The following is a 72,089-nucleotide window of genomic DNA, read 5'->3' as shown; positions in this document are numbered from 1 at the left end:
CAGGATACTATACTTGCAAGAGGGAACTTAAAGAACCACTCCTATGCAGCATCAGAAAGTGTTGTAGGGAAGATCCTGCATCGAGCGTCTTCAGACACCTTCTGAATGTCCATTTGTATCTCAAACTTGTTGACATGAGATACCGGGTCACCATACCCATCAAAGTTTGGAAGTGTAGGCATTTTAAACTTACTGGGGGTTTCAGCCATGGCGATCCTTTGTATGAAAGGGGTGCCCCTTCTCCTGTCGTACTCGATATGAGATGTTCTTCCCCCGACCAGTTGTTGCACTGCTTGGTTCAGGGCATCTATTTGGGCCTGGAAGACCTCTAGGATTGCCAGTGCAGCTGGCGCCGGGGGGGGGGGGGGGGGGGCGTACTCATCATGCTTCTCACATCGATCATTGAGTACATCCCTCAAATCATCATCACGAGGCCGCTGCTCACTGGCTCCCAATCGGCTGAACACATTATTCTGCCTAGGTTGCCCCCCAGCGTTATGGCTAACAAGCCTGTTTTCTCTGGGAGGTGGGGTCTTGCCTCCACCTTTCTCCTCTTGCCTTCGACCAGCATTCCTCCTACCTGAATCAGCCTCATTGTAATCATGGCCATCTCTGAACTGTGGCTGACTTCGGTGCGAACGACTGTTCGCACTATTCCCGTGGGCTGGTCTTCCACGAGCGTCGGGGGGTGGCCTGCATTGGTCGTGGTGTCCCCGTACACTGTTGTGCCATGGGGGGCCCCTGACCGCAGAGCCTGACTCTAGATTCCTCCTGTTAGCAAAAGGATTTGGCCCCCTGCTCGGTAGGTTTGGCTCTTCTTCCAGTGGGCGTCTAGGTCTATGGGGCTGGTGCCCTGCCCTATTATGCCTTGAGCGCGGAGGATTTCCTCAACCAGCTGAGGATGGAGGTTGTGGTCCAAGATCTCTTGGTGGGGCCTCATTCTGAGACACGGGTGGCTGCTCTGCCCTTTGAGGTGGCAAATCCGACTGAGAAGCCGGTGCAGCCTGATTCCTTGCCAGTTGGAGGGCTGCTTCAAGGCCTGCCATGGCATCCCTTTGACGACAGTCCATCTCCACCTGTCTCTCGCTCAGCTCTTGGCACTGGCGCTCTATCTCCCTTTGCTGTGACGCCATTATCTCGGCGGCACTCTCTTGATTGGCCCTCAGAGCGGTCAATTCATCTTGCAACACCCCCAATGTTTTCTTTAGGGCCTCAGAGTCTACTTCCTCCTCATCGAACTCCAAATGAGGTTCGTCTTCAACCATATTTGGTGGAGAAGCCTGGGATGGTGCGGCAGCAGCCTATCCAGTTTTCTTGGATGTCTTTGCCATTAGTACCTTCAACAACTTCTTCTCAAGCTCTCAATGAAAGCACCAGAATGTTGACCCTCATTTTGGCCAACTAACACGGAGTCAAATGCTTGATGTGATCGAAAGTATTGAATAAGATCTAATGGAAAGAAAAATAGACAACACAACAATTTATAGTAGTTCGGCCCCAAGAATTGGTAATGACCTACGTCCACTTAGGCTATTATTGATCTTGATTCTCAAAGGGGTGATCAAAGAACTAGGGTTCTTGAGTTTTACAAGCCTTAGAGGGATGAGTAATACAACCAAAAGATAATAGCCAAAGTTCTCTTGCTCTCTCTTCTAAAGCACAAACAAAATTAGCCAAAAGCCCATCCCTTGAGCTACTTCTTTTCTATTTATAGGCTCAAGGTGGGTTACATGAATCAATCAAAGATATTTTTACCTAATTAATCGGATAATCAGGTACAAAGGGAAATAATCTCGGATATGATTACAATTGTACAAGATTACTCAAAAATATACGGAGTATACGAGCAGTCTGGTCGTATATAAAACTAAAATAGTGTGTCAGGGGAACATCCTTGATCGATGGTCGAACAGAACCTCTGCCAGGTGTCAGCCACGTGTTGAAAATATTTGCCACGTCATCCATACCTGCTTTTTGGATAACACTCTTATAATTCCAAGTTACCATGAATAGCTTATTAGATAATGATATTATTTAATATACTACATATTTACTTTTATAAAAACTACATTTTTGTTGCTTTTAAAATAATTTAAGATGTCAATAAGCTACCTTGTAATATATGATTAAATTTTTGGGTATGACACAAATTTAAAGCAATCAAATGATTTAGTGAGTTACTAAAAATAGTTCTTATATTCAATTTCAAAGCTACAAAATAATATCTTAAATAATGCCCATTTTTTGGACTACTTGATTTAACGATTACTTAAATAAATTAAAAAGACCAAAAAAAATTAATTAATTAAAAGCAACTACAAATAGGGGTGTTCATAAAACCGCCCACCCCGCACAAACCGCCTACACCGCACCACACCGCAATTTGCGGTTTAGAACCCTTCGCGGTGCGGTTGTGGTTTGTATTTTTGCCAAGCCGCGCAGTGCGGTTTGCGGTTTTAAATTTTATAAATGCGATTCAAACCACACCGCACTGCATCATTATATATATTAACTTTTTTATATTATTTTTTTCAATTTCACTACATTTAAAGTTAATGCATAAATATTTATATAGTATAATATAATATACACATTATCTAGAAAAAAAATATAATGTTTCATAGGATGCTAACACATATTCTACTTCAATCTAAATATATTCCTCCTTAATTAAAATAATATTTACTTTTATATTACATTTTTTCTTTGTTATTAGTTTGTTATATTTTTATTATTTTGCTTAAAGTTTATTAGCTTGTTGTACATTTAATTATTTTGTTAAACACTCTATGGTTATGAGATTTATTATGAATCTTTCTTAATTATAATATTTAATTGTTAAATTATTTGGCAATAGGTATAAACCGCCCACACCGCACCGCACCACACCGCATTTTTACGGTGTGGTTTATGCGGTTTGAGGTGTATGCGGTGCGGGTTGCGGTTTGGAAAATTGTTCAAACCGCATATGCGGTGGAGTCCAAAAAATTAGAGAAAAACCGCACCCCCCGCACCACAAACACTCCTAACTACAAAGTTACTTTTTATACATAATGGAAACTATTAATAAAATTCCAAAAATAAGTTTGGAGTTAATTAACTAAAATAATTTTTTTTGCATAAAGGTAATTAATCAATATCTAATTGGTATCCTAAGCAACTAAATGGTTGCTTTTGATTTTGGTGACAGCGATAAAATATATGCTTCCTACATATCAAAATGATCACATTAAAGAGTAGTTCGCAATGGTACCGCTCTTGAACTCAAATAATAAGCCGTGTGGAATGAATTTTATTTTAAAATTGTGGAAAAGAGAGAGAAAAGAGAGAGACAATAGCTTGACAATTGTGCAAAATTACAATTAATTTGAAAAATGTATAAAAAAAAAACGTTATAATTGTAATTAAAATGAGAAAAAGGTTTTGGGATGGAAATTTCTCTTCTGGAAATGGTCTTGGTAAGTAGTTGTACTGATTGTCATTATGGGTATGTATGACATTCTGGGTCATTGTGTGATGGGCCAAAGGAAGGCCCAGAATTGGGCCTTATTGGATTAGGCCTGGTACAACTTTTGCCTACTACACACGTGTTGAGCTTGATAATGACATAGTTTTTTCATGTTAATATATATATATGGACAATTCTTCTATAGGGGCTTCACTTTAAGCCCTACCGATAGGACTCTCAGTGTTTCTCGACCCGTGAACAGTTTTTGGCGTGACTTTTTTTTTTTATGAGCGTGTATATTATAGCTATTTAGAGCATCCTGCAAATTTTCAGAAAATTCCGAATAGTTTACAATACCGAAAACTAGGTTCAAACATGTTGTTTTCCACGCTCATAAAAAAATTAGTCACGCGTGCAACATGTTTGAACCTAGTTTTCGGTATTGTAAACTTTTTGGAATTTTCTGAAAATTTGCAGAATGCTCTAAATAGCTACAATATACATGGTCATAAAAAAATCATGCCGAAAAATGTTCAAGGGTTGAGAACACTGAGAGCCCTACCGGTAGGACTTAAAATGAAGCCCCTATAGGAGAATTCCCCTATATATATATAGAGGATCCTTCTTTGGTGCGGGCGTACACCCGTGCAGCTCTTTTCTTAAGTATGTGATTGGTTTTAAATAAAAATTTCATTGTATTACATTAAAACCGAGTGTACACTAATTTTTTTCTTCAAAAAGTAACCTTGGTCAGAGTGTTGTTAGAGAAAACTCTTGCTATTAAAAAAAAAAAACTATCATTTCATCAACACATCCCACTTTAGCCTACTCTGTCTCCACTGCCTCATTTGTCGACCATGGATTCATCCACAATGTTCGTTACATTTGTCCTGTCCACTGCTCTTCACTCTGTCATCTTCTTCAGCTTCTGCCTTTGACCTGAACCCATCCCCACTGCCACCATCACCCGAAATGCCTCTTCACCTTTGTGTATCAATTGCAACAATAAATACTGTGGGTTTAAGGATTTCATTGCCATTGCATACAGATAACAATGCATGTAAGTATAAAGGTTTAGAGAAGAGATAGTTTTCTCATTAATATTATCAGCCTTTAAATAGGCAAATACAGGGTATTTACAATATATCTTGGAGAACTAATTCACGTAAAGTAATGCTAGAAAATAGCAGTAAGACTAGGTAAGTAAATATTAATTAGAATAAATATATATACAAATCATATAACATAACAGACTTTAATGTGGAACAGACTTTGCATTGTTGATATCTTCTATATTCCCCCGCAAGATGGATGGTGGTTGAGCAAGGCCAATCTTAGTAAATAAGAGATGAAGACGAGACTTAGGTAGTGGCTTTGTGAGACAATCAGCCAATTGATCATGACCTGAGATATGTTGCACACAAAGTGTGCCTTTCTGAACTTGATCTCGTACAAAGTGGAAGGCCAGTGCAAGATGCTTCATGCGTGAATGAAAAACTGAATTGGCCGCATAATGAGTTGCTCCAAGATTATCACAATAAATTCTAGGAGGTTGTTGGAGATGAATATCTAACTCTTGGAGAAGAGACGGAAGCTATATAACCTCAGCACTAGTGGTTGCCACAGCTCTAAATTCGGCTTCTGTCGAAGATTTAGCGAGGCTCTACTGTTTCTTTGAACTCCAAGAGAGAGGATTTCGTCCCAAATAGACAATATAGCCAGTGGTAGATAAGTAGTTATCACGATCACTCGCCTAATCCGCATCGCAGAAAGCATGAAGTTGTGATGGAGATTGGCGATGGATGATAATACCATGTTGAGACGTACCATTAAGGTAGCGAAGGAGTCTTTTGAGTGCAACATAGTGAAGATTCGTAGGCTTGTGCATGTATTCGGAGAGCTTGTTAACCGTAAAGGCAACGTCTGGCCTCGTTAAGGATAGATATTGTAGACTGCCAACTAGTGCGCGATACTCAGTAGGATTAGCTAAAGGCAAGCCATCAATGAGGTTGAGAGAGGGATAAGTGACCATGGGTGTAGATACCGGCTTAGCATCTGACATCTTGGTACGTTCTAATAAATCTTGAACATACTTCTTTTGACTTAAGAACAACCCATGCTCATGAGGCAGGACCTCAACACCAAGAAAATATGAGAGTGACCCCAAGTCTTTTAGGGAGAAGCGAGAGACCAAGCTAGTGAGAAACACTTGTAGAGCGGAAGATGAAGGACCCATAATAATATCGTCAACATATACCAGTAGATAAAAAGTGACATTATGATGCTTGTAGATAAACAATGAAGAATCAGCAATAGAATTGCGAAAACCATAAGACAGAAGATAAGTGTGGAGCTCTTGATACCAAGCTCTCGGAGCTTGTTTGAGGCCGTAGATAGCCTTCTTAAGCTTGCATACATGAGTGGGCTTATCTTTATCCAGGAAACCCGGAGGCTGTGACATGAAGACATTTTCATTAAGATTACCTTGAAGAAAGGCGTTGTTAATATCAAGCTGTCAAATATTCCACCCATTTGTCACTGCAAGAGAGAGCATGAGTCTGACTGCTGTAGGTTTGATAACTGGACTAAAAGTCTCTGAATAATCAATCCCAGGTCGTTGATGAAAACCCTTAGCAACAAGGTGAGCCTTGTAACACTCAATTGCACCCGTAGATTTGTATTTAACTCAGTAAACCCATTTGCATCCAACAACATTCTGAGAGGGGTGAGAGGGAACAAGTTCCCAAGTAGCATTACGTACCAAAGCATCATATTCCTCTATCATGGCAAGACGCCACTAAGGATCTTTTAGAGCTTGAGTAATGTTACGGGGTTCCGTTGATTGAGCTTGAGTAGTGGTTGGATTGACAAACTTTGGGTTGGGCTTAACAATATTATTTCGTAGACGAGTGACAATGGTTCTAGTGGGTGGAGGAGGTGGTGGTGAAGGGAGATTAGGTGAGACAATAGGAGTTGGTGGGGTGGTGGACGATGGTTGGGGAGGTGAGGGCAGTGGTGAGATGGTAACAGTAGGTGGTGTTTGAGGCTCAACAACAGGTTGCATAGTGGGCTGCATAGGAGGCGGCAATGCAATGTGAAGGGCCACAGTGCACCATTCAGCAATGTTGGTAAGAGAGATGGGAGTAGATGTTGGACTAAAGGTGGGAAAGGGGAAGACATTATCCACAAATCTGACGTGCCTAGAGACATACACCCTGTTAGTTGGAAGATGTAAACAATAATAGGCACTCTGTGAGGGAGAGTAACCTACAAAGATGCATGGAAGAGACCGATTATCAAGTTTATGACTAGCATATGGACGCAGCCATGGGTAGCACAAACTTCCAAAACTTTGCAATTTGGAATAGTTGGGTGCAGTCCCAAAAAGTCGAAGATAAGGAGAATCATTATTAAGTGTTGGAGTTGGGAGTCGATTAATCAAATATGTGGCTGTAGAAAATGCATATGGCCAATAATTTAAGGGCATTTTGGCATGAGAAAGAAGGGATAAACCAGTCTCGACAATGTGCTTATGTCTACGCTCCGCAAACCCATTATGTTCTGGAGTGTGAGGAGGAGTAGTAAGATGAGAAATGCCATGATGGGCAAAGTAAGGTTTAAGTTTTTCATATTCCCCATCATTATCACTAAATACTTGAACTATTGGCTTCTTAAAAAATTTCTCAACAAGTGCTTGAAAATGATAAAAAGTTTGTTCAGTGTCAGACTTTTTTTTGAGAGGATATAACCATGTGTATTTTGTAAAATGATCAACAAAAATCACATAATATTTGTAATTGTCATTTGATAACAGTGGGCTAGACCATACATCAGTAAAAATTAAATCAAGAGGAGCACTAGAGGTAAGAGTAGAATCAGGAAAAGGTAGCTTGTGGCTTTTATTTATATTGCATGAATTACAATGCGACATAGAGATATCGGAAATAGCTAATGAAAACTTGGAGTTTAAAAGTCTAAGAATAGAACTAGATGGATGCCCAAGTCGATGGTGCCAATCATGAATGGGCTTTTTGAAACTTGTGTAGACTCGAGGAGGTTTCGGGTGCCATTCATAAATACCAGCTTTAGATGGCCCCTGGAGAAGAGTGGTGCCCTTCGACTGTTCCTTGACATGAAAAAGAGAAGGTAAGAATTCAATTGAAGTGTTGTTTTCTTGACAAAACTTTGAGATGGAGAGGATATTTCGTGAGATAGATGGAACATGTAGGACATTAGAGAAAGTAAAAATTTTAGAAGGAGTGGTGAGAGAGAAAGAACCAATATTTTCTATGGGAAGGGACGAGCCATCACCAATGACAATTTCATCTGAGCCATCATATGGTGCATGTAATGAGAGGTTGTTGAGATCATTTGTGACATGGTGGGATGCACCACTATCCAGGAGCCAGCCATGGGATGAGGTGCCATCATATGGTGCATGTAATGAGAGGTTGTTGAGATCATTTGTGACATGGTGGGATGCACCACTATCCAGGAGCCAGCCATGGGATGAGGTGCCATTGTGAACACCTTGCATAATGTGAGCTTGAGGTAAGGAAGGAGGCTGTCGACCCATTTGAGCAGGTCGAGCATAGACCGGAGTGGGGACCTCAATGGTAGGAAAAAGGGTCTTGAATATATTGCATTTGTTGAGAGCATGACCAGTGACCCGACACCATTGGCATTTACCCAAATATGGTCGTTGTGGCTTGGCTGAAGAAGAAGATTGAGGAGTGGGAAGCAGGGGTGGTGATGAAGAGCTTGATTGTTGACCTTTAGAATAATTTTTTCGGTATTGGGTAGCATGCACAGTGGTCGGGAATTGGGCAGGAGAAGATGTGTTAGCAACAACAACCTCTTTTGTGATTAATTTTTCATGAAGTTCCTCAAAGGAAATAGGGGTGTCTCGAGCATTGACGACGTCAATGACAGACTTGTACATCTCATAATCAAGACCTTGGAGCACCTTGTCAATAATGTCCTCATGGTCCATAGGCTTTCCCATAGCAGCGAGACGGTCCGTGCACCGCTTGATAGCTTGCATATACTCATGAATCAATTGATTAGTGTGAGTAAGTTTGGAGAGCTGGGTCTTTATTTGTTTGACGTGACCACGTGATGTACTAGCATATGTGGAGGAAAGGATATCCCACGCCTCCTTGGCAGTGCTAGTTTGAGAGACAAGAGGTACAAGATCTTGGGAAAGAGCCCCAACGAGAGCACCAAAAACTAGTCGATCTTGGCGAAACCAAGTCAAGGCTGCTAGGTTGGGGGCAGAAACACTTCCAGTGGTGATGGTTTTGGGAGGAGAAGGAAAAGAGCCATCGATATATTTCCACAGATCATAACCAAGAAGTGTTGCTTGCAACTAAGTTTTCCATGTTATGTAATTGGTGGGTGTTAATTTGATGGTGTTTTGCAATTGGAGAATAGTAAATGGATTAGCAGGCTCATTAGTATTAGGAATGGTGGATTGCTCATTCGCCATTGGAAGGAAGAAAAAAAGAAGAATAATAAGGTGGGATCGTGTGGGCTCCTGATGGACTCCTGATACCATATAAAGGTTTAGAGAAGAGATAGTTTTCTCATTAATATTATCAACCTTTAAATAGGAAAATACAGGATATTTACAATATATCTTGGAGAACTAATTCACGTAAAGTAATGCTAGAAAATAGCAGTAAGACTAGGTAAGTAAATATTAATTAGAATAAATATATATATACAAAGCATATAACAAAACAGACTTTAATGTGGAACAGACTTTGCATTGTTGATATCTTCTATAGTAAGGTCATAGGCAATCTAGTTGTAGAGTAATCAAATCAATTTAATTTGATGTATATACAATGGCATTTAAGCCAAAGAAGAACTAGAGAATTGAGGGTAAGCTTGAGATTATTCTTGATATCGTCAAATAATATCTTCATTAACTAAAATATACCTTTTCTAAAAAAAAAAATTAGGGTGAAAAATCAACTTTTTTAGAGCTAATAATAAATCATCAATGAAAGAGACTATCACTAAACAGTGTTTTTAACACCAACCAAGTAATTTGAATAGATTATCATTCCCAATCATCATAGCATCAAGATTTGATAATTGATATTGCTTGGAAGAATGGAGAAAATAATGGGTATTGTTCTATGTTGTCACTATCATAAAGTAGTAGAAACTTATGTTACTGGTCCTCAAGTTCTTGATCTATGGTAGCACAAATTTCCAAGTGAAAATCATTTCTTCTAATATCTCTCTTCACCAAATCGAGAAGATAAAAAGAAACCAGAAATTGAAAGCTTGAGCATCAATTTGTTGCAGACGAAAGAAAGTTCAATTTCTCGAAAAAAACAAAAAAACAGAGCAATTTTATTTTGTTCCAAACCCAACAACCAATTTGGTTCATCTCAACTTAACTACCTTTGTTATCCAATAAACACTCAATTAAGGTATTAATTAGAACCATTTCACATTAAAGTTGAAATTTTTATACACAACCAAAAATATATACAACCACACTGGTACAATATCTATCATTGCCTGTATACTCCTAAGCCCTCAAAGTTAAAGAATAAACACTAAAAAAAATGTAAACAAAAAGCATTAACATTTGAATTTTAAAACTTTTTTTTTTTTCAGAATAACCATAGATCATTGCTCATATGCCCTAATCCCAAATTTTCTATTTCGAAAAAAAAATAGCAATACTAAAATGATAAATTTAAAAATAAATAGTCACAAAACAGACGTTTATACCTATTTTCATGGAAGAGAATGGTTGGAAAATACTTTTATCCAACAACGAGTTAGCTTTCCAAGAGATAAAAAAATATATATAATTTTTTTATTAAAGTGGTACTGTTGGTATAGGCTATGTTAGTATACAATCAAGCCTCATTTCAAATGGTGTAGCTTTCATTTCAAGCCAATCATAGGCTTAAAAAAAGAGACGTACGGGTGCGGGCGTATGAAGACTTTTTCTATATATATATCTTTTAGGACCACGATTCCATCACGCTTGGTACGGAGGCGGAAGACATTCCACCTTTTGATTTGAGTCGTTGATTTTGATTGTAATGATCCAACGATGGAAGCTCAAGAATGCTGGATTAATATGGGTCATTGAAAGTTGGATTAATGATCCAACAGCTGGGTAGAATTCTGCAAAAGAAGCTGCTCATCTGATAGTATTTTGTAGTTATAGTCTACTTTAGTAGGGGTATGACTTAAGTTTAATAGTGCAATTGATGGACTTTGACAACCGGTCACCTTCCCACCCATTGTTTCAAAGAAAAACCTCTCATTTTCTTCTATTTCACACCTCTCATTTTCTTTATCTAAAACACAAACATTACTCAGCTTCTTTTTTTTTTTTTAAAAAGCTTCGGTTTTTCATCAAACGAACGATGCATGAAGACATCCCACCTGAACTAAGATATTGAAGTTACTGGGGTAAAAAATATGGGTTAGTATTGTTTTCAAAACTCTCTTCTCTCTTTACCGTTTTCCACTCTCTTCTCATAAAAGAAAATCGAGTCATTATTTTTTCTAATTTTTTCTGGGTAGATTGTGTAACAGGCACGGTGCGATCGGGGGTTCCGTCGTTGAACGTACGATGGAGAAAGTGGAACTGAAATTAGCGTTTGATGTCCTTGAAGTACGAAACCTGAGTTTGTAATTTGAGGAAATTAGTGAATAACTTCATCGATAATGTTGTTGCATGTGTTGTATCACCAAAACCATATTAGGATCTACATGCCAAACAGTAATCATTTTGTATTCATTTTGAAGCTGATAATTTTAATTCTATTTTATAAGTAGTATACTATCTTTTTATGAGTAGATTTTGTATAAAGGGAAAATTGCAGCGACAATTACTTTGCAAAAATGACCTTTTAATAAATCCTATAATTAATGGTTAGCTCTACAACGTTAAATCAATATGCCTAATAATAATGTGTGATTAAAGTTTTTGCATGTTTAGAGATGTTGTACTGTATATTTAGTTCATGAGCTGAACTCCTAATTTTGGTATCATTCTATTTATAGGCGTGATATTAAATAGTATATCTTGAGTTTTAAACATGCACATAACTATTTGATTGAATGCTCTAAAAAGGGTACAACTACAACTTATTGTTATATTTTATAGACTTATTTTGATTGTGAGATACCCAAGCTTCAGTTTTCGAGATTTAGTTGGATATGATATGTATGTAGAAACTAGTTTATTTATTATTTCTAATTAATTATTGTTATTTTGTCGAGTGTCTGACATTTACTTGTTTGTAATAGTAAGAAAATTTCTTGATACATTGTCAAGTAAAGTGACTAATTTAGGGCCAAAGTAAAATAGATACTTGAAAGTGAACGTTTAACTAGTTGCTGGCCTAAATATCTTTTGCTTTTACTTATGAAAAATCAGATAATCTAAACTTAGGGGCATCATAGACATCACAACCAAATTGTAAACTTTTCCCCTATGACACATTAGCAACTTTGTCAATTGTTAATATTTTTTCCATGCATAAGTCAAATTTTTTATCTGAATACTTATTTGGATTGGCTAACCATCAGGTTGGTTTTGTTATTTTAAGGAATTAATTGATGCAAATGAGCGGTATCATTATTTTTCATGAGTCCGAACTTCAAAATGGAGTTGCAAAACTGAGTCATTGCTTTCTTCTTGTTAGTTATAATAGAACTTGTTAATTATAGCTTGGCTTAACATGCTTTGGGATTTGTATATTTTTGTTGACAAGGACCTATGATTCTCAAATAAGCTATGCAAGTTGTGGAAATTATTCTTTAATACCTATCTAGAGCACTGATTTGGTTGTCCTTTTATGTTTAGTATCCTATTCTTTACATTGCATTCATTATTCATAGGTTCATTTCTCTTTTCTGTGAAGGACCATTATCTTCAGAAAAAATAATAATCTCCTTACTCTTTGTTTCCATTTTTCAAGACTAAAAATAACAAATAATCTCCAAATTATGTCTAAAAACAGAGAAAGCCTATAGAATTATCTTTATGCTTCATAAATGCTCCCAGAGCAACTTGTTTTGGCTGCCCAATATCCGTGCCTCGGTTGATTTTCTTAGCTAGTCAACTCACAACTTCCACATTCACAACTTGATGCTGATGCAGGGCTTAAAAACTATAAAAGATATCCACTAAAATGTTAGTAAATATTCATTACTGTAGTACTATCCTCTTTTTGTTGTTAAATTGTAATCTATACTTGTTAAATGTATCTTTTGTAAGTAGCAATTTATTGGGGACAAATTAATAAAAAAAACTAATATATATTTTTTAAAATGCTAGCAACTCCAATAAAATATTGGGGAATAGTTTATTATATGAACTAGAGGTTGTATAAGTTTACAAGTAGAATTCTCCTTAATTTTGGAGCTAATTATTGGCTTTTTGCAGGCTAAATTATTTAGTTGTTGCCTGAATCCATGTGCTAGTCATAACTGATTAATCATTTTTCAAATGATGATTAAACGGAAGCACGATGTTGTGGCTAGTAATGATAAGGTGGCTAAGAAGGATGTGGTTAAGAATGAAAGGGTCGCTGCTAAGAAGGACAATATGACTGATTTAATGTGGGTATTTGTTACCATTGTCTTTTTCAATTAGTCTGTTGAGTATTGATTATCTAGCCACATTATTTTGTATTTAATGTTTACTATGTTCTATTATCTTAGGAGTGTTACAATTGAGAAAATGGCAGCAGAAACAACCCGAAAAATGGAGGCCACTATAAGAGATCAAAATTGACTTCAGCTTGCTGGGGTATGATACTGTACTTGGAATATAATCACACTTTGTATTTTTTGTGTGTTATTTATTAGCAATGATTAATGATATTATTTGGTTTCATGTAGATGTAGAAGGATCTTGCTGAAAAGTGGAGGGCTGCTTTCAATACAACTTCCCCAAGCAAGTCTCCAAAAAAAAGAGCAATTAATACAACATCCTATAGCAAGTCTAAGAAGCAGAAGGATGCGACATCTTATGATGATGATGACAGTACGAAAACTGAAAAGGGGGATAAGTTTGAAGAAGATGAGGCTAGTTTAGAGGTTGATTCACGTGATAGTCACAAGATGTTCTTTTGAACGGGTAGTTAGGATAGTGAGTTCCTTATCTAATGAACAAAAAGCCATGGTAATAGCTGCTGGATTTGGTTCATATCTAACGGTAGATTTTCCACATGTTTACACTCCACTAGTTTAGTGACTTGTTAAGGGGGTTGATGTGGGTAGTAACTGTCTCAATTTGTATGGGAAGAATATTCCATTATCAAGTAGGACTTTACAACGTGTCATGGACATTCCAAATGGAAACTTGCCAATTGAAGTTGATGAAAGGGTCCACAATAAGGATCTGAAGGCTAGAATTTCAGGTTGCAAACCTCGAATCTCTCTTGCATATTTGGAGAGAAGTCTTAATAATTAGAAGCTGGCTGATGATTTTTTCCTAGGGAATTTCATTCTTATGATTGTTGGGAGCATCTTGGTCCTTGGTGCTGGACCGGATATTCGAGCCAGTTACATAAATGCAGTAAGTAATGCCACCAAGATTCGGTCTTACAACTGGGCCGACCACTCGTACAACACGCTAATGAAATCCATTGGCAAGTATCCGTCTAATTCTACATATCACATAAACGGATGCACTACTTTTCTTTAGGTAATCATTCTCTTTAATATTTAACTTATCCACTTTATCATATTTTATTTAAATTTACTTTGCATACATTGTTTAATTAGTTACTGACCCATATTTATTTTTCTTTATAGCTTTTGTACTTTAACCATATTGATGTGCCCAAATTTTCTGTTGACTGGAGTGTTCCTCCAATTAAATTTTGGAATGATGCTTCTTGCAAAAGGGTGAAGAATTATATTTGTCACAATGAACCTTCTTATATTTCCTTTATTTTATTAAGTTTCTTGTATTTTATGTTGGCTAATGTTGTCTTTTGATATCAGATCAAGCTCGTGGATGTCCTGAATGTCAATGAAACTAGCCTGTCTACCTCATATAATGATGTTATTAATTTAGTGATGGAGAAGGTTAGCAAGTTGTGCTGTCAAATGGATTCCTTGGTTGCCTTAGTTGAGGGCTTACCAGAGGTCATTAAGGAAATGGTTTCAAGGGAGATGAAGAACATCATTGCAAACAATGTGGTTGTGGATGGCCCTCCCAATCAGGACGACCATAATGCTAAAGATAATGCAGAAAAAGACACTGAGGGAGCTGGATTTCCTCCCATTGTGGACCTGACCAGTGTGATCGATGAGTTCTGGAATGCTAGCAATGACCATTTCAAACGCCCTGCTGGACTAAAGAAGTGGGGGAATGAAGGTTATGAGAAGTTTCAGTCAAGTGAAGGTCTTGTAGCAGGGCTTTTAAAGCTGTCTTCATCAATCCCCTTGCAAATGTTCAAGTTGGCAGAGTTCATCTATAACCCGGAACTGCAAGATTTGTAAGTTTTGATAATTCCTAAAATTATTACAATTAGAATTTTTGTAAATTACTGTCAAGTGTGATTATTATACGATAATAATTAAGTTGATTGTCATTTTCATTGGATGCAGTTATGTAGTTTGTGATTATGACGAGCTTAAATTGGATAGGGAATGCATGAGGTCAATTCAACCTCATAACAGGGTGTGCAAAGAGGTATAAATTGGTTCAATTATAAGAATAGTTGTTCTGTAATGATAACTGTTGCTTTGTATGTTTGAATGGCCATTTTAAGTTTTCTTATTTACTTCGTTTCTTTGCATTGAATGTTTAGTTCTAAGGTAGTTTAGTGGACTAAATGTTTGTTTTTAGATAATATCGGCCTATGCTCGGATCATGACTTTTAAGGAACGCCAAAAATACCTTCACGATTCCTCTCCTGTGGTCTGGTTTATGCCAGCAGATATTTCGGTAATGAACTTATAGATTTTTTGTGTGTGTGTTCTATTGTCTGAAATATTGTATCTTAGATGCTAAGAAACATCTAATTTCCTTTTTTTTTAATTTTAAATTTTACAGCAAGAACAACTCGGGCCTTATTACCTTGTTCGGCGAGTTACGTTTGAAAACAAGTGCAAGGAATTTCATTTTGGAAATTTTCGCCTATGTCAAGAGATTATATTATCCCTACTTTGAAAGTTTCTAGACATAAAATATTTGAAATCATTGTTAATTGATATAAAGTATATCACGCTTGTTGATTCACAATTTGATTTTCAGATTCTAATCCCTATTTTCACTGATAAGTGTCCTACTGTGGCAAACTGTTTCATGGAAAGGATGATCATGGGTCAAAAAGCAGTTCAAATTTGGGATCCTAAACAAACTGAAGAGGAGAAGGGTGAAAAATTGGAACACACCAAAGAAATGGTATATGCATATACCTCAATTGATCATTTATGCATTGATTATTTTGACTAGAGTTTATTTTGTGTGTTTCTAATACTTATTTCATGACATTTTTCAACTGGCTACTATGGACGAGCTGTTCAAATATGGCATACATTCCACACAGAATCTAGGTTTTTCATTCAAGACATTTGCCATCACATTTGAGAATGGTCTGCCCCAGCAAAATTCTGAGTTTGATACTAGTCTTTATGTTATGAAATATATGGAAGCACTTAGAGATGGGAATGATACGGTGTATGAGGTTCGAACGTACATTATTTTGATTTATATCAACACAGGAGTGAAATTATAATTGTTAACACTTGTCTATAATGTTTACTTATATCCAGTTTGATACCATGGCTGAGCAATAATGTTTTGGCAATGAGATCGTTCTCCATGAGTTGAATCAAAGTATGGAGGAAGTGTTTAGGGAAAGCGATGACCATTTCGAGTTTGAACTTGGGCTTGCTAGTGGTGAAACAGGAATTTTATGGCCGAAGAAAATTGTCCACCATCTGAATCTCTAGGCAGTCCTAGCAAAGACAAACTCGACGAGCATTTCTCGACAAAGAAAGCTAAGTGTGCAAACATGATACATGTCATGTCATTTAGGACTCAAAGTGCTTCTAAGTATGTTGTTGCACGTAAACTTAATGTTTAGAAAACAAGTTTACATTACTGCTTTTGTGAGTTACTTTGACATGTATTTGCCATAAGTATGGAACATGACAGTAATTATTAGCTTTAGCTACTGCTGTTGTTGTCTTTTGGAACTATATTCCTCTTTTGGGTGGAGTGGTATGATACACTAATTGGTTTTGGACTTCTGGCTTTTAGGACAATTAAGAATGCTGAAACAATAGTAGCATGTTAATTGTACCTCTCTGCTTTGGACTTCTTTCTATGTGTACATATGTTTAACCAGATATGAAACTAATCAATCTGATGTAGTTCTGTATTGTTTTGTCTTGGATTTTTTTTCATAATGGGTCATGGTGTGGATGGATTTCGTTGCTATAAAGACATGGTGTGGATGATATTGGGTTATGGTAAGCAGCCATACAATTTGTTTTTTTTTTTTTTTTTGTATTTGGTCTGTAGTTAGATTATAATTGAAATGCATATCACATATTGGTTATAATCAAGAGCTTATGGTTTGGACTAATTAATTTGTTTATAGAACCTAACTATTAGAGATCATTATAACATATTAGTTATGAGTGTTTCCATAAGGAATATCTTTATTACATTTATTTATTGTGTTCTTGCCATTTGTATTTATATGAAAAAACTTCCAATGAATCATGTCACTTTTTAGACTTGATAAACATTATTGGAATCTATGCAACATATGTATAACATAAACTAAAGCCAAATATAATAACTAAACTTTGGATTAAATATATGAAAGTGGGAGGATTAAATAGTTAGTAGTTGACAATAACTTAGTCAAAGGGCCTACCACACTGAACTCTAAATGAACATTAAAATACATAGAAAAATTAATGACAGGAAAATGATAAATATCTTAAGCCATTTGCAAGTCACCACCAACTCTCCATTTGCGCAATGCATCTGTAGACCTGTTAGATATTTTTTATTTACACCAGCTAAAGTGACCACATCCACTATGGTCACTAGCCGACTAAATAAAAAAAACAATAGCATATAAATTATGTCATTATTAAAATGGAACTCTAGTATATTATTGAAGAAGTGAGTATTTGGATCTCATAGCAAGAATACTTACGTAGTTTAAACACCCATAAAACCGTGGACCAGGATTGTTTCTCGTCCACACAGTTCGTATCACGTCTCTAGTTCCACAAGCACATTTTCGACGACTTTCATCCACAACAATCTCAGTGACCGATCCTTCAGTGCTTGTTTCACTAGCATAATTCACGATATTTTCATGGTGGCCTTCCGGAAAAGATGAACAAAATATTGGTTAATGTTGCTCCATGTTCTTTGACCTCTCCATTCTAAGATTGAAAAATATTGAAAAAATATTAGTGTACTGTTGGTGGGCACCGATTATGTTTTACTACATCTTATATAGGGTGGGAAAAAATATAATTAAACTAAAATAGTAAAATTTTGTCATTGTTTAATAAATACTACCTAAGGTGGGAATATGAAAACTTTGCACATGGGCTTTAAAGGGTTCGGCATCAGACCTTCTTTTTAGTTGCATTTTCTATGTCACTATATTAAGCACAGCCAAAACTGAGTATATAGGACACCATATAGAAAGTGGAAAGTACTATTTGCTTTCATTAATAATTTTTTTTTTGACTTGTACTAGTTTGATATAAGCATTAAACTCGCGTGAAACACTTCTTCACCTACCAAATTGTTATTATATGCAATTTTTAAAATTTAAACCACATACTCACGATCTAGTTTGCAAAAATTAAGGTATATAATGGACTTAATAGTATGGATAACATACTCCACAATAATCTATAAATACTAAAAAAGGAAATCTCATTTAAGAAATGATTTACGTAACTAGTTGTCTTACAACTATATATCTATTTGGTTTGGTTACGCCACACGAAAATCAATAAGGTTTTTTATTAGTTTATTCTTTTACATAATTTAAATTAATAACTTAGTTGTGGTTACACTAATGAGACTCGAATAAGTGCCTTGGTCACCCGTAATGATTTTCATGAAAGTCAGTGCACCCGAAAGAGCGTCGAGACGGTGTTAATCACACTAATGCGTGACTCAATCCGAACAAGTCCAACTAGGGACTTCTGATCCAAACCCGTATCTTGGTGAATTGAAACGAGTCCAGATCTTGTGTAATCACCCTAAAGAATGCCTCGTAGACCGGTAATGATTTGCATGGAAGTCGGTGCACCCGAAAGAGCACCGAGACGGTGTTAATCACACTAATGCGTGACTCTGTGCATCCGAACGAGTCTAGCTCGGGACTTCTGACTTAAACTCGTGTCTCGGTGAATCAAAACGAGTCCAGATCTTGTGTAATCACCCTAACGAGTGCCTCAGTCACCCGTAATGAGTTTCATGGAAGTCGATGCACCCTAAAGAGTGTTGAGACGATGTTAATCGCACTAATGCGTGACTCGGTGCATCCGAATGAGTCCAGCTCAGGACTTCTGACCTGAACCCATGTCTCTGTGAATCGAAACGAGTATAGATCTTATGTAATCACCCTAATGAGTGCCTCGGTCACCTATAATGATTTGCATGGAAGTCGGTGCACCCAAAAAGAGCATCGAGATGGTGTTAATCACACTAATGAGTGACTTGGTGCATCCGAACGAGTCCAGCTTGGGACTTCTAACCAGAATGTGTGTCTCTGTGAATCGAAACTAGTCATGATCTTGTGTAATCACCCTAACGAGTGCCTCGTAGACCGATAATGATTTGCATGGAATTCGGTGCACCCGAAAGAGCGCCGAGACGGTGTTAATCACACTAATGCGTGACTCGGTGTATCCGAATGAGTCCAGCTTGGGACTTCTGACCCAAACCCGTGTCTCGGTGAATCAAAACGAGTCCACATCTTGTGTAATCACCCTAACGAGTGCCTCAGTCACTGGTAATGAGTTGCATGGAAGTCGATGCACCCGGAAGAGCACCGAGACGGTGTTAATCACACTAATGTGTGACTCGGTGCATCCGAACGAGTCCAACTTGAGACTTTTGACCCGTACCCTTACCTCGGTGAATCAAAACAAGTTCAAATCTTGTGTAATCACCCTTATGAGTGCCTCGTAGGCCAGTAATAATTTGCATGGAATTCGTCGATGCACCCGAAAGAGCACCGAGACGGTGTTAATCACACTAATGCGTGACTCGGTGCATCTAATAACAATCAATTAACAATCTTCTAATGGTTTTCTTGTATAAGTTTAAAATATTTTTTATTTCTATTATTTTAACTATCTAATGATTTTGTATGATATAATGAGTGCATGCCTTAAATTATAAGTAGAAGTACATAACGACATACTAATTAAACATGCAATAGAATATAAATTGTCCTTCCTGTACACATAAGACAAGAAATTTTTTGAAATCATATATGTTGAATATAATATTCTTTATAGTACTGATCTATTTTATAAATGTACTTTGAACACGTTATCCCATTTTGTTTGCTTTTCTCATGCATGCTTCGTGCAGTGCAAGGGTTTCCTCTTCTATGATAATACAATGTTTAATTTCTGCTGGATAGAAAATAAAACACTGTAGGTTGAGACTAAAATAAATATTTAGTCTTACCTATGTTGAACATAAAAGACAACATAGCTGGCTGAATGAAGGATGTGTTTTTAAAGGAAAAATACAGTTAACCTTTCTCTAAAGTCAGAGCAATAAACTCAAATACATTCCATTAACCCAAGTTTATTAAATGATCCCTATCTTTCTATTCAATCAAGAATGGCTTTACCTGATACGTTACTAACATAAAAATACATTATAAAAAATCTAGTGATGATATAAAATGGACCAACAAGTGATTATTGCAACTATACCCTAATATAAAACTAGGTAAAATTCACTCTTGTTGTAAAGTCTCCCCGAGCCATGTGGTAATTCACTAAAGATGTCGTCTAAAGACATCACGACCCCCACTCGAACTATGATGATGAACAACCCATCTAGGTCGAAAAGTGGCCGTCGTTCAACTCCTGCTTCAGCCCATAGTAGGCGTCTCTGTAACGCCCCAAACTCCAGGGACCGCTACGGTGTGCCTTGTAAACAGTGCTAAACTCGCTAACCGAGTCATTTGGCCAAAATCGTGAACTAAGTATGATTAGCGGTTTAGGGATTAAAAACTTTGGTTAAGATGTAACGTCTCACTAGAACGTTTAATATATACATTGGGATCCCGAAAATATAATTTCAGAGTTTATTACAGAAAATATTTACAACAAGCCGTTCTAAGCGGCAAAACAGGGTTTAACCCTAGTTCCACTTTAAACCTCGGCCGTGGCGGACGAGCAGCTGCATATGTACACGTCATCACCTAAGCTCTCCAACTCAAGGATGGTCCAGCTTCCTCTTGCCTTTACCTGCACCACGTAGCACCCGTGAGCCGAAGCCCAGCAAGAAAACACAATAAAGCATGATGTAATATCAACAACGATCATAATAACCATTCAGGACTATCAGTCCAAGCAAATAGGTGACAATAGCCAAAAGTCACAATAATGAGCATCGCTCCTTCTAGCCATGTGACGATAGGGCCACCAGGGCTTAACTGGTAAGTGATCCTTTCTTAAGTTTGATTAGGACAGGTGCAAGGTGATTAGTCACCAACATAACCTTCATCGCGACTCTAGATTCGAAACTATGGACAACGTCCCTTAGCCATGTGACAAACGGTCACCGGGGTCATATACCTTGGCTGAAACCATCTGGTCTTAGACCAGGCAAGCGCTTATAGTTCTCTTTGACTTTCCGGTCGGTCCAGCATTAATACCCCATATGAGTCATTCAATGCCGACCTCGATTAGATCTAATCTTTATTCAGCCCGGCGTTCACAACGCACTGCCACCTCTGACCCTTGGGTCGGTAAAACACGACCAGTGCTCAGCCCGTGGTGAACTTAACTAATAAGTCACAGCTTCACAGACGGATCTGACACCATTGTCGATTCTGACTAATAAGTCAGCGCCATACACAGGTAAGCCATGCCACCAAACATATATCACATGTTCAATATCCATAAACAAGGTATTTAGCATGCTTACTAAACAGATACCAGTACAATTAGGACCATGTACAACCACAGAGGCTCAAGCTCTGAACAATATCATACCCAGTATACAAAGCATGTCCTAATCACATGTTTCCCAAGCATCATATGCAATATATCCAGCAATCTAACATGCACCAATAACAGCCATGCATGTCACGTTTATTAGTCAACCAACATGCATCAAGAATAGCCATGCATGTCATACATAATAATCAACCGACATGCATCAATAATAACCATGCATGTCATGCCCATAAATCAACCAACATGCATCATAATAGCCATGCATGTCACATATACACAGGGTGCAGTTTTCTTACCTCAAAGTCGAGCTAGAACGATTAAAAGAACGACCCTTGAGAACGATCAACTTTTAGTCCTTTAGCGGTCACCTAGGCATTCACCATCATATAATAATATAATTCACGTAAACATGCATATAATCATTAAATACTATAATAAATCAATTATGGCCCTCCTGGCCTCCTAATCAAGGTCCTAAACCTTATTAGGAAATTTGGGGCATTACAACTATCCCCTCCTTACAGAAATTTCTTCCTCGAAATTTACTCAACAACTCGGAACCGGAGTTCCACTCACTGGATATAAATTTCCTTAAGTCATTTCCTGACTTCAGTATTTCGATAGCCTTCCCTTAACCCAAGGTACATTCTGCTCAATGAAACCTCTTTACTTATGTCACAATCTGAACTGGCTATTCCTTATCGGAATACTTAACCCAACCTTCAGATCCTTACAACTCAACTCATAGGTTCCTTCGGCCTATGTCCACTGCATGGAAGCACATAACTCACTGTATACAACTGCCAGTGCCAAAAGTAAAACTGATTCAGAGTCACCCTACTCTGATCCAATTAGGTTCCAATTGCTGAAGCGAACCAAAGCTTAACCTATCTCAATTCCTCACCCTTTTTCCCATGGTGATACCTTAGAGAAGATATACTCCCCTACTTGGAATTCCACACTCCTACTTTCCAGTTCAATAATATTTCCCATTTATTCCAAGAAGTGATCATCCAAGATTCAAGCTCCAGCAATCTCATAACTCCCCTGAACCACCTCAGGATCCAGAAATATATATATTTCCTCACTCATCTTATAAGATGTTTCTCCAATAATAATTGGATAACCCTCTCTCTCTGATTTACCATCAGTCTGAGAGTAATAAACTGTACTGAGTTCCATTTATATACCCATCGCCTTTCTAACCCTTCCAAAACCTGGAAGTCACAATAAAGTCTTCATCTGATAAGATAGACCTTGAGTTCCATGAAGGCTCTCTATCTTTCTCACAAAGAGACTCGAACATTGATCAGCTGTATTATTCACCTATCCTTACTGATACAATAAACTCACTTGGAATACCAGTCCACAATGACTTAATATCCGTTTCACACTGATCCTTCAACCTGGGAATCCCACCGCGAAACTCATCACGATGCTCACCTATTCCCACTATGAAATACCCAAAGGCTGTAATGGCCTTGCTGTTTCCTGACATTCTGTCTCAATCTGTCAACAGGTAAGAGCTTTACACATGCCTTAATATATGTCCCTTCATCTCAGGCCATCACTATAAAATTCCATATTATGTTACCCTTTCACAATGCCTGAATGAAACGAATAAAAGAAAAGCATGAGATTCATCCAGAATCTCTCAGTAAACCTCAATATCCATCGGATCCCAAGTCCGATCTCTATACCACCATAAACTCATGTCTGTCACTATACAACCTTTAGCTAATCCAGCTAAAGCTTTCCATTCAACCTTGCCCATCTGTGGCTCACTTAACCATCTTTCCTTTTATCTTTCTTGAGATAATAATCTCAAACAATAAACTAGCCACCTGGCCCACCAGAAACTCTACCCAGTCCTGGTCAAACTCTTTAATCAACACGTTGCACAGGTAATCACTTCCCTCTATCACTAGGATGTCATAACAATCCTCAAACTGATCCTGGTCTATAAAGACCCAGCACTTTCTCCCCAAGGCACCTGAAATATCTTTACTATCCATGGACACTCCTGTCCCCAAGGCACTCTTCACTCTTGGTAATTCTCCGCAGAGAAAACTTCACTCTACTATCGTCCAAGACAATCATAAATCCCATTCAAGTCTACCCTTGAATGCGCTATACATCTTATTCACAAACACTTAGCATCAAACAATTCTCAAGATATGCTCAGCACTCGCAGTGCTCCAATCTGATACCAACACAACCCTTTACTTGATTTTCTCACTCTGATCTCTAACTGGTCTTAACCAGATCCAAGATCCACCTTAAAAGATTCCATCTTACTCAACAACTAACTCTTTAATTCTTATAACCCCAATGAGCCACTCGAAACAGTGTTCATATCTAATTCCATCTCTGGTACTAAACCATTCACCATTCTAATCTTCTTTTAATAAAAAGAAGGCCTGGCGGACCACCTGAAAACACATTTAAAATCCCACAGACTAATCCAGTCTTTCCTGAGCTCACCGGTACAATCTAAGTGGTATCTACCACACTAGCTAAGAGTTCCATGCACCTCCCTGCACAAACTCCAGCCCTCACATCCGGTATCCTAAACATATCAAATCCATGCACAGTGTCAATTGTCACAAGACTTTCCGCTCACAAGCTCAAGAATTACTATACCTTCCTTGCCATTTAAAGTTGTCCCACAATTACTTAACCAATCCACACCCTGGGTCAACCATAGTCAGTCATAACTAACTCATGAAACCAACGATGAGTCCTTTCCATAACCCAACTTATCTCTTAGGTTGCCAATATCGTATTACATTTCCCATCACAACATAACCATGTGATCTACATATACCATCAATATACCATTCTCTATATACATGCTAACAAAGGAATAGCATGGCGCCAAAGCCAAACAGCATAATTCAAAACCCAGAACCAGAAAACTGACCTGCCATCCCCGAGGAACTGGTCTCAGTCTCAGACTCTAATTGCCCTGGAATAAACACTCGAGTTGAAATCGAGCTATCTACCCCCTTTTGCTCATTCTTCCTCCGCATTGGGCAATTCTTCTTACGATGTCCGAACATCCTGCATGAGAAACATGCCCTTGCTCGGCATACCCCAAGGTGATGCCTCTTGCACCGAGTGCATATCGGATATGTCTTTCGACCTTCCTTGCTACCTGTTCCAATAAGTGGAGGTACCACTATCTGAGCTCCATGCTCTCCAACACTCTGCTGCCCAACTACTATACTCTCAACAGCAAGAGCCTTCTCTACCACCTGAGCATAGGTAGATACTTCATGCACTGGGGCAACTCTAATGCCCTGAACTATTCCAGGATTCAACCCTGAATAAATCTCTCCTTCCAAACCACATCCGTGGGTACCATGTCTAAGGAAAACTTGGCCAACTCATCAAATTTAGTAACATACTCGGTCACTGACCCATTACCCTGAACAAGATTCAGAAACTCATTCATCTTAGCGGTCTTAGCTACATCATAGTAATACTTCTCATTAAGCAGCTGCCTAAATTCTTTCCAGTCCATCACAACTATGTCTCGTGTCTGGGATACTACCTCCCACCATGTCCGGGCATCATCCCGCAATACACATGTAGCACAGATCACCCTATCGTGACCTACCAGCCCCATACTATCAAGAATGGAGCTAACCATGCCCATCCATTGCTCAGCTCTGAATGGATCTAGGCCTCCCTTAAAGATTGGAGGATAAAACTTCAGGAATCTTCCACAGAGAAATTCCCATCTGTTCTCAACCCTAGGCTGAGTTGAAACTGATGCCACCCCTGGCATAGGAAAGGAAGAGGTACTACCCAACAGACTCCGCTGTTGCTTCAAATACCTGATCTCTTCCTCCTGCCTCTGCAATCTTAATTGCAAGTCTGTAAGCGTCTGCTGAACACTCAAAGACGCAGACGAAGAACTAATACCCTGGCTGTAACTCCCAACCCCTGTATAACTATCACCAGGCCTCATAATCTGCCTTGAGTATAAACCTGCTGATTAAATTTGCAGTCAATAACTTGACCCATTAGTCACAACTAGCATATCAAGGGCTTTTCCCCCACGGGATAAATCTTACCACACCACAACCATAATCCACTTGCAGTGCTACAAACATGCCCATGGCATTCATACATACTCATAATCCCTGCTCTTCCAATACTCAAACCATGCTTCCAATCCCAGCATGCAAATAACACAATTATATATATATTCACAGAGCAGGTAACCATATGATCACAGTCATATATACATATATATTCACGGAGCATATAATCATATAGTCAAGAGCCAGGCTCTATCAGAATCTCATGCTCCCTAATACAATATGCAGGTAAAGCATTCACATTTTATACAAACAGCTATGCACATAGCTACAGAAATATTTACCATTCCTTGAGTGAAGCTATCTTCAGTGATGAGTGTACATGCCCAACTTGTCTTCAAGAACCATAAACCTTGGCTCGCTCTGATACCAAGTTGTAACGCCCCAAACTCCAGGGACCGCTACGGTGTGCCTTGTAAACAGTGCTAAACTCGCTAACCGAGTCATTTGGCCAAAATCGTGAACTAAGTATGATTAGCGGTTTAGGGATTAAAAACTTTGGTTAAGATGTAACGTCTCACTAGAATGTTTAATATATACATTGGGATCCCGAAAATATAATTTCAGAGTTTATTACAGAAAATATTTACAACAAGCCGTTCTAAGCGGCAAAACAGGGTTTAACCCTAGTTTCACTATAAACCTCGGCCGTGGCGGACGAGCAGCTGCATATGTACACGTCATCACCTAAGCTCTCCAACTCAAGGATGGTCCAGCTTCCTCTTGCCTTTACCTGCACCACGTAGCACCCGTGAGCCGAAGCCCAGCAAGAAAACACAATAAAGCATGATGTAATATCAACAATGATCATAATAACCATTCAGGACTATCAGTCCAAGCAAATAGGTGACAATAGCCAAAAGTCACAATAATGAGCATCGCTCCTTCTAGCCATGTGACGATAGGGCCACCAGGGCTTAACTGGTAAGTGATCCTTTCTTAAGTTTGATTAGGACAGGTGCAAGGTGATTAGTCACCAACATAACCTTCCTTGCAACTCTAGATTCGAAACTATGGACAACGTCCCTTAGCCATGTGACAAACAGTCACCGGGGTCATATACCTTGGCTGAAACCATCTGGTCATAGACCAGGCAAGCGCTTATAGTTCTCTTTGACTTTCCGGTCGGTCCAGCATTAATACCCCATATGAGTCATTCAATGCCGACCTCGATTAGATCTAATCTTTATTCAGCCCGGCGTTCACAACGCACTGCCACCTCTGACCCTTGGGTCGGTAAAACACGACCAGTGCTCAGCCCGTGGTGAACTTAACTAATAAGTCACAGCTTCACAGACGGATCTGACACCATTGTCGATTCTGACTAATAAGTCAGCGCCATAATTAGGTAAGCCATGCCACCAAACATATATCACATGTTCAATATCCATAAACAAGGTATTTAGCATGCTTACTAAACAGATACTAGTACAATTAGGACCATGTACAACCACAGAGGCTCAAGCTCTGAACAATATCATACCCAGTATACAAAGCATGTCCTAATCACATGTTTCCCAAGCATCATATGCAATATATCCAGCAATCTAACATGCACCAATAACAGCCATGCATGTCACGTTTATTAGTCAACCAACATGCATCAAGAATAGCCATGCATGCCATACATAATAATCAACCGACATGCATCAATAATAACCATGCATGTCATGCCCATAAATCAACCAACATGCATCATAATAGCCATGCATGTCACATATACACAGGGTGCAGTTTTCTTACCTCAAAGTCGAGCTAGAACGATTAAAAGAACGACCCTTGAGAACGATCAACTTTTAGTTCTTTAGCGGTCACCTAGTCATAACCAAATATAAGATACCATCAATAAAAATGGTCAACATAAGTTCCCAAACCAATATCTAGCCTCCGGGACATCAATCCCCACTTAACCGGGTACTAGGATCAACCCCGAGGCCTTAAGCTAGCATCCCTAGGCCAAAAACCCATTTTTGGCCAAATCTGCCTTGATGGGCCGCGGCTCACCACAGCCATGCCGCGGCTCACCCTCCTGACAGAGCCATTTTCACCTTTAGAGCCAACATAGGCCGCGGCACACCACAGACAGGCCGCGGCTCATTTCGCAAATCAGCCAAGAAACCAGCACGCACCAGCCAACTCTCCCCTGCGTTTTCCCTTGGAACCAAGCCTTCAAACTTGTCCCAAACCCCAACCTAACACCCAATTTAACCACCAAACATCCTCTACAACTCACCCTCAATAAAACCCAAAGTAAACATCACCCAAACCTCCATTAATTCAAACTTTCCACAAGTGATTCACAAGTTAAAAACTAAAACTCAAAACAGAGTATGAACCAGAAACTAATGGTTGAAGCTTACCTCAAACACGATTTGAATCCTCTTTAATGGCTGAAGTCAAGCTAAACCTCCCCAAGCTTGACTCCCTAGCTTGCTTCCTCAAGATAGGCTCTCAAAACCTAAAGAAGAGGGTGAAGGAGGACTTGTACGGGAAGGAAGGGAGAAAGAGAGGATAGGCTCTGTTTTAACTCTGTATTTTCTATAGCCTTCATGTCATATATATCCTTAGGGTCAAAAGACCATAATGCCCCTAAGCCAAATAAATCCCTCTAAAAGCTTCCGAGGGTAAAACTGTCATTTCCCGCCTATCTCGTTAATTATAATTAACGCTCTCCAATTCCCGTTATTCTCAATATTCCCAAATACCAATAAATCATATCCCATTACCCTTTAATTCCCGGTAATGCTCTAATCATTAATTTCACCCCGAGACTCACCCCGAGCCCCAAACTTAAACCCGTTATGACTAGACCGAACACTTACATTACATGATCGTCTCATGTCGATTAGCTCAAACCAATCCACCTTATAATGTGGCTATATTAATTAATCACAACCATGCACCCAAAATATACAATTACGCCCACAGTGGCCAAATTACCCTCATAATTAACATATGAGCCCATATGCATGCATTCACCATCATATAATAATATAATTCACGTAAACATGCATATAATCATTAAATACTATAATAAATCAATTATGGCCCTCCCGGCCTCCTAATCAAGGTCCTAATCCTTATTAGTAAATTTGGGGCATTACAGTCTCCGTTCGACTGGTACAGGTGGATGTACAAATTGCGTCATTCAAGAGTCATTTCGAGCTCGAGACCAACCTCTGCATGGTGTGGTGGTTCACATGCAAAGAAGGGACATCTTGCGTCTCTGGAGCAAGCTGGCATGTTGTACGCCATAGTGGAGGCTGCACAAGCTTGCATCGAGAAACTGAGGGAAGTTGAGGAGCACACTGAGAGGGCTGCTGACTTAGGCGACTTGGACCTTGACGACCCAGATGTTGTTCAAATTGATTGTGATATGATGGAAAAATTTCCTCCTTTGTACTACTTCTACTTATTATCATTAGAATAAAGATTCATAGAATCATTTCATATGGTGTATCAAGCCATTATTGGTGATCCATAAATATCAAGCATTAGGAAATACCTTGACATTATGATAACCAATTCGACATCATTAGATGTCCTTTTTTATATGCTACCACGTATGGTTTAAAATGATGAAGAGGAAATTATGCTGATTGTAACTTTTTTATGAGTATTAAATGTATTAAAGTTCCTTTATATTTGTCTACATGATTTAACTTTGTGTGCATTTTTTAAAAGTGTTCTTGAGTTTTATAAACGAGTTGTTAGGAAGAGACATGATAGCATTAAATAAATAACATTAAAGATTTAGTCAGGAGAAATCATCCAATACATCACCATAAACAATAAAATATAACAAAACATAAATAAGAACTTTCAAATCCATACAAATAACTTCCAACTACTATCAAAGACATTCAAGTAGACCATGCCCACACTAAAAATTAACACGACATGAGAACACTCACATTCATACATATTAATAACTTCTAACTACTATAAAAGAAATACACTACAGATAGAATGAATCTAATTTTTCCCATCCCCTCCTGCAATATCTTTGGCATCCTCCACGTTGAAGTCGGTCTCTTTCTTCTCGTCACTCTCTTCTTCAACTCCTTTGTCGTTTTCTTCACCAATGTTATTCTTAAAAATGTGTGTGTCGATAATGCATCCACAATCCACAAAATGTTGTTTCAAAGGGTTAAATGAGCCCATTTGAAATGAGTTGTAAGCTCCAACTGCCTGAACAAAACAACGATAAGGGATTAAAATGTTGTCATCAATCTTCAAGAACTCCTCATGGGAAACTTTCCAGTTGGTGAACACACCAACTCTTGGCCCTTTGAATAAGACATAGAACATGGTCACTCCCTCCATATGCAACTAAAAATCTTATACTGCCTCAAATAACCAATGCTAGAGATTTTCACAAATTTAAATACTCAAGGAATAGCACAACGAAACATGACACAACATACTTATATTCAAATGGTAGAAATGGTTACTCTATGTTTTTTTTAAGATAAACGTTGGAAATTTAATGGCAACTAAAATAATTGATTGAAGTATTTTTTTAATGTTAGTCAAATATTACAATTGATCTTTTCTCTTCTTCTTATTACAAAACATTGAGTCGTGAGGCATGGAATGGGTAAGCTTTTTAACATAGAAAAGTGTTTTTACTTGTTCAAGAAACTTGTTGACTTTGCACTTTAAGAATTGTCGCATCTACTTTATGTGTGCATCCATTTACGTGATTGGTCTCAGGTGCACTTTCAAGCATTAAATGATGATTTCATATATAAAGGGAATTCCTTCACATAATATACAATAGGGTTAGGGAAGCAAACTGCAGGAAAATATTAGTGTAGTTACATCTATGATTCAACTACCAAATCTAATGTATTATATGGTCACTAGTTATTGTATTAAAGATATGCATTTTATGGCATAACCTAACCTTCCCCGCCCAAGTCAATTTATAAGGTAGTAGCTATTGTGCATGAGTTCTGCACAAGTCCACCAATACACTTTCATTACAAAAAATAAAAATTAAAAAAATTCGAAGACATATTTCCAACATTATTTGATGATGATGCTCTAGAGTTTCATATCTATCAAATAGATATGGCAATGCATGTATGTTAAGCAAAGTTAGGATCTCAAGGTTTGTTTAATATCTATTAATTTTTCTTCACCCTAATACATTATTTATTTTCAATTAAATTGTTGAGCAATCTATCTATATATCCTTTCTAATGCAATGTTTGGTTTAATAAAAACAACCATCTTACATGATAAGTAGTCAAGCTAGGGCACCACTACAAGTAGTACTACATCAGCTACGAAGGTATGTATCATGCATTTATTTTTTAAATACACGAATTTTTTAACTGGAAATGTATTCTTACTTGTGAATCATGCATGTGGATACATCCTTATTTATTTTAATCTAAGTCTTAATTAACGGAAAATAATCTGTACATGTTAGTAAAGATCTTAGTGCTCCATAAACGTGTATATATGTTGGTGGTATAATGATGATATTGTCCGTAGTTAAATCTATGTAGTCATATGTGTGGCTTTATGAAATCACAATATTTTTAAGTTATACATATGTAATATATGTAGTCTAGTCACAATTACTGACTTTTTATTTTTTTAAATAAGGATTATGCATTTTATTAAAAAAATCTTCAACGAGACAATAATTTTTTTTAAAAAGTAATTTTTTATTGATAGTGTTCAAATAAGTTGCTAAACCACAACTTATGATAAATCAATTAAATCTTATTTGTCTATCCTTTTAGTTCTCTTTTTGGATAATGTTTAAGGCTTTGATACAATTTAAAAATCCATGAAGATATCTTTACGTACAAAGTTTTTTATTGTACCTTAAACTATTTATTAGGATAAAATTGTGTTCAGATATAATTATAGAATATTAAGAACGAAAAAAATAATTAATTATAGAATATTAAAAACGAAAAAAATTAATAATTAGAAAATTTTAAAATACATTATTACTTACCCAAAATCATTGTCAAAAAATATAAGTTTTTATATTAATACCAAGTGTTGAAAGTACATTTGAATATCTTTTTTTGCCAACTATTCATGGCCTAGCAAATATGGGTATTACTAAAAGTACAACACACATAAATTGGGCTCATTTTCATTTAAAGATGTAGCCCAATCACAATAGCATGTCAAAATGCCCAATAATAAATGGGCTTATTCCATATTCCATATATATTTAAACTGAACAAAATATAGCATGGTAAACTTAAGAAATTTTACAATTTCTTTACAGATGGTAGATGTTGATACAAGTTCAAATCCCGAGTGGGCTTCGATAATACAATAGTTAAATATAACTAAAACAGTTAACGAACTAGAAAAATGGACATTGTTGGTAAGTATCTAGATTCGGTTAATAAGTGGGAGTCGTTCTACGAAATATATGTAAAGTGGATGGGGTTTGGCAAAAGGTCAGATGACGTGAAGAGAAGAAATGGGATAGTATCAATGAGAAGGTGGTTTTGTACAAGAGAAGGTTATAGATGAAGAGAATATGTTAATATGCCCAATCGCAAAAAACGATCGAGACCAATCACAAGATCTGGATGTCAGGCAGCTCTCAGAGTGGTTCATATGAAAGATAACGACTTATGGTTGACAAGAGAATTTAGCCACAAACATAATCATGAAATGGTATCGGTCCCTGACTTGCAATTCCTCAAGAATAATCGTGTGGTGCCCGATGGTTTGCTTGCACAAGTTCGTTCGATGAACCCAGTTGAGACAAAAACTTCTCAAATTATGTCCCATATTGCTATGTAGTCGGGAGGTTATGAGAGAATGTCATGTCAAGTTAGAGATGTGTACAATAGAGTCACAAGAGCAACTAGGGAAGAAAAACTGGAAACTGATGCGGAAGGTGCATTAGGATTCTTGGATTGTCTTTCTGCATGAGATCCAATTTTTTTTGTGTACCACCAAGCTGACACAAAAAACAGACTCGCCAACGTACTCTAGGCCGACGGGACTACAAGAATTGACTATCGAGCATTTGGGGATGTGATAGCATTTGACACGACGTACATGACCAACACGTACAACAAGCCATTGTGCATTTTGATGGGTGTCAACCACCATTTCTCCACTTGTGTTTTTGGGTTTGCGTTGCTTGTAAATGAGAAAATGGAGACTTACTCATGGATGCTAAGATCATTCTTAGAATGTCACCATAAAAAAAAAACATTCAGTCGTGGTCACAAAGGGGATAATGCAATGCGTGAGGCAATAAAAGAAATACTTCCGGAATCCACACATCGATTATGTGCTTAGCATCTAAGCACAAATGCATCTAGGGCTGGTAATGATCCTGGATTCACGAAAGCATTCAATAATTTGATGCACTCACACTACAACGAGGAGGTGTTTGAGAACAAATGGAAAGATTTGATGGAGACATATCAAATGGAAGACAACGAATGGTGCCACTCCAATACAGAAGAAAACGAATGTGGGCAGAAGCCTACCTCCATGGGCAGTTTGTTGCTGGAATGAGAACAACACAGTGCTGGGAGTCAATGAATTTCTACCTAAACAAAATCCTTTTGAAGAGATACACCCTCGTGAATTCGTTACAGCCATTGACATCGTGGTGACAAAAATACGGCACATCGAAAGAGAAAATGACTTTACAACGAAGCACACGCTCCCCAATCTTCCATCCTCAGATGCTCTTGGTATTTATTATGATCAATGTGCAAAATTCTACACCCGAGAAATGTACTACAAAGTGGAGTCGGAAATCAAAAGAGAAAATGCATATTTCATTAGCAGCTATGAAGATCATGCAAATCACACTATCTTCAATGTTGGAAATTTTTGAGACGGTCAAACGAGACATACGGTCACTCGTACCCTTGGAACAAATCATTTTGAATGCAGTTGCTTATTCTACGTGACTAATGGTTACCCATGTAGACATATTTGGGCAATGATGAAGTCCAGTTGCGTAAGAATAATCCCAAATTCACTACTCCTCGAACGTTGGAGCTTGCATGCAAAATCCCATCCGGAAAACATGGAGATAAGCCAACCTATTCAAGAAGAGTCTGTGCATTGCGAAATGTCAAGATTCGGTGCACTTAATTCAGATGCTACCATGATGAACTTCTGCGCGTCTAAGTCACCACAATATTATAACACAACAAAGGAGGAAATTGCTCGTCTCACTGCCATTTTCAAGGAAGGTATGGACATCCAAGGAGTATCACAGGGCGCATCCACGAGGAGATCGTACCAAGAAAATCCTAACATAATGCAAGACCTAGTTAGGGTCAGGACAAAAGGTCAAGAAAATCCAGGGCAGCGAAGGGACAACAGGCATGGGATTCCAATAGACGGATCAAGTTTCAAACAAAGGGTATGTGGTGCCCTTGGTCACAACAGTCGAACATGTCCCAATCGTGGCCGCACAACTTGAAGAGGAAGAGGGGCAAGCACAAGAAGTGTTATTATCGATTGGTACACAGAATCAGGGAATGAAAACGCGGGAGGTGAAAGTGACATACCTTATTCAACGCAAGAGTCTTTTGGGAATGATTATGATAATCATGTGTAATGCACAACCTATTGGATGCAATGTTATTGTGTACTGGATATTATTTATAAGATCACTATCTCTTAATAGTCAAATCATGGAATCGTTTTGTAATAATTATTACTACGTTTATGTATTGATCATATTTACAAAATTAAACTGAGTGACATATTGATCTATATATGTTTTTTTTTATATGTTAAATTCAATGAAAATAAATATATTTATTATTATTTAACACTATCATTGCATGAATAATAATTATCTTATTTTCAGTTGATTATGGAACCCAGGTTCCCAATCAGATCACGTCTTCGAGAGCCTGTAACAATACAATACCAGCAGATAGGTTATAATGAAGAATTCTTCCTTCGAGGTGGTCTAGATCCAAATACCAACTGTCATGAAAGGCAGACCTATGATTGGCGGTACTTTGGTAGTACACAAGCAACTTATGCAACAATTTTAAGATCAAGGCCAAACCAATTTGTGTTAACATATGATGACGAAACATGTCGATTATTTATCTACAAGCAAAACAAGGTAATTCAATGTAATAATATTTTATATTTAAGTTCAATAAATATAACTAAGAAAGATTATATTCACTAACAAATATTTTCTAAACAGGTGGCAAAAATATTCTATCCATCAGACCAATTCAATTCATGTTGTTGGAGTAAGTGCTGGGAGATAGAAGCGATGGACACCGATAGAACTCCTACCACATACTTAGTTGCATCTTCCAATGATTTTATGGAAACATCTGCCTTTGCCATGTGGGAATTGGATACTACTGAATTCAAAGCAGGGATAATACACCAATGAGATGATCCTAATCTACCGCGTCCGATATCTGCCACCCATTACCACGCTCCCGCTCAAAAGGATATGTTATACGGGGTGGCTAGTGGGAATAAAGTAAGACTATACGACGTAATTAATGGAGATAGGATCTTGCAGTGGCATCTAGCTCAACCACTACACGATTTTCAATTCTCAAATGCAATACACTGGAGAAAAAATCTTCTCGTTGTCACTACTGGCAAAAGAAATGTAACCGTCTGGGATGTGAATTCTACCACACCAAAACGTGTCCTCACATCAGTAGTAGAGATTGGGGAAATCATGGCCACTTATGTCGAGCACCAAGAGGGTGATATCACATTGCGTGATTATTATAGGTAATTTATCTTCAATTAATTCTTTTTATTAAATGTAAAATATATTCCACCCATGCATATTAATTTTTATTGCCATACATATCCAATAACAAATTAAGTGAATCATTATAGGGCACCGAATGCAAATGGAATAGACGGTGTCTACTGCACAAACCATATTCTCCATTTGTTTGATCTTCGATCATGCACTACACATCAAATACGACTTTCTCACTATATATCCAAAGTAAAGTGTGTTCATTATAATGAGGACATCGTGGTTATATGATATGAAACTGATGTGCTAAACAGCAGGGGTAATGAAATTCAAATGAAGGAGGACCATGTGGTGGTTATCCCTGTCAGAACACTAACTCCAATGAAATATTACAAGGTGCCGGTCTAAAGAAATAGTTTTTACAACACAGGAATTTCAAGCGTTAGGTACAACAATGGAAAAGTCTACGCTCTCAATGAGGTGGGACTATATTTCATATATGAAGATGTCATGTACAATGAACCAACAAGCATTTGCAAACTCTTTGAAGGTCCAATCCTATGCTCTCTGAACCTTACATCAAGCGACCACGAATTTGTTGTCACGCCAGCCACAGATCGACCATTTTGGTTCGGTACCTGAATTCACACAACAAATTCATTGTCTCTACCATCCATGGAAAACACTATCATACCACATGGTATAATGCCTTAGTTAATTTTGGGTATCGTAAGTTCTAGATAGCTATTAACTATTTTACGAACTTGTTGAATGTTGTGTTACTTACTAAATTATTTAATATGATGCATTGTTATTATATAACTTTGTCAAATTTAAGCACTCTGTGTTTCATAAATATATTGCATACAATATAAACTAAATTTTATTTTTTTAAAAATAACCCCAATTCATATATGATTTTGAACATTGTATTTTAAATAACTAGAATTTTAAATTTTAAAATAATAAGTTTACAATCAAAATCCCATTATTAAGAAAATAATTTAACCATGTATTTCCAAAAATTATAAAAAGCTTAATAAATAGTTGATAATCTTCTTTCAAGTAAAAAAATTTAATATAAATGTTGAAGGCCATGAATTCTAGCAACAAAAAAAATATATAAATGTGAATCTTAGAGCAACAGTTGTGTAACTTTTATTAAATCTCTGTGCTAAATTTTGTAAATAATGTGCAGTTGGCTATTACATTGTATGCATATTAACCCGTTCAACATACTACTTTTATATGAAAGACATTTATATCCCTATGCAATTAATTTTTTTAATATAAAAAAATCCAACCGGTAACCAAAACGACTATCATGAGTTGAAATTGTATATTAAAATAAAAAATGGGCCTTCATCCTATAGATCAATTGTAAGAATAGTATACAGAAATGTACTTGTGGACAACACCTGCACAACACTTTTACATTAAAATAATTGATATAAAATATTTATATAATAAAGTGCAGGAGCGGGAGCCATTCCGCTTATATGTCAAGCAGTTTGGAATCGTTGGCCTATTTTTCAATGCTACATTTTGTTGATTTCATGTTGCAAATACCTCTTTTCTTTTATTTGATAAGATAAGGATGGTATCTTTGAAAATAGACGGTCAGTTATTGGTATAGTGAACATTTTATAACAACTTCCTTTTATTAGTTATTTTCTGATATATTGATTGTTACTCTTAACTAATATGCTATAAATAGAAAGAGTTGCATAGGCTATTAATTTGTAAATTTTTACTTCTAAACTCTGGGAGAAATCTGTAAAGCTGTAAGAAGAGAATGAAGGTTTTGTACTCAAGTTTTTGAAGAGAAATTAAAAAAAGAAGGCTGCCCGTGGACTAGTCTAGTGTCAAACATTTTTTGGCACTAGAAAACCACGTAAAATCTCTGTGCATTACTCTTCTTTTTGTTCTTTAATTTCAGTTTACAATCTCTGGTTTTTTAATGGGATTTGTGATCTTCAATTCTTAATTGTTGAGTTCTTTGTTTTGTGGTGAATTCTGTTCTTGATCCCAACATAGATTTTTTTCCCAGTACAAATAGGTGTTTATCGTGAAGATTACCTTATTAGGGAACTTATAGTCTTGAGTTATCTTGTTCCAATATAAGGAAATTACACTAAATATAGGATTTTTTTCTTTAAAAAAAAACTTTGAAAAATATAACAATTTTTTTTCTTTTTAATATTCTTATGACATATTTTTTTTGTTTACATTTTTGTGGAAGTTTTTTTTTCTCATATATTTATTATATTTTATTCGTAGACCATATTTTATTTAATAAAATTGTAGTAATTTGTTGTGATATTTTTGTGAGAGTATTTTCATCATTTTTTTAAAATTATTTGGATTTTATAAGACATTTTTTAATATTATTTTTAAAAATAATTAAAAAAAAAATGTAATGGTTATGCATGCAAGGTTACTCAAGTACTTAGTTGTAGTGTCTATTCATCTAATTTCCTTCTTCAACACGTTATTTTTAATTGCATTCCTCTTCTTTGTCTTCTTCTTTCATTTTCTTCCTTCATTTTTATGAGTAGTTGATTTCATTTGATCATGATTTAGTGTAGATGGTTACCATTATGAAAATATATATTTTTGTGATATGGCAGTTTTCAGTAGTTACCACTGTTTTTAGTGATGCGGTGGTAACCAATTACCCCTGTGAAGTTAGTTTTTATATTTTTAGTGATGTGGTGATAACTCTTTACCATTATCAAAATATTTTTTATCTTTTTAGTGATATGGGATAATTAGTTACGGTTATTAAAATAACAAACTTAAATAATAATAAAAAACAGTTTATAACCTAAACTAATTGTGATAGTAACTAGTTATTTAAGCTTATTTGGAAAAAAATCAGATTTGAAAAAGAAAAAATTATTGTAATGGTAACTGATTACTTAAGCATATATGAAAAAAAATATATATTCATGGTAATTAGTTACTTAAACAGATCGGAAAAAAAAGAAACCAAATATGAAAAACAAATTAGATAGATCTAAAACAACCAAGAAGAAGAACAACTGGAAATGACATCGGCAGATACCGAAGATACCACCTCCGATTTGGTTGCCAGTGTGAGGCAGGAAGGTCTTGGTTACACACACAGATAGGCTTGCCATTTTTTTATTATTATTTTGTTTCAGTGGCTTCGTGAAATCAAAGTAATATTGTGACGTAGATCTTTCCAGACCAGAAGTATCAGTATCCATTCCAATAACAGTGAATTCTATAGCATTGTAATCCTAGGAAATAGGTATATACTGAAACTGCTCAAATTGTAACTGTTTAGGTTGGAGAAGATAACTGCTATTGGTTGACAGAATGGTCAGCGTGGGATGGAAGAGAAGCCCATTATGGGTTCTTGAAACACCAAATAACCAGATATGTCTTCCTCTTCTCTCTTTTCTTAAAAAGTAATATTGAATATATTTATTGACCTATATAATCTTTTTGGTTGATTTTGGTTTGGGATTATGATTATGATTCGATCGACAAATCTGGTTGGTTTTTGTGTTATTGAATAAAATAATTTTCATCAATCCTTATTTCTTCATTATCTCTCAGGGCCTTGCGCAGAAGTTTAGTTTGCTAATTTATTTTCATTGGTTGAAGAATTGGTGGTTTTGGTTTTTTTTTTTCAAAGAAGTAACTTTATTTCAAACCACCAAAACAAAGAATTACAAAATATGCCCAGTTTCAGCAGCATAAACCACTGCTAACCAATCAGGAAAAAAACAAGAAATCTACAACTCTGATGCATAGAAAGGGACTTAGTGGCAAGAACATTGCAAGACCTCTTAGTATGCTTGACACCTGTACACAAAGGAAACCAGCTATGATGTAGTATAGTATTAATAGCACTCTAGTTATTGGTTGTTTTGGTTTTGATTGCTTATACATGGCTTCATTCTTCTATTGATATTTTTAAGTTTTGTTTTATATAGATCATATTTTTGCTCTGTTTGTGATCTTTGCCAAACTACTATACGTCAAGTATGGTTGAGTTGTTTTTCCTTTTTCTCAAATTGAACCTTAAATTCTATGATTTTGCTTTGTGTTTTCTTTGATTTGATAACACAAGTTATTTTTATCATTGCATTGGATTTGACTAGGGGTGACAATTCATGTTTATAAGTCGTGTTCGTGTCGTGCCAATACTCGTGTATTATAGGAAAATGATTAACCCAAACATTTATTAATCGTATAGAAAACTAAAATACAAATCTGACTTGTTTATAAACGGGTTGACTTGATACGACCCGTGTAACACGTTTATATAAAGACCGTGTTAAATTTGGGTCCTATTAATCAATTAACATGTTCATGACACATTTAACATATTTGTGACACGTTCAAATTAAATACAAAAATATGATAAATAAAAGTATGTAATTTTAAATAGGTCATTAACAGGTTAGTTTCGTGTTAAGCATGTCAACCCGACCCGTTTATTAAATGGGTTAGACGGGTCAACCCAAAAATAACCAAAACCTGTTAACTTCGTGCGGGATTCGAGTCGTGCTATCGTGTCTGACCCGTTTTACCACCCTTAGATATGACATTAAATAGAGTTATTATTACTTATGTTTTCTTCCATCAAGTTTAATGTTTGAAAGAAATTAAGGTTGAAGATGAAGAATTAAACTTTCTTGATGTTTCTAGTTGGTGTTTAGCTTTGGTTTGTGAGGTTGAATTGAATTCTGTATGTGATTTGATTATTGATTTTGGAATTATCTTGGTATTGCAATTCATCATCAATCTGGATATGAATTATTACTAGAATGAGGAGGAAGAAGTATAGTAGGGGAGTTTTATCTCTATTTTTCTTTTCTTTTTTAATTCAAAAACCTATCTTTTCGGACAATTATTCTAATTATCCTCTTTCTTTCACATTTAATTTCAATTTTTCTAATTTCACATTTAATAGTTGGTTCTAATTTTTTATGCTTTATATAATTCATTTCAAACAACATCAAACCTAATCTATTAGAACTTAGCTATTCTGTTGTTGTGTTGCTATCAAATTTATTCTTTATATTGGTTATTTAACTTTATGTTTTGTTATGTTAAGTCTTGTTTATTGAGTTTTCAAAGTTGTTGAAAACTATTAAGAATGTTGAAGTATGAAGTACTAATAAAAGATAAGTTTTAATTTTTATTTTTATAGTTGTTTTGTTATCCAATGAAAATGTGTGACTTTAACGAAGCTATTGGCAATAGTTGTACTTTACAAGGAAGTTTTTTATTTTTTTGTCAAGGCATACTAGAAAATTTTATAATTGTAGTGGTATTTAGTATCATAGTCCATTAAATTTTTATCATTCATTTATTTTATCTACTAATGTTGTTTTTGTTTGTATGATAATTTTATTTTGTATGTTGATTTTCAATTATACAATCAAAATGTTTAGAGTAGATGGTAGGGTTGAATTTGATTTTTTTGCTAGATCTACTTTTGCTAAGAAAGTTATATTGAAATTTTGTTAGAGGTTATAACAAGTTTCTTATCCAGATTTTCTGAAGCTTCCCTAATAATTTATTCGTCTTTTCATGGTTAGATGCACATGCTTTTAGGATGGAAATACAACTTGTTTAGTTAAAAAATATCACTAATTTTCTTTGGGATATTAGACTTTTAAGTTGTATGACATTATATTATTTATCAATAAAATTATCTTTATTTAAAAATATAGATAGATATTGTTCTTGCATGAGAAAATAGTTTGTTATTATTAATGCCCATTTTCTCTTTTTTTTTTTTTTTTTTAAAAAACCCCTAATAACCGTAGTACTTTATAGGGTGGCATACACTTTCTCTAGTTTCTCTCCCACTAAAGAAAACTTTCTTTAAATGTTTATCAAGACTTCCAGACATAGAAAGCTTCTAAAACTCTTATTAGTTGTAATATATACAGAAGCAAACATGTAATTTCATGTTTGTTGTGATGCCAATTTTAATTTATAAAAAATAAATAAAGGAAAATAAAATAGATTTGTTTGTCAAGAATGGGATTCGAACCCATGCCCTTTCGGACCAGTACCTGAAACTGGCGCCTTAGACCAACTCGGCCATCTTGACTCTATGCTACCAAGTTGTAACATATAGAATATGAAATAAAACAACTGTTTATACCCAAAAAAACAAAATATCAGAATAGAATGGTGAGATTTTTCGGAGAGCCAAAACACAGGGACAGTACTGGAGACTCGAAAGTCCCGACCAGCCCTTATCGGCCACAATACTTGTACCTTCTTAGTTTCTCTTCATTTTTGTAACATTAACGAGAAAAATGTTATTGATGGCATGCAACTTCTGCCCTTTACAATTCCATGTAATCTCATCACGTGTTTCCGAAAACCACTTTTTGGGTCGTAGAAAACTCTGCTTCAATGGTGTCTCCTCTGGTTGCTCGCCCTCCTCCTCCATTGATGTTCCTTCACTCCGTCCCATCTCCATTCAAAGGTTTTCCTTTTACTCATTGTTCTAAAGCTTTTTTTTTTTTTTACGTGTGGCTGCTTTGATTCTGAAGCCTTTACATTTTGGTTTGGTGCTTTCAGTGTTGAAAATCCCACCAAGGATATGACCCAATTGCTGATGAAGATTACTCCTTTTACTTCGAGGCGTGCATTGTTCTCCACTTTGTTTTTGTATTCATTTTTTCATTCCTCAAGGTACTTAGCAGGTCCGCTCACCACTTTGAGCCTTTGTTTTTTGGCTTCATTAAATTAACTATTTCGTGCAATGGTGGTTCAAGCAAATGAATTGGATTTTATAAATTTCAAGTTAGGATTTTAATTTTCTTAATTACTACCCAATTGAAAAAATGGCTTCTAAGATTGTTATGTACGGATTTTCAGCTCAAGCTTTAGGAGATCCTACTGTAACCATCGATGAAGTCACTCCCACTGTCATTGCTTCCGGGGAACTCTTCCCTACTGAGGTTCATATCAGTTTTATTATGTTCTGTTTCATTCCGAGCCTATAAATTCATGAGGGAAAACAAAGGTGTCTTATTGAAGTTTCTTGCTCTCTGATATAATTGTGGTGTTGATGTGTGTAATTTACAGAACAGAATCGTTCAACTCTTTGAGAAAAACACATACTCTGTTGTCAACATCTTTGATGTAACATTGCGCCCTCAACTTAATGTAACTGGTGCAGTGGAGGTATGTTGGCACCAAAATTATCATCATTGTCGTTCGTTCTTTCTTTCTTTTTTTCCTTCAATTTTATGGATTCATTAATCAATACTGCTAACCTATATTGACAGATTCCAGAAGGAAATGGTTCTGGAGTAGTGTGGAATAGAGAAGGACATATCGTGACAAATTATCATGGTAAAAGCTGGCAAAGGGATTTGTTGTGATACTATTTTCTCATGTAAATTTGTGTTCATGCTTTTTGATATAAAACCTTTCTTTTTTGGGAGGGGTTGGGGAGTTTTCCATAAGGGTCGGACCTTGTATGGTTGTTATGCAGAGTTTGTTCAAATTTTATCTGATACCAGTGGATTATTTTCATACTTTGATATGGACTGTCATATATTATTGACATTATTTTTCTTTATTGCCAGTAATTGGCAATGCCCTCACAAGAAATCCAAGCCCCGGGGAGGTTGTTGCACGAGTTAATATTTTAGCATCAGATGGGTGAGATAGTGCATCTTAGACATGCTTATTTATTTTATTTGAGTTTTCTTTCATCAATTATATTATTCCTTTTCTCTTTATGTTTTCAAAGGGTACAAAAAAATTTTGAGGGCAAGTTGATTGGCGCTGATCGCGCAAAGGATCTTGCTGTTTTGAAGGTATGTGTTGGTTTTGGTTCTTTTTTTTTTTCTGGTTTTCTAATACTATTTTCCTTTTGAACCTTATCTTCCGTCAAACTTTATTTGATTACAGTGTGAACTGTATGCAACATGTGTGTATCAAAAGCACTTAATTTTCTTAAATTCTGGCTTTGATTTTAGCTTGGTGCATCTATTTTTCTCATCAATCCATTTGAATCTGATTTAAATTTGTTAAATTTGAATTGGATCTTTATACTGAGAAAGGAATTTATTTAAGAAGAAAGGGATAATCATTACTGTTTCCTGCTAAGTGCGGACTGAGGAAACTTCAACTGAAATAAAAGATATAACTTTTTAGTTTCATTATTATTATAAAGGGTTGATTATGATATTTTTTTATTTCATAATGATCAAGGTAAGAGTTAAAGTTGTTGATGCATTGAGTCTTTAGTTTTCCAATCATGTACTAACGATTTACCATTTTCAACTAACTTCTAGGTCGAAGCCCCTGAAGATCTGTTAAAGCCAATCCTAGTAGGGCAGTCATCTTCGCTGAAAGTCGGTCAACAATGCTTGGCGATTGGAAATCCATTTGGTTTTGATCATACCCTCACTGTTGGAGTTATCAGTGGACTAAACCGAGACATTTTTAGTCAAGCTGGAGTCACAATCAGTGGTGGAATTCAAACAGATGCAGCCATCAATCCTGGGAATAGGTATGTTGATAATTTTTTGATGGAAGCTTTCAATTAAAATCTAAATTAATTTGTTGATTGAAGCTTTCAATTAAAATCTTTTTTAATTTTCTGAATGATAACTGTCAAATCCTCTTGGTTTGATCCAATTTGCTGTTTTCGTTCTTCTGTAACTGTGACAGTGGAGGACCCCTATTGGATTCCAAAGGAAATTTAATTGGGATTAACACTGCAATATTTACTCAAACTGGTAGCTGTAGTCCCTCTTTTTTCAGTTTTCTTTCAAGTTTTCACAGTATAACCTTTTTTCTCTTTTCTAAACACTTTTTCCCCTTGATGTGTTGCAGGAACTTCAGCAGGGGTAGGGTTTGCCATTCCATCCTCAACTGTAGTCAAGATTGTCCCCCAGCTAATTCAATTTGGCAAAGTGAGTATTTTTCATTGTAAAGAATTAAGCTCTGGTCTTAAATTATACTTTTTATCAGCATCTTCCCTCGTTCAAGCTTGTGAAATGTGTTTTATACCATCTCCTCAGTATATGGAAGTTTCTCCTTACATATTTCTGGTTCACATCCATTAGGCTTTTCGAGCTGGTTTGAATGTAGAGATTGCTCCTGATCTGATTGCAAATCAACTCAATGTTCGATATGGAGCTCTTGTTCTTCAGGTATGCTTGTGGAGTTCTCATTTTGGCCTTACTTGTATCCATTATCATGCATTCATCTTTCTTATTGCTACTTCATTAAACATTACTCTAATGCCTGCATAAATTTTCTGTATTGTGGCAATACAGGTACCAGGAAACAGCGTGGCTGCCAGGGCGGGGCTACTTCCCACCACAAGGGGCTTTGCCGGTAGCATTGTACTCGGGGATATCATTGTAGCAGTTGACAACAAACCTGTATGCTAGTTATTCATATGTTGTAAATAATTGATGTGAGATTAAATGTAGCTAATTTGGGTTTTGGAATTTGGCCAGTGTTGGCATAGTCTTTTGATCCAAGTATAATCTTGTAAAATAACAAAAGCTCTTTGTGTTTGTTATTTATGTTCAGGTAAAAAACAAAGCAGAACTGTACAAAGCACTGGATGACTATAATGTCAGTGACCAAGTAATTCTAAAGATTCAGAGGGCCAGTGATAGTTTGGAGCTTCCTATAACTCTAGAGGAAAAGAGTTCATAGCCTATATTCTTAAATCCTCTTCAGAATAGCATATCTTCATAGTGATTGCAGATGTCAAATGAGGCATGGATGTTTAAACGACAGGTCGTTTCATAATACGGAAATATGGAAAAACGATATCGAAGTTGTTGCTACTAAACGACACTGAAGTTCATATTATGGCTTAACAAAACGGCTTCACAGTTGTTGCCAAACTGTTACGAGGGACATTTAGATTAGATTGGTCTTGGGGAAATAACCTAAGAGATTTGATCATTTGATACAACATAGACAAACTCCCTTGAAATCTTTGTTGATGGGAATTTATATAATTTTAATTTAGGAAGAGATTCATTTGGATAAAATATTACTTTTTTTGTTTTAACTAGAGGACATAAAAAGAGTTAGCTTTAGGTGTGAATGAGTGTGAATGTATAAATTTCAATTAGGACTAAAATATCAAATTTTGAAATAATTTAAATATCTTACATATAAAAGAAAAAATAAATAAAAATATTATTAAAAATTACTATTTTAATAATAGTTTATTCAATTATTAAAACATAAACTTTTATATTGTTATAACAGCATTTAGTGGATTGCGTTGGTTATCCTTTACATAAAAAGTGCTTCCATAATCTGCACGGATTGGATTATTGGATTAGAGAAATGTTATATAACCTGGTGGAATTTTCTCCCGAGCGTATGTGGCAGTACTAATAATAAACAAGCATACAGCTATATTATGCTTACTTAATACCTTACTTTTTAATTTCTTTATTATTTGACTTTGATTTAAAAGAAAAATAATAAATAGTATTTTTGCCCCCCGAACTATGACATATGTATGAAAGTGCCCCCGAATGATTTGCGATGTTTTAAATTCTCCCCGAACTTTTAACGTTAGTAATTTATGGGCATTTTGTTGCATTCCGTTCAATTATTCCGTTTACTCGGTGATGTGGCATAATACGTGTATAGTGGTTGAAAAATTGAAAGTAAAATTAATACACCTAAGCCTACCATTATTTTCTTTCCTCTTCCCTCTTCTTCACGATTTTCTTCTCTTCAAACCCTAGGTTTTCCGCACTTGTGCTCATCAAGCATCATAAATGGCATATTCTAGGGGAAAAAGGTATGGAGAAGTTCAAAGGAGTCCCCCTCTTTGACGTTGTGGATGTGAGGCCATACTAGGCATAACGTGGACTGTATACAATTCCGGGAGAAGGTTCTATGGCTGCCCAAGATACAAAGTTTGTTGTTTCAATTATTTTTCTTGATTATGATTGGCTTAAACTCCTCTAACTCTGTATTTTATTTACAGAGAAATGAGAGAGATGGTTGTGGCTTTATTCATTGGATAGACCCTCCTAGTGGTGAAGACATAATTGTGATAATGGGTTGTTTAAAAGAGTAGAGGAGATCGAAGGCAATCTTTTGCAACAACAGATTTTTGTTGAGAAAAGAGATGAACAAGTTGGAAAAATTTTGATGTTGATGGAGGATGTCAAAACTGGTCTCTGTATTTTTGTTGTACTTTTATCTTTTGTTTTGTACTTGGCATTATGGTGAAATGTAATTGTTGTGTTGTTGCTTCAACTGAAAAAAAATGTAACTGTGTTGAAGAAATGAAGAAAAACATCATTTTGTGGTATATGTATTTTATTGGATCTTATATATTTGGCAGCATATATATTTGTGATGTATTTTTATTGATTATGAGATATCTAGTAGCATATATAGTTGCTTAATTGTAATGAAATTTGATTGAAAAAAGGTTTCCAATAGAATAATACAACCAGAAAAATAATATAAAAAGTGAGCCAACATTTTCACTCAGTAAACTAGTATCTGGTGTACAAAACGTGATCCTAAATCAGATATACAACCTTGCTCAAGTACATTGGTGATTTACAACCTTGCTTAAGTACATTAGTGGTCCTAAAACAAATTTACAACCTTGCTCAAATACATTGAAATGTTATTCAGTGAGCATGGGACTAATAAAAAAACAAAGACAAAAGCAGACATAGCAATTGACTTTCAACTCCAAACTTATCCAATACACTGCTTGTCAATCAAAAAATCAAATACCGCCTTGACTAAATATGTTTGGTCCTTGTTGCAACTGTGTTGCTACCTTGCCGGGGTGGGTTGAATGGAGCTTGCTACAAAATAAGATAGACAAATCAGGTAGCTTAAATGATAAAAACCAGACAACAGAAATCAGTGAGCATTATTTGAAGTTGTTAGGAGATACCTGAGGTGGTGGCATTATTCCTTGTAGAGCACTTAGATTTGTTGCTGAACTCACTGAAGCATTTTCTGGCTAACTGCTATTTCTAGCATAAGTACCAGGATCAGCTGGGGGGTTGTCTTTTCCCTACCAAAACAAATCTTTTTTATCAATTCAAAAACAAGCAAACATTATCCTTCAAACCAGATGCAAATAATACAATAGTAACTTACCGAATTGAGGTTGTTTCTAGCACAAGTTCTGAAGTTGTGGCCCATTGCACCACAGCCAGAACATCTCATTCTCACAGATCTTCGTTTCAATGTCTTGGCTGTTGGTGGAGCCAACGCATCAAGTTCAACTCTTCTGCTTTTCTTAGGCCTACCAGGTTGAGTCTTCCCAATTGGCTTAATCATTCCAACCTTGCCACTTCTAGGCCACCCATCTTGATTCCTAATTGGAAAAATTTGCTGAGAGTATGCCTTCATGTAGTATTCCTTGGTATACCATTTGGAGACATATGTCACTGGATCCTCTCTTTTATGCCAAATAGCAGCAACAACATGGCTACATCGAATACCAGTGAGTTCCCATCTTCTACAAGAACAGACCCAATTTGCCAAATCGACAGAGCACATGCCCCCGTACATGTTCATCACATGGTACATAAATTAACTCCCTTTGGTGGGAATGTGACTTCTAGCTTCTACCTTGTTCTTTTCAAGAACAGTTGCGACCCTTGGTGCAATGTTAGACTCCCACATTATAACTGAATGCCTATTTTTAGTGAGCCTTTGCATCATGTACATCCTAATACGCTCCAACATCGAAAATATTAGTCTATCTCTGGCTGCCAATATTGACTTTGTACCATTGAATCCCTCACACATGTTATTTACAAGTATATCACACTTAGGTTGAGTCCTAAAGTGTGATCTACTCCAGTGATGTGGACCTGCAGCCAATAACCAGTTGTATGCTTCCTCATCAATTGATTTGATCTCCAACATCACAGCTTCGAATCTCCTAATAGTTACCTCTCTTGCAGCTTTCCATAAAAGGTCTTTCAAGGTTTTATCCCTGAAAACTTTGTTGAAATTCTTCTCTAGATGCCTTGCACAATGCCTGTGCTCGGCCTCAGGTACACCCTCATCCCACAAACCCTTCAAGGCTTGCTCTAAACCTTTTTGCTTGTCTGTAATAAAGCTCCAATGGTTTGAGTTTTCAATTTTGACGTCCACCTTCAATAGGTCCAGAAACAAGCTCCATGAATCCTTATTTTCTATCTCAACAACAGCAAATGCTATAGGATACATTTGGTTATTCCCATCTATTCCAACTGCTGTTAAAAGTTGTCCTGGATGTACACCTTTAATGTGGCAGCCATCCAACCCAATTAAAGGTCTACAACCCTCATTGAAACCTGCTTTTAATCCAGCATAGCAAATATACATCCTCTTGAAACGTGGCTTACCATTCTCACCAACTTCTATAAAAAACTCAATAGTTGAACCCTTATTGGTCCACTTAATCTCCTCTGCATAATCCCAAAGAGAAGCATACTGCTCTTCATAGCTCCCTTCAATTGCTCTAGTTGCCATCAACCGAGCTCTATAAGCTTTGTCCCGTGTAATCTCAATGACATTGTCCTTACTAACCTTGTGCATGAAAGAAGGGATTCCCCACTTGTCATTCATCTTGAACTCATTCATGTACTTCTGACTCAACCATCTAGAAGTTGCAAATCTATTTGTATTCTTTCTAGCACATTTGTGTTCATCATTATAAGTTTTGATGACAAATGTGGTGGTGTCATCAATCTTCGATGCAAAACAAACCCATGAACAACCAACACCTTTACATTGAGCCATAATCCTATGATGGTCATTCTTCTTAAAAAAAATGTCCTTTCCATTTTGGATTGCATACTCCTTAATTACTTGCTTAAAAACTGCCCCATTTGGAAATGATAACCCGAGCTTGAACACTGGTTTTTCCATGTCAATTGAAGCCCTAAACTGAGGAAGCTCTGGCAGCTTGGTTTTTCTGTACATTTTGTTTGGTTTGTGGATCCCGTCAATCTCCTCATCATTCTCATCTTCATCCTCACTTGAACTATCTTGTGGAACAAAGTCACTGTCAGAATCTTGTATACCCACATCTCCTATGTCAATGTCTATAGGCTCTTTCCCTAATCCTTTCAAGTGGTTTTCAGCTGCCTCCCCCACATCTAAGTCATCTTCACTTTGTGCATACTCTGGATCTACATCATAATCGTTGTCTTCACTTGAGTGTTCATTTTCAGTCGCATTTTGCTCATCCAAAACAGGCCCAGATTTGGTCATATCCTCATCCAAAACAGGCCCATGTTCAGTCTTATCCTCATCCAAACCAGGCCCACTTACATCTCCCAAACCAAGCCCATCCAAACCAGGCTTACTCCAACATGCATCTTCATTCAATATAGCCCCACCAGATTGTGTTGCTATTTCCTCACTTAAATCTATTTCAACATCTCCATTCACATTAACCCGAGTATCATTTTCAGCACCTAAAACAGTTTCAACATCATCATTCACCCCATTTCTAGCATCATTTTGAGCACCTAAATCAATTTCAATTTCCTCATTCACACCAGTTACTACTGAAGCTTGAGTTTCAGTCACTTCTTGTTGACAAAAAAAATATTTCACAACATTGCATCTCTTCACACAATCCCCAATCTTCTCAAGTAAAACTACATCACTAGTTACACATTCCATTAACACACTACCTTCCCACTTAAAATAAAAAGCAATTTCCTCTGGATTTGTGAAATCCAAATCTCTAGAAATCCCATATAGCTCAAACATGCTCATGTTATCCACATCTTGGAAATGTATTAAATTAGTAACCCCACCAAGGTAGGTTGGAATGTTACCTACATGCTTGAGTTGTCCACTGTGACACACCTTTAGAGTGAAGATTCCTGAATTTGGGTCTGCAAAATACAACAACATTTAATGTGACAATTTTAGATCAAAAAAAACATTTAATGTGACAATTACTGAATAACTAAAGTTTGGGTGGTCCCAAAATATGCTTTCAAACTTGCTTTTAGTACTTGTTATCAAGCAAAGTCAAACACACACACGCACCAATACACAACAGACCCCATGCACCCCAATCGACCTAACAAACCACTACGGAAAACTCCAAAAACACTATCTAAGATTCCTTTGACCAAACCCATTTTGTACAACCAAAAAAACCTCATTTTGTGAGGACAAAGCTCTGCAATATTCATTCTTTCCTCTCCATCTTCTCCATCCCAAAAACTAACCCAATACAAAATCAAAAAGAATAAAAAGTAAACATTAAATACTCACCGTAAAAGGGAATCTTGTTCTCATTCCTACACTCCTTTGGGTGTCCTTTCTTTTTTCTTAATGCTCTGGTTTTCTTCTTCCCCATCACCGTCGACAAAGGCTTCAGATTCAATCCTTCAACTTCAGATTCAATCCTTCGGCTTCAGATTCACTCTTTCGGATTCGATTTTCTTCACTCTCCAAAAAAAAAGCCCTAAAATTGCCCCCAAACTAATCAGATCGATCCACGAAAACCCCTTAGAGTCTTACTACCTTCCTTCGTTGTTCTCATGGTAGTTTCAATGGCAGTAATGATGTGTAATGCCAAATAATCCTCTATATTATCACATCAGCTCATATATTTCCATATCATGCAGCCTATCTTATGTGTTATGACACATCATCATAAATTTAAAAAAAACTAACGGAATGCCCATAAATTACTAACGTTAAAAGTTTGGGGGGAATTTAAAACATCGCGAATCATTCGGGAGGCACTTTCATACAGAGGCCATAGTTCAGGGGGGAAAATGCTATTTATTCAAAGAAAAATAGAAAAACAAAAATTTATTTTCTTACTTCGTCTTCTTCTTCTCTACCTTTACCGTCTCTCTTAGTCTCTTTAGCTCCAACTCTATATTCCAAAGCCTTCATATGCTAATTAAGCAGCTATAATCATCTGTGAATTTTATCATTTCCCAAGTCAAAGAGGAAAAAAATTGAATTTAAGGATTAGTTTCTATGAAAACCCTCTTTTATTTTTTTGGATTTGTAGCTAAGATGAAGAAAATGTGAAAATAGTGGAAAAAAGCTTGGTGATTGAATGATATTCTCCATTTCTACAGGATCGTATCTTTCTCTCTATGTATATGTATATATATATATGGCTTGGCCCTTATTTCTTCTTCTGACTTCATATATATTTTTTATAAAAAAATGTATTTTGAACTCATTCTACTCTCTGGTTGGAATGTAAAAAAATGAATATACTTTTATTTAAAAATAAAAATAAAAAAAATAAATTATGAATGTAAGTTGTAGGAAAAGAATTTATATGATGAAGAATATGAAATTTCTTAACTTGAAAAAGATAAAGGCAATGAATTTTATAATTGAAAAAAAATAAATTTTGTAATAAGTTTAACATGATATTCTATATTGGGGTGGAATGATGCATAATTTTGGGTATAAATTTTAATGAGCTAAAACCTTAAGTGTTCCTAAACGTGTTTGCACTCTTTTCTTTTTTTTTCTTTCTTTTCTCCTTTTATCTTTTGTTCATATTACAAGAGCGACCATTGAGGTGGTACATATGTCACTTGGAGAAATACAAGTATGGTGATATTTTGTAAAAGAATGAGTTTCTTTGCTTTACCTCTATCATTTGTGAAATTCTATGGAGAGTAAGAAATCAGAATCATCATTTCACCATTTAAAATTACTCTTAAGAGCTGTTGAATCGTCCTTCCAGCCTTCTAGTGTTGCATGAGTCACAAATATGGACATGGATTTGGACAGAGAAAAGTGGGAGAATTTCAAACATGCAAAAAAAGAAGGATATAATAGAGTATTCAGAAATTCTAAAAGCCCCTGAACCTGGAATGTATTTTAGCTCATTTGATGATCTTTATAGACAATATGGAAAGCAAGAGGGTTTTGGAATTAAAAAGAAAACATCACGTGCTTCAGAAGATAGAAAAACAAAATTTTTAACTTTGTCATGTTCGTGAGCAGGGAAGTCAAAATCTCACAAGAAAAATTATCTTAATCCTAATCCTTTGACAAAAGTGGAATGCAAGGCTAGAATTAATGGTACTATTCTTGAGCATGGAAAATGCAAGATTAATTCAGTTATACTTGAGCATAACCATGGATTGAGTCCTCAAAAGTCAAGATTCTATTTATGCAATAGAGAGATAAGTATTAGTGCTCAAAGAAAACTTGAACTAAATGATCGAGCAGGAATAAGTGTTGCAAAGAATTTTCAATCATTTGTTATTGAAGCTAGGGGTCATGATACTGTTCCATTCTTACAGAAGGATTGTAGAAATCTTATTGAGAAAGCAAGACGATTACGACTAGGGGTTGGAGATGCTGAAGCAGTTCATCAATATTTTGTTCGAATACAATCTAAAAAATTCAAGTTTTTTTTCTATACAATGGATTTAGATGCTAAGTCAAGGATAAAAAAAAATATTTTGGGCTGATGCAAGGAGTAGAGCGATATATGAAGAATTTGCATTTGACACTACATATTTAACAAGCAAGTATGATATGCCATTTTGCCCCTTTTGTTGGAGTAAATCACCATGGTCAATCAATCTTGTTAGGATGTGGATTGCTATCAAGTGAGTCTACTGAAACATTTATTTGGTTGTTCAAGACATGGCTTGCATGCATGTCTGGATGTGCTCCAAATGCCATAATTACTGATCAAGACAAAGCAATGAAGAAGGCAATTGAGATTGTGTTTCCCCAAAGTCGACATCGTTGGTGCCTTTGGCATATAATGAAAAAGATGCCTGAGAAGTTAAGTGGTTATCAATCTTATAAGCCAATTAAAAAGGCATTGAAAAAGTGTGTTTATAATTCTTTGACAAAGGAAGAATTTGAGAAAACATGGGGTCTTTTCATCAGCGATTTCAATTTGCAGGACAATGGTTGGTTAAATAGCTTATATGAAGAAAGATGTCGTTGGGTTCCTGCATTTGTCAAAGATACATTTTGGGCTGGAATGTCAACTACTCAGCGTAGTGAAAGCATGAATGCATTTTTTGATGGATATGTTAACTCAAAGACAACACTTAAGCAATTCGTTGAGCAATATGATAGTGCTTTAAGAGACAAAATTGAGAAGGAGAATCAAGCTGATTTTCAATCTTTTAGCACTTTAATTCCTTGTGTGACTCATTTTGCAATAGAAAAGCAATTTCAGGCAGCCTACACTAATGCAAAGTTTACAAAGTTCCAAAAAGAGTTGATTGGGAAGATTTATTGTGAGGTTTCTTGTGTTGATGAAAGTTTTGGATTATTTGATGTATGTGAGGTCTTATTCTTTGATGAAGGAAGCAAGGAAGTTCATTTGATGGTTCATTTCAACAAAGAAAATAATGAGGTTCAATGTTCTTGCTGGCTATTTGAATTTAAGGGAATTTTATGCAAGCACACTATATCAATTCTCATTAGAATGGGAGTTTCGAATGTTCCAATGACATACATTTTGTCATGATTGAGAAAGAATTTGTGTAACGCTCTACTTCCTTAGAGCCGTTACTAAGTGAGTTTAAAAATGTGCTTTCATCTCGCTAATCGAGGTTTTAGATCAAACAGTGTAATTAAGTTATAAACAGAGGAAAAACTTAGAAATAGTAGTTTCCATAGAAAATCATAAAAGGTTTACACTTGGGATCCCAAAATACAGTTTAGAAATGTTTACAACATATTAAGTAAACCAAGTCGACTAGACGACAAAATCAGAGTTTATTTACAAGCATCTCCCAAAATCCTCTGGCCGTGGCAGCCAGGCTGGCCAAACATGTACACGCCGCCTCATGCCTGCTGTACTCATGGTTGGTTGATCTTCTCTTTACCCTTACCTGCACCACAGAGCATCTGTGAGCCGAAGCCCAGCAAGAGAACCCACAAGCAAATAACATATGCAACACATATATCACGCATATAAATAGGCCACCAATGGCTAAACACATACGGCCTAGCCGTCCCAGGCGTTTACCAAGCCCTGGGTTCGCGGACCACGCCGTGAGGATATCTCAGGTATCCTTCTAGGGACTCGCCCTGGCAACTCGCACTCCACGTGCTCAACGCTGCTCCCGGCCCCTTGCTGTTCTCGGCCTTGCACTCAACGTGCCCAACGCCGTTTCCGGCCCTTCGCCGTTGTAACGCCCTGGCTGCCCCAGAACAGTTACGGTGAACGGTGGACCGAAAATTTGACTCGCTACCCGAGTCCTTTGGTCAAAAACGTGCTCTAAGTGTAATTAACAGGTTAAGGCGTAAAACCAATAAAAATAAAATTGAGATTTTTATTACAAACTGCTCTGCAGAGCTAAACAAAACGTTTACAAGTTGTTCTCAGTACAAAATGGTCACTACTGTTTCAGATTTACAATCTCGCCGACCTAAGCGGCAAAAATAGGGTAAACCCCCTAGTTCCTCTGAGAACTCCTTGGCCGTGGTGGTCAAGCGGCCGCATATGTACACATCACCACATCAGCTCTCCACTCAAGGCTAGGTGAGCTTTTCTTTCCCTTTACCTGCACCACATAGCACCCATGAGCCAAAGCCCAGCAAGAAAACATAACACTTTGCATAAACATTATCAAATGATTATCATTATAATCACACTGAGCATAAAGTTTTCAGACAAGTGAGTGAACATCACACGGGGTCCTGATAAACCATACTGAGTGACTGACAAGCAAGTCACTAATTCAAGTGGAAGAGTGGCTGCTAGGTAACCCACCAGCCTTCAACAGGTTCTGGTAAACCATACTGAGTGACTAACAAGCATGTCACTGTTTCAAGTGGGAGAGTGGCTGCTAGGTAAGCCACTATCCTCCAAGCGCTTATTTCATTCATCGACCCTCGGGGTCGGTCTGGCATTAATGCTCTTTGAGCCATTTAATGCTGATAGTTGATTAGATCTAATCTTTGTTGGCTTGCGTTAACACGCTAATGCCGTCCTGACTAATGAGTCAGCTCAACGTGACCAATGCCCAGTACCCCTGCCGAACCTGACTAATAAGTCACATCTTCACAGGTGATACTAGCACCTTTGCCAAATCTGACTAAAGAGTCAGTACCATGCACAAGTGAGCAACATATGCTAAACATTCTGTATTCAATCCAAGTCCATATTTACACAACCAACATGCCTCATGAATATCCATGCATGTCACACTTGGGGTGCAGATTTCTTACCTCTGGTTCGAGCTAGAATAATTAAAAGAATGACCCCTGAGAACGATCAACCTTTAGACTCCTTAGCGTTTACCTAATCACAACCAATTAGAAACCATTAACTAAACAAATCAATGAATGGTTCACAAACTAAACCACACTCCCGGGACCAATCCCCCACTCTCGGGACTCTCAAACTACTCAAAAGGGGTAAAGGAACCAACCCCCGAACCTTAAAAACCATCCAGAACCCTAAAATCAACACCTCCTGAAACTGGCCTAGCGCCAGGCGCCACCCACCAGCGCTGGGGCGCTGTCCCAGAAACAGAGAGGGCTGCTCTCTGCCCTGAATAGCGCTGGGGTGCCAGCTTCAGACCAGCAGCTGCACTGAAACTCCCTCCTTGCGATTCCTCTTGAAACCAACCTTCCAAACACATCCCAAACCTTACCAAAACATCCAATTCAACCCCTAAACCTCACCTACATCACCTCCTCACCAAAACCCAATCACACACACACACAAAAACTCCCCTTGATTCCAACTTTCCACATCAAAATCTAGAGCTGAAAACTATAAGAAAAACAGAGTAACACCTAAAATTCAAAGACAATTCCTTACCTCCAACTGGTTTTGAATCCTCCTTAGAAGATGAACTAAGTCCACAACCTCCAAGCTTTGATTTCCTAGCTTGCTACCTCAACTTAGGACCAAAAACCTTAAAGAAAGATAGAGAGAAATGGATGTACAGGAAGGTGAAGAAGTTGCTCTGTTTTTGTTCTACATCCTTCTACAGCCACTTGAAACATATATAACCCAAGCAAAATGACCTTAATACCCCTAGGTCATTTAAAGCTTCTAATGTCCCCCTAAGGGTAAAATCGTCATCTTTCACTTATTTCGTTAATCATAATTAAAGCTCCCCAATTCCTGCTATTCTCAAAATTCCCAAACACCAATAATTCATATCCTGTTACCCTTTTACTCCCGGCAACGTTCTAATCATTAAAACATCCCGAGACTCACCCCGAGCCTCGTACTTAATCCCGTTATGACCAAACCGCTACTTAAATACTTAAAGACCGTCTCATGCCGAATAGCTCGAACAAATCCACATTATAATGTGGCCTTAACAATATATCACCAACATGCAACCAAATAGACAATTTACCCTCAACGGGCCAAATTACTGTCACACCCCTGTAATTAAAAATATGGACTCACATGCATGCATTTCACATCATATCATAATATAATCAACATATACATGCATTTTATCAATTAATAACACAATTAAGCAAGTATGGCCCTCCCGGCCTACTATTCACACCGTTAAACACATCGGAGAATTTGGGGCATTACAGCCGTTCTCGGTCTACATCGTTCCGGGCTCAAGCCGACCACTCACATCATAATACATATAGCATAACAAGCAGGTATAGAATTCTAGCATAAACAGATAAAGGGCTACGCCCCGCAGTTCTAACATATTGGGCTCGGCCCTGCATATCAGCCCGTTCAAACACACTAGGCTCAGCCATGCATATCAGTCCATTCAAACACATTGGGCTCAGCCCTGCACACAAGCTCTATGGGAACAAGGGTTCTCTTACCTGAGTTTCGAGCTTTCTGAGCACCGATGCCCCGAGCACAGTCCTCCAACGTGAGCCTCGCCGAGACCCTAGTCACAACACATTAACAATATCCAGTCATCAGGTTCTAATCCAATGAATAACTTCGAACCACAACCCTAACCTCCGGAACCTTGAATTCTATCAATCCGGGTGATAAAATCCATCTCGAGCCTTAACCATTGAATTCTCAAGCCTAAACACCCTTAAAAATGCAAACTGGCACTAAGGGTCGCGGCCCCACCCTCAAGAGCCGCGGCTAGCCTCAAAATAGAGGCTAGCACCACACTGACCCCCACACGGGCCGCGGCGCGCCCACCAAGCGCCATGACGCGCATGAACCTTCTCGGCCTCCCATGGCCGCGCGCGCACACGGGCCGCAGCGCTCCACACCGAACCCATATTTTCCACCATTTTTCCACAAGCCAATTCACCCAAAACTCACCTATCTAACCCAGATATTTAACACGTATACTCCAGCTCAATAACAACACCAAAACCCCATCAAAATCTACTCCAAAACCCAACTAAAGTACTCAAGAACATATCAAACTTAACTAGCATGCAACTCTTACAAACCATCAGCAAATTAAAGCATAATCCTATAATTAAAACTTACCCTCTTGCTGAACTCAATCCTTGAAGTTGATCCTCAATTCCCCAAGCTTCAAGCTCCCAAGTTTCCTCAGCCCAAATCCTTGCTTAAACTAGCTTACACCAAATTCCCTTGAGTTGTTTCTTAGAGAGTGAAAGAGAAAGATGAAAATGGTAAGAGATGCTATCCTTAGCTGAAAACAGAGATATAAGTCGGTTTCCCAAAGCTTCTAATTAATTCCCCCTTTTGTTTTATTCAGCTTAAGTCTATGTGGTTACCTCAAGGCTCGGGGTACCAAAACGTCCCCGAGGGCAAAATAGTAAATTTTCCCCCAGTATTCCTACCTAGACATTTTATCCTCAAATATATCTCCAAATATTTATTTTCATGTCCCGATAATCTCATAACACACCTAGTGCCCAAATTACCCCTCGACTCGCCCCGAGTCGGAATCTCAACCCTGTTGCGACTCTCTGGCTAACCGCTCCCCAGGACTGTCTCAGATCGTGCTGCACAGACATTTCACATATATATAACATATATCACATTCATGCCCCTAATATCCATACAGGCCCTCATGCACATTTAACTCACTAAACATGCATCACTATCATATACTCACATTAATTCACCCATTAACACATTAAAGCATAATAAATCAAATATTGCCCTCCGGGCACACTAATCAAGGTCCTAAGCCCGATTAGCAAATTCGGATCGTTACAATTTGAGAAGGCGTCATACAAAGATTAAACTTGCTTATGATGATTTACATAGCAATCCTGAAGCACAACGATATCACGAGCTCCAAAGGAAATTTGACAAAGCGGCTGATTGGGCTATTGTCTCTGATGAAAAGTTCAAATTGTTTTGGAATGTGATGCATGAATTTGAAATAAACTTAGCTAAAGATGAAGTTAATTGGGTAGTAGATTTGACCAAGTCTCAAATTTCTCATTCTAAGAATTCTCATGATGAAATGATTAGTGAGAGTAATGAACCTCGCTCTCCTATTGTTGTTCGAAGACATGGGCGTCCACCTAAGAATAGGAAAGTTCCAATGGTTGAAAAAGTAACAACTATGAAAAAGAATGGGAGTAAATAAATCAAAAAAGGAAGAAAGAATGTGTATGTAAGGATTCTCTGTTGTTGTATACTGTTTTATTCTAACATTGATTTTCATTTAAAAAAGTTATGTATGTATTTTATGTTTTTACAGGATACAAACAATGAGGAAGGAGGCATACATAATGAGAAATTTGTTGGTAGATTAGACCAGGTAAAAATTAGCTGCTGCTTTTTTTTTAATGGATTATCTAAAGATTTGTATAATTTTTTCTATTTATCTTTTCAGATTGAGGAAGCACAAGCAAAAGTGTTCATGCCATATAATCAACCTAGAGAGCAAATTTTAGGTTTCCAACCTAATTTTCAAACCTTACCTATGTCCTACTTCCATTATCCACCACCATATAATTTGAATCCTTTTATCTATGCTAGTAGCATACAGTATCCTCAAGGTAAAAATAAAACTGCTTGCAAGAATTATTAGTTTCATGTGTGTATATATGAATATATTTATATTGTTTAATATCACTGTTAACTTATTAGCTTGTTAGTTTTTTTTTAATTTACAGCCAATGATTATGAAGAAATTTCATGATTATGAAGAAGTTCCCATATGAAGTTTATAATTGTGAGTATAGTTTATTTTGGTTTATTGGGAAGTCACAAGTTCATTTGCAGTTTAGTTTGTTTTGGTTTATTGGGAAGTGTCTCTTTTGTAAAAAGTTATGCCCTTTTGTTGTGAGAAGTATGAATGAAAGAATGCTGTAATAAAAATTGATAAACTAGTATTGGTTTTGAATTATTTATGAGATAGTTTGTACATTTAGCAGATTGGCATGATGAATCAACATAGGGACTATACATGGACCATTGAGGAATCAATGTTTTTATATTCATTTTCTTCAAAAAGAAAAAGGCTTAACTAAATAAAATGTGAAAGAGTTTGGCATCCACAAATGGGGCTCTTCCCAAAATAAATGGTCACTTTGCAAGAAATTGAGCAAACTCATTATTCTGTATTGAAATCTAAACAACATTAGCATTTGAATTACAAGTGAAAGTAAACAAATATTAAAAAAAAAAAAGGATAATCGCCACATGAGACATTCTTAATACAAATAACATAACCAACTCAAAAGAGTCCTTAGTATCAAATAAAGATACTTGGATATATCTGTAACTCACGCAACACTTGAAGGCCGGAATGACGATTCAACAACTCTTAAGAGTGACTTTAAATTGTGAGATGATGCTTTTCATTTCTTGCTCTCCATAGAATTTCACAAATGATAGAGGTAAAGCAAAGAAACTCAATCTTTTACCAAATATCACCGTACTTGTATTCCTCCAAGTGACATGTACAATCTCAATAGTCTCTGAAATATGAACAGAAGATAAAAGGAGAAAAGAAGGGAAAAAAAAGTGTGCAAACACGTTTAGGAACACTTAAGGTATTAGCTCAATAAAATTTATGCCCAAAATTATGCATCATTCCACCCCAATCTAGAATATCATGTTAAACTTATTGCATAATTTATTTTTTTCAATTATAAAATTCATCACATTAATCTTTTACGGGTTAAAACATTTCATATTCTTCATCGTATAAATTCTTCTCTTACAAATTACATTCATAATTTATTTTTATTTTAAAATAAAGACAGAGTCATTTCCTTGCATTCCGACAAGAGAGTAAAATGAAAATTCAAAATAGATTTTTTTCAATAAAAAAATATATATATAAAGATAGAAGAAGAAATAGGGGTCTAACCATATATATACACATATATAGACATAGAAAGATACGAATTTGTAGAAATAGAGGATAGCAATCAATCACCAAGCCTCTTTCCACTATTTCCACATCTTCTTCCTCTTAGTTACAAACCCAGAAAAAAGAAGAGGGTTTTTATTGAAACTAATCCTTAAATTCAATTATTTTATTCTTCCTCCTCCTTAACATGAAAAATGAGGAAATTTGTACATGATTATAACATACGAAGGTTTTGGAATATAAAATTGGAGCTAAAGAGACGGTAAAAGTAGAGAAGAAAAAGACAAAAGAAGAAAATAATTATTTATTTTTTAATTTTCATTTAAATCAAAGCCAAATAATAAAGAAATTAAAAAGTAGGTATTAAGTAAACATAATACAGCTGTATACTTGTTTATTATTAAAATAATATTCAACTCAAACTAACTGTACTGCCACATACACTCGGAATAAAATTACACCGAATTATATAGCATTTCTCATGCATATTTGATTGGTTAAATCTTGAACATATCTACTCGATGCTAGCTTATGGGTAATTATGGTTACCCGGTGAAAGAAAAACCGCAGGTACAAAACCTCTCAAATATGATCTTGAAACTCTCCCACCCAAAACCCCTTACACCCGATCACTCACAAGATCTTACAAGGGAATTCTCATAGTTGCCTTCTTTCTCTAGTATAATAATATATTATTCTAAAAAATAATGTCGAAATTAAGTGGTTATGTGGACTTCGACTATGCATCAAATGAAGACACTAGAAGGTCTCTTCTTATTTTTTTTCATAGACTTGAGGATTTGGAAAATTAATTTACTACAACACATAATATATAATGATTGGGTTAAGTACTGCGTTGATTTGCCATTTGTCTGTTAGAGATGACATGTGAGAGGAAATAAAGTTTTGGAGGAAAAATTAGAGAGAAGTTAAAAAGAAGGTTAGTTTAGTAGGAGAGAAAGAAATGTGAGAAGAAAAAAATAGGTTCGACCAACTATAAAAATTTCCTCAAGGGAGATAAACACTTCCTAAGAAAGTTGCAACAAATGAAATAGCAATCTACAAGCATAGTTTTATGTTTTGTGAAACCAAAATCTTGGAAAAGACTGAAAAAAAATCTCAGAAAGTTGCAAGAGGGAAATCTAGAGTGTGCACAACAAATACCAAATCAGTGAGAATTTGACAAACTATAGATTAAAGAACTTTAAAATCAAACTACTAGAAATACCATGTTCCAAAAGTAAGATTGATTTTGAAGTACATTCTTCTCCAAACAGAGGCACATATGTCGATATGGTCCACATTAAAAAGTAATAAGAATCTTACTACATTTATAAGAACATAAATTGTACCACTAACCACCAATTGATTACTGCCAATTGATTTTGTGTTAGAACCACATAATTCTTTATATAGTATAAGAGCTCAATAGCTCAAATGAGCATCTAAAACAAAGTAACAGCGAGCCAAAAATAAAACATTTAAAAAAAAAACAATTACAACAGATTTGTTTCAAGATTAGTAAGTTAAAAAAGCCACCATCATAAGGAACATATATATGTATATATATGATAGTCCCATATTAAAAAAAAAATGAACATAGACTTCACTCGTTGCTTATTAGTTTTGATATTGAACATTATGATTTTCAACTCCTTTTTAATTTCCTTAGAAATGAGATATTCGCTACCAAAAAAAGATGAGTTGGTTATTAACTCAATAGAGGTATAGAAAATTTAAGTAAATGTCAAACATAATAGGCATAATAATATATAAATATAAATTAAAGGAGAAAGATTTAAGTAAATGTGCATAATAATATATAAATATAAATTAAAGTTTGTATTTAGACTTTCTTTAAAAATATTTTTTTAAAAAAAAGTGAATGAAATATCCATTAATAATTAATAGATAAATCAAACATAATCAATTACAAGAAGATAGCGTTCATAGAACAAAATCAACTAACATAGGCATTTACAATAATCAATAGAAAGAAAACCATAACAGAAACTTCAACTAAAGGTTTAATTAGCCACAAGCAATTAAGCTTCCAACGAGTGGAAAGTAAATTAGGTTTCCTGACTAAATGGGCATATGATAGAGCCAATAATCTTCCAATAGAAGGTAGGAGATAACAACTTCATTATTCAAACTATAAATAAGGAAAATAAAACAACGACCAACCATGTTCATAAGCTCCGACATTAGATATCGGAATGTCACATAACACAGGGCCAATAGAGATCGAAGAATCCCCAGACTTGGCAGCCAAGGAGAGAAAAATCAAGTCCCTGAAAGAAGCAATTTGCGAATATCGAAGAAACACCAACCACCCAATAAGTATCAAAACCATCCTCCCCGCTATTATAACTACTAACCCCACTAATCTAGTAGGGTGGTGGTTGAAACCCAACATTATTTTGAAATATAAACAAAACAAAGCCAACAAAACTAAAATAAAAATCAACCACCAAACAAGTGTAGTTTCAGATTTACTACCTCTTAGCCACCTCCACAAAATTATCTCAAACCAAAGGCCCCAAACCTATAATCTGGCCTTAACTAAACAGATCCTCCCGGCAACAACAACACCCACCTCGTCGATGACAGCACCCACACAAAACCAGAACTCTAGCATCATCACCCTCTTGAAATGAAAAATCTCGCCTCCAACGAAACACAAGAAGTAGAAGATCCAAAGCAGTCACCTTCCACGCTCAACCCCACCAACTCAATCTACAGAGACATCCTCTAAGCCAAGCATGGCCAAACGTACGAACGACGCCGGCACCCCTAGCCGAGAAGAGAAGATGAAGAAAAAAAGAAACTCAGGAAACCCTAGCAGAGAAAAAAGTGAAACCCTAATTCCTCACATAAAAATTAACTTTTTATTAATGTTTTCTTTAAAAATATATTGATTCATTTCAAACGTTAAAAAAATTTATTTTTCTATTATATAAATGAGGACTTTATTAAATTTGAGGTCCAAACTTCAATAAAATTTGTTAGATTTAATGAAGTTGTAATGGACCCAAAAAAAAGTGATGGTGTAGACAAGCAATACATTGCATTGCTTAATGACATTTTCAAAATTATAAGAAACTCCATCATTTTTTAAGGTTTTGCATGATTTCTATGATCATTATTAAAAACAGCATGAACGCATATGTGATTCTCAATGAGCTTGCCTTGCATTGCAAGTTTGAATTGGGATTAGTACTCAAAATCCAAACCAATCCAATTAAACCGAACTAATTTAATCAAAACCAATCCAATTAACAGAAATAAGAATAAAAATCAAAATACTAATAAAATATATCCAACCTATATACAAATATAGGGCAGTTCTTTAGTACTCCTCTTGAAAAGAGGAATAACGGTATACCCCTATTTTTTACACTTGGATTAGGGACAGTTCTTCAGTACTCCTCTCGAAAAGGAGAGTAATGGTATACCCCATGTTTAAATTTTTTTAGTGACTATATACATTGTACTTGTAATAGAAATCTAAATTTTTTTTAGGAAATTTGAAATAATTTAACATACCAAAATCAAAGTAAATAGACACTAATGCAACATAATATTTGAACCTTACTTTCAACAATCTAAATTATTCACTTCTCGAAAACTAGTGTAATATAACTCCAATACTCCCCCTAAAAAATATCCATAAAATCTTAAAATATAAATATATTCAATTTAGTAAGTTTTTATTGGCTGTCAACCTAAACTTATAGCTTGTTGATGGTTTGAATTCATTTATAATCTGTGTTTGTAGTACATATGTTCTGAGGGCGTTTGACTTTCTATCTTAAAAATAGTTTTTTATTTTTAAAAACTAAAAATAGTATTTTGAAAACAAGTAAGCGTGTTTGGTATTATTTTGGAAAAACAAAGTTACAAAAAACAAAAAATTTTGAGAACAATAAATAGTTGTTTTCTTTTATTTTCAAATTTTTTTTGTCAATTGTTTTTTTCCTCCCATCATTTTTTTAATTATTATTATCTCACTTCACTTATTTTAACATCAGTTTCTCTCACATCAATTTCTCTCTTATCAATTTCTCTCACATCAGTTTCTCTCTCTTCACTTTCTCTCACATCACTTTATCTCTCATCACTTTCTCTCCCCTCACCTTCTCTCTCCACATTTTCACTTCCCTCACCTTTTCTCACATTAATTTCTCTCTTACCATTTTCTATCTTCTCATTTTCTCTCTCATCACTTATAATGTTATTTCTATGATCACTTCACTTTCTTTTTCATTGTTTATAGCATTAGTTTCCATCTTCCCAATTTATCTTTCCTCAAACTTTTGCCTTACTTTCTCACTCTTTATTTTTCCTCACTTTTTATTTCATATTACTTTATCACATATTTATTACAAAGTTTAAAAGATTTTTTTCTTTGTAGATATATTTATTAATTTTTTGTTTAAGATTTTTAAAAATAAAAAATTAAAATTAAAAACTGTTTTTAGAAAATATTAGCCTAAAACCTATTATTTTGAAAACTATTAAAACCTTTTTTGTTCTCATTTTTTTAAAACACAACTTTGAAAACAAAAAACAGAAAACCAAACCCACACAGGCCCTTTGTTTCTTGTTGGATTGGTAGTTCAGCCCTAATTCTACTAAAGTCTCAAATACAAAGGCAGTACACGGATGTAAACACTTCATTAGAGAGTTGCAACAAATACAATCAAAAAAGCAATCTGCATGCGTAATTTTGTGATTTGTGAAACCAAAACCTTGTAAAAGACTTGAAAAACCCGAGAATGACGCAAGATGAAAATCTAGTGTACACACGTAATACCAGATCAGTAAAATTTTTGACAAACTATAGATTAAAGATCTCGGAAATCAAACTACTAGAAATATCATGTTTCAAAAGTAAGATTGAGTGTCTACAAATTGCACTAATAAGAGTGTAGTCAACTAACTGAAGTAGCAAACAGAATACAGTAAAGCCATTAAACATTTTGATCCATATTGAATAGTCGACTTAAAAGGAAGTCAAAATTTCACTCAACAACATCATGTCCACTCATTTAGTTCTTGGAGGCCAACTTTTCCTTGGCCTTTTGAATCTTCAAAACCTTCTTCACAATCTTTTGCTCTTCCACCAAGAAAGCACGAATGATCCTGCACAAAATGAATTTCTTAAGAGACCAACCGACTAGTTTCAATTTGGATATAACACTGAGACCATAAGTAGTCAACAACAGTTACATACCTCTCCCTAACAGCACCTCCAGAAAGAACACCACCATAGGCCCGATTCACAGTCCTACGGTTCCTCGACAATCTAGAGCGCTTGTATTCAGTTGGTCTCAAGTGAGGAATCTGCATCAAATCAAAAATTAGACATTAACAACTCGTGCAACGAAGAGGCCGTAATCCAATTCATACAGAGAGAAAGCCAAAAATGATAATGACACATAAACTAAACACTAGAACCTAACTTAAAGTAAATAAATTGATAAACAAGCTAAGGAGACAGAATTCAAAAGCGTGCAAGAGTACACACATGTCTAGTCTAATGACTAAAGCGTATAAAACGGACCTTACAAATTATTCATTTTGGTTCCTAGAACATAAATGCTACCCTATGTAAATGTGTTAGCTAACCAGGTGAGTAAGACTTAAGATAACAAGTTTGAAATCATATTTAAAGCCATCAAAACTAATGTAACATGTGCATTCGCATTATGAATGACCTATTAACAAACCCATGTTAAAGCTCAATCAAACAGGTATATTTGTAAAGCAATTCATTTAATAACACTGAATAAATCGTCATACCCCCTGAATTCTCTTGCCAGTAATAGGGCATTTTGGGCCGCTAGCTCTCTTCTTGGTGGTCTGGTAAACCAACTTCCCACCTAACGATCAAAAACACACAAAGTAAGCTAAGCCCAGAAATATCAAAACGATATCTTCCCACAAATTCAAGAAAGATTTCGATAACGAAATAGTAAATGCGAACTGTAGTTAGTGAAAACAAAGATTAAGATTAGTGGATGCATGTGAACAAAAAAAAACCTGGTGTTTTGACGATCCGGTGCTGGTTCGATTTGGTGGCGTAGCTGTGTCGGGTGCGATATGTGAGACGCTGCACCATTTTCGATTGCTTGATGAACGAGCTCTGCGATTCTGGACTGCCAGCAAAAGGGAAGATATGAAAGAAGAAAGAGTATAAATAACAGGGTTTTTCAATGCTATCAAACCCTAAATCGGATGGCTGTAACAAGTGGGCTTTTTTGACGGCTGGGATTAAAAGACTCAAAAAAGGTTTACTTATGTTACTTATTTGACCACGGTATTTAGTATATTTCAAAAACTCAGCCCAAGAATGTAACTTTTATTACAATGCCGGTCTTAACAACATAGTTACTTCAATCGTTGTTTTTGGTTGTAAACCTCAACATTTGCTTATAATTCTGCATTTAAATAAATAATTAAATATATTTATGAGAGCAGAGCACTGATAATGGATGATGTAAAAATATAGCTTCAAAATCCCTTAAAAAAATGTGTCAAAAATTTTATAGCTTCACAATATAAGGACAGTAACAAAAAATACTTCAATGCATGCTTTTTTTTTTTTTATCTTTTGCTAAATATTTTCTCTACATTTAGAAATTAATATTCATTTTTTAATTTCCTCTCTCAGCTTCAATTTTTTATTCTATCCTTATTATTTCATATTAGAAATTAATAAATATAATATTTAAATAATATATAGAAGAAGAAAAAATAGAACAATTATTGTATTGTGAGAGTTAGATATAAAATAATAAAAAAATTGAATTTTGATAATATATGTTAAAAAAAGTAATTAACGGCAAAATCTATCTCTTTATCTTGATATTTTTATACACATAACTCCAATTTTTTTTTTTTTTCTAGTGAAACCTCCCAATTTATTGTTCTCTTAATAAATTTAAAGTGTCGTTCATTATAGTCTGTTAACTACCATAATGGACAATCCATATATACATAAGAGTATACGTGGCATGTTTTTATTGGTCCATGTTAGTTATTTATTTAAATATTATAAAAAATATTTTAAAATTATTTAAAATTAAAAACTAGTTTTAATTTCTTTTTCTTTTTTTTCTTTCTCTACTGTCCAGATTTTCTCTTTCTCTCCCTCTTCGTTCGTTTCTTTCTTTTTTCTTTCTCTGAGATCCTCTCTCTCTTTCTCTCTGAATCTCTCTCCCTTTCTTTCTTTCTTTCTTTCTTTTCTTTCTCCTAGATCGTCTCTCTCTCTTTCTCTATCTCTCTTAATCTCCCTCCCTTTTTTTTCTTTCTTTTTTCCTTTTTCTTTCTCTACTGCTCAGATCCTCTCTCTCTCTATCTCTCAATGTCCCTCCCTTTCTTTTTTTTGTTCTTTTTCTTCTGCCCAAATCCCCTCTATAATGCCCCGCATTCTCCGATGTGTTTAATGGCAAGAATAGTAGGCCGGGAGGACCATACTTGTTTAATTATGCCATTAATTGATAAAATGCATGTATATGTGGATTATACTATAATATGATGTTGGATGCATGCATGTGAGTCCATATTTTTAATTACAGGGGTGTGATGGTAATTTGGCCCGTTGAGGGTAAATTGTATATTTGTATGCATGTCGGTGATATATGTTGAGACTACATTATAATGTGGTTTCGTTCGAGCCATTCGGCATGAGACGACCATGGTATGTTAATTAGCGGTCTGGTCATAACAGGTTTAAGTTTGAGGCTCGGGAGGAGTCTCTGGGTGATTTTAATGATTAGAGCGTTACCGGGTATTAAAGGGTAACGGGATATGAATTATTGGTGTTTGAGATTAGCGAGATTAGTGGGAATTGGAGAGCGTTAATTATAATTAACGGTATAGGTTGGAAAGGACAAATATGCCCTTGGGAGCCTTTAGAAACCTTAAATGACCTAGGGGCATTTAGGTCATTTGGTTTGGATTTATATGAGACTTTAGTTGGCTGTAGAAAAACATAACAAAACAGAGTAAGGTTCTTCTCCTTCCCGTACACCATTTTCTCTCATTTCTCCTTTGGAGTTTTTGAGCCCAAATCGAGGAATCAAGCTAGGAGATCAAGGAGCTGAGTTCATAGGGTTGGTTCAGCCATTGAAGGGGGTTTAATTTCAAGTTTGAGGTAACCGCTAAAGGACCAAAAGGTTGATCGTCTCAAGGGTCGTTCTTTTATTCATTCTAGCTCGAACTAGAGGTAAGAAAACTGCACCCCATATGTGACATGCATGGTTATTCATGAGGCATGTTGGTTGTGTAAATGTGGACATGGATTGAATATTGAATGCTTAGCAAATGTTGCTCACTTGTGCGTGGTACTGACTCATTAGTCAGATTTGGCAAATGTGTTAGTATTGTAACGACCTCCTTTCTTAACATACATATATATAGTGTAAAAACAAAGTTTAACTTTGATATAACAATACTGAAATTCTGAATTTACAAAAACTTTATTTATTAAACAATACACAACTAATGTTCATAACCTCAAACCATACAATACTCACAACTAAATAAAAACTTTATCTTACATACAAATCTTAATACTTTTATAAATAATTTTCGTGGCGTTACTACACCTTAACGTAGAATTATAAGATGTGTCCAACCGATAAATTTAAAAGCTTTATGTAAATTACAACGTTTATGAAATACTTTCAAATACTTTCAAAGCTTTATGTAAATTATAAGGTTTACAAAATACTTTTTTATGAAATATAATAAAACCAAGTTTCTTGTTTATTTATAAAATAGCATAGCAGAACTCCACTCCCTTCAGGTCAGCCCCATATGTACAGTCATGTTGGCTCCACGTATACTCATCAACGATTTATATTTGGGGCCTCTTACCTACAATACAAAACATTAACTGATGAGCTAAGGCTCAGTAAGCAGAATAACTACCTCATATGCATTAAAATAAACGTGCAACATGCTATGTATTCTCTTTCTTTCACTTTCCTTTCTTTTGGGCCCTAGAGGATGCTGCTGCCGGCATTACATAGGGAATCACATTCCCACCTGAACATAAACATGATAATAGAGAATTTCTCCCTCATAAACATTCATTATATAGGGACGTACATCTCCCTCCTTACATTTTTGGGACGTAGGTCTCCCAAGCAGCACCTCTACTTTAACGCTTTCAATAACTTGTTTGTGAACATTAAGCGTGCTTATGCATAATAAATATAACATTCTTGAAAATAACTTATGCATAAGAACATGGCAGGATAACATATAAAGCATATAAATGCACATAAGACACATAAAAGACTTGTATTGTAGATGAGGATTCTACTTACCTTGCGTCTTGATAAAACAACCGAAATTGTTAGCTTCCTGGTAAAAACACAAACTATTAACTTACATAAAATCTACATGATGTAATTTTAGTTTATAATTGTTGTCATTCTATTTTTCTTTTCTTCTTATTTTATTGTTTATTTTATGTCCAGGCATATGGTCATACTATAATTGTCCATGGCAAGATCCTGGTCTAAAAGTCGTGGTCATGGTCATGGTCATACGGAAATGTCCAGGTCATAGTATCAGTCCATAATAATAGGGAATAATGTCATATAATAAAAGTCCAAATAGTCCAAAGTGTGACCATAGCCTATATAAGTTTAGTATTATAAAGATACATAAAAAAAATAGTTTATATTTCAATTTTGGCATTTGTAAAATATGACGACATGGTAAAATAATCCATATATAAATTTTAGCATTTTAATGGCATAGTAAAGTATAAATTTTGGCATTATAATGGCATGGTAACATAATCCATATATAAATTTGGCATTATAGTAAAATAATCTATATATAAATTTTTTTGTATTATAACGGCATAGTAAAATAATCTATATATAACTTTTGGCATTATAACGTCATAGTAAAATAATCTATATATAAATTTTGGCATTATAACGGCATAGTAAAATAATCTATATATAAATTTTGGCATTATAACGGCATAATAAAATAATCTATATATAACTTTTGGCATTATAACGGCATAGTAAAATAATCTATACATATATAATAACTAAATAACTGAAAAGAAAGGCTCGGGAAGAGCTTACCTAAAAGGTTTTCGTAGGCTAGCGTTACGGACAGAACTTCGCCTAGATCTCCGAGGTTTAGAACTTTAGAAGGATGTTAAGAAGATTTTTAGGTATAGTAAGAGAAAGGAAAATGAGGTTTTTGTGATTTCAAGATGGGTTTTGGAAGGGCTATTTTTAGGAAAAACTTGGGATACTATTCTAATAAAATATTAAAAATAATAAGCATAGTGGAATAATAACATATTCAAAATATCAAGCATAGTAATTTGCTTAAGTCATCAATGTGTCACTACTGCATCAACATGTGGAACCCATGGGGTGGACCCCGCTGTGGGACCCATGTGGACCCTACTGTGGGACCCTTGCGGACCCCACTGTGGGACCCACTATGAATAGTACCCGGTGAATAGTAAAAAAATGAAAATTTCCCAATCTTCTTATATTACTTAGTCTAGCATTTTTGACTCACAAACTTTTCTGAAAAAGTTTCTCTAACACCCATAAATTAATTATTCTCACTTGTTGGTTACTTCAACAATTTAGAATTGTTAAAATCCCATAATAGAAAACAACTACACCCCCAACGGTCATGAACACTATTCACCAACGGTCATAAACGGCTAGTTTTTGCCCTATAAATACTTGTTCCTTCAACCATTTATTTGCACAACTTCTTCATCTCTTAACTTTCTAGATAAAATTCATCATCAAAACATGAATTTCTCTTTATTTTTCATAACTTTAGTGATTGTTTGCTTGTATTTAGCATCATTCTATGGGTATTATACTAATGAAATGCCCATGAATGTTATAGTTGCATATTCATTAGTTATTCTTCCACTTTACTTAATAGCTCTAACATTCGGTTAGCATTGTAATGCACTCAAAAATGAATAAAAAATATCTTCTCTTATCTTTCATAATTGTTATAATTTGTAAAAAGAAAATGGGAGTTACAAGTATCACCTGTGAAGCTGTGACTCATTAGTCAGGTTCGGCAGTGGTACTGGTCACTGGTCACATTGTGTTGACTCATTAGTCAGGACGGCCTTAGCGTGTTCAATGCAAGCCAATAAAGATTAGATCTAATCGACTTTCTGCATTGGATGACTCAAAGAGCATTAATGCCGGACCGACCTCAAGTTTGATGAATATTATAAGCGCTTGTGTGCCTTACCCATCAGTCACTCATTTGTTAAAGTAGAGACTTACCCATCAGTCTCTCATTTGTTGAAGGCTAGTGGCTTACCAAGCAGCCAC

General features: G+C 35.9%; 5 protein-coding genes, 1 long non-coding RNA gene and 1 other non-coding gene across 7 annotated transcripts; 2 read left to right on the top strand and 5 right to left on the bottom strand.

Moving 5' to 3' along the window:
• Positions 1-41,507: 41,507 nt before the first annotated feature.
• TRNAL-CAG (transfer RNA leucine (anticodon CAG)) lies at positions 41,508-41,588 on the bottom strand. The gene has a single exon. It is a non-coding gene; the product is annotated as a tRNA-Leu (tRNA).
• Positions 41,589-41,678: 90 nt separating this feature from the next.
• On the top strand, positions 41,679-45,542 carry LOC133817999 (protease Do-like 8, chloroplastic). Its single transcript, XM_062250673.1, has 13 exons — positions 41,679-41,972; positions 42,068-42,192; positions 42,368-42,450; positions 42,578-42,676; positions 42,781-42,847; positions 43,084-43,159; positions 43,251-43,317; positions 43,798-44,015; positions 44,177-44,244; positions 44,342-44,421; positions 44,575-44,661; positions 44,788-44,895; positions 45,050-45,542. Exons 1-13 carry the CDS (start codon positions 41,800-41,802, stop codon positions 45,176-45,178), a joined length of 1,380 nt encoding a protein of 459 aa, XP_062106657.1. The 5' UTR covers positions 41,679-41,799; the 3' UTR covers positions 45,179-45,542.
• A 1,944-nt stretch (positions 45,543-47,486) lies between these two features.
• On the bottom strand, positions 47,487-48,043 carry LOC133814387 (uncharacterized). The gene is made up of 2 exons (XM_062247353.1): positions 47,627-48,043; positions 47,487-47,540 (listed from the first exon to the last, which is right to left on the bottom strand). Exons 1-2 carry the CDS (start codon positions 48,041-48,043, stop codon positions 47,487-47,489), a joined length of 471 nt encoding a protein of 156 aa, XP_062103337.1.
• Positions 48,044-48,064: 21 nt separating this feature from the next.
• Positions 48,065-50,846, bottom strand: LOC133814386 (uncharacterized). The gene is made up of 2 exons (XM_062247352.1): positions 50,762-50,846; positions 48,065-50,373 (listed from the first exon to the last, which is right to left on the bottom strand). Exons 1-2 carry the CDS (start codon positions 50,844-50,846, stop codon positions 48,065-48,067), a joined length of 2,394 nt encoding a protein of 797 aa, XP_062103336.1.
• Positions 50,847-52,281: 1,435 nt separating this feature from the next.
• Positions 52,282-53,969, top strand: LOC133814385 (protein FAR-RED IMPAIRED RESPONSE 1-like). The gene is made up of 3 exons (XM_062247351.1): positions 52,282-52,393; positions 52,475-52,842; positions 53,124-53,969. The coding sequence occupies exons 1-3, from the start codon at positions 52,282-52,284 to the stop codon at positions 53,967-53,969; spliced, it is 1,326 nt and encodes a 441-aa protein (XP_062103335.1).
• An 11,604-nt stretch (positions 53,970-65,573) lies between these two features.
• On the bottom strand, positions 65,574-66,933 carry LOC133817998 (large ribosomal subunit protein eL34). The gene is made up of 4 exons (XM_062250672.1): positions 66,772-66,933; positions 66,532-66,611; positions 65,963-66,072; positions 65,574-65,871 (listed from the first exon to the last, which is right to left on the bottom strand). Exons 1-4 carry the CDS (start codon positions 66,848-66,850, stop codon positions 65,778-65,780), a joined length of 363 nt encoding a protein of 120 aa, XP_062106656.1. The 5' UTR covers positions 66,851-66,933; the 3' UTR covers positions 65,574-65,777.
• A 2,408-nt stretch (positions 66,934-69,341) lies between these two features.
• Positions 69,342-70,946, bottom strand: LOC133816097 (uncharacterized). The gene is made up of 3 exons (XR_009885011.1): positions 70,848-70,946; positions 70,068-70,104; positions 69,342-69,612 (listed from the first exon to the last, which is right to left on the bottom strand). It is a non-coding gene; the product is annotated as an uncharacterized LOC133816097 (long non-coding RNA).
• Between the last annotated feature and the right edge of the window lie 1,143 nt (positions 70,947-72,089).

Source organism: Humulus lupulus, chromosome 2 (genome assembly GCF_963169125.1).
Source record: "Humulus lupulus chromosome 2, drHumLupu1.1, whole genome shotgun sequence".
NCBI lineage: Eukaryota > Viridiplantae > Streptophyta > Magnoliopsida > Rosales > Cannabaceae > Humulus > Humulus lupulus.
Note: the sequence above shows the minus strand (reverse complement) of the source record. Positions and strands in the feature narration are given on the sequence as shown.

Coding starts and splice junctions, on each gene's coding strand:
- LOC133817999 (XM_062250673.1), top strand. CDS start 41,800: ATGTTATTGATGGCATGCAACTTCTGCCCTTTACAATTCCATGTAATC. Junction 44,245..44,341: donor TGCAATATTTACTCAAACTG/GTAGCTGTAGTC, acceptor GATGTGTTGCAG/GAACTTCAGCAGGGGTAGGG. Junction 44,422..44,574: donor AGCTAATTCAATTTGGCAAA/GTGAGTATTTTT, acceptor CACATCCATTAG/GCTTTTCGAGCTGGTTTGAA.
- LOC133814387 (XM_062247353.1), bottom strand. CDS start 48,043: ATGTACGGGGGCATGTGCTCTGTCGATTTGGCAAATTGGGTCTGTTCT. Junction 47,541..47,626: donor CTAGAAACAACCTCAATTCG/GTAAGTTACTAT, acceptor TTGTTTTGGTAG/GGAAAAGACAACCCCCCAGC.
- LOC133814386 (XM_062247352.1), bottom strand. CDS start 50,846: ATGGGGAAGAAGAAAACCAGAGCATTAAGAAAAAAGAAAGGACACCCA. Junction 50,374..50,761: donor GAACAAGATTCCCTTTTACG/GTGAGTATTTAA, acceptor TGTATTTTGCAG/ACCCAAATTCAGGAATCTTC.
- LOC133814385 (XM_062247351.1), top strand. CDS start 52,282: ATGCAAAAAAAGAAGGATATAATAGAGTATTCAGAAATTCTAAAAGCC. Junction 52,394..52,474: donor ACAATATGGAAAGCAAGAGG/GTTTTGGAATTA, acceptor GTTCGTGAGCAG/GGAAGTCAAAATCTCACAAG. Junction 52,843..53,123: donor GGGTTGGAGATGCTGAAGCA/GTTCATCAATAT, acceptor TGGTTGTTCAAG/ACATGGCTTGCATGCATGTC.
- LOC133817998 (XM_062250672.1), bottom strand. CDS start 66,850: ATGGTGCAGCGTCTCACATATCGCACCCGACACAGCTACGCCACCAAA. Junction 66,612..66,771: donor CCGGATCGTCAAAACACCAG/GTTTTTTTTTGT, acceptor TTTGATCGTTAG/GTGGGAAGTTGGTTTACCAG. Junction 65,872..65,962: donor GGAGGTGCTGTTAGGGAGAG/GTATGTAACTGT, acceptor CATTTTGTGCAG/GATCATTCGTGCTTTCTTGG.